This window comes from Triticum aestivum, chromosome 4D (genome assembly GCF_018294505.1).
Source record: "Triticum aestivum cultivar Chinese Spring chromosome 4D, IWGSC CS RefSeq v2.1, whole genome shotgun sequence".
Lineage (NCBI taxonomy): Eukaryota > Viridiplantae > Streptophyta > Magnoliopsida > Poales > Poaceae > Triticum > Triticum aestivum.
The window spans coordinates 37,156,313-37,228,401 of NC_057805.1; the positions used below are offsets into that span (position 1 = coordinate 37,156,313).

The window sequence follows — 72,089 nt, forward strand, 5'->3', positions numbered from 1 at the left end:
TTTCCATGTGTCCTCCCTTGACGAAAAGAAAGGCTGGCAGGCCTAAACAGAGTAGATTCAAGGCATGGTTTGAGAAAGGTGGGAGTAGTAAGAAGGGAAAGGAAGATGGAAAGCCAAAAAGGGCCCAAAAGGTAACAAAAACAGATGCAAGTTGTGCCAGGAACTTGGGCACAGAGTGGGGTCTGTCAAATGCCGTTACACTCCTGATAAGCCAAAGTATGTTCTTGTGTATTTTTTTGTGTTTTGATTTGGTGCTTTTTTCCAATTACTATATCTATAACATTTTCCCAATGCCCAGGAGGAAGCGAGCAAGTCAGCCCCTTGTTGTTGAACAGTGTTGGCCAACAAAAAAAGCAAGAGTCAATGGCGGTAGAAAGAAGAGAAGTGTGCCTGAGCCTGAGCAGACTGAAGAAAATCTTGCTGCAGTCAACATTCAGACTGAAGAAACTGCTCTCGAGGTTGAAACTGAACCTGAGCGTGTTGAGGTTCAGACTGAAGAAACCCATGTTGAGGTACACACCGAAGAAACTGAACCTGAGCGTGTTGAGGTTCAGACTGAAGTAACCCATGTTGGGGTACACACCAAAGAAACTGAAACTGCTGTCAACATTGAGACTGAAGACACTGATCATGAGGGTGTTGGCGTGGTGTTGGAAAGACCAGTGAAGAAAACCAAGATGATCAGTGAACTTGTGTGTGTAGTAGAACCAAAAACAAGAAGTGCTAAGGCGAAGAAGGGCACGCGACGTGGTAGGAAGAGGTAGAACAGAGAACAGTTTGAAAATTTGGGGCATGTAATAATATTTGTAACTTGGTGCGTACTGGTAGTCACTATGTATCCCCGTATTTCTATTCGAACTTGTTTGTTGGTACCTTGTCTAAACCAGCCAAATAAAATTAAAATTAAAATTCAAATTTGGACTCAAATTTGAATTAGGGATGGGATATTGATGTTTTAATGCTATCTAAAGTACCTCAACTGAAATATGTTTGCTTGCTGATCATTCCGAGCCCTTTTGGTAAGTTGAACTCATAGTCATGAAAAGTGTGTCTCAAATGACCTCCAAAGGTAGGATAAACGGCCTCATATTTAAGCAAGTTTTTTTGGCACCTTATCTAAACCAGCCAAATAATTTTTCTACACATCTATTCTACCTATATAGTGTAAATCTAAAGTCTCACTATTTATTGAATTAATTTTCTATTATTTTCTTTTTTTTGAAAAAACAAGGTTTAATAGAAAATTATATATAAAACAAGTTTAAAACATGAAAATGAGAAAAGTAAGTTAAGATCTTTCTTAGTCAATCCAAAATGAAGTTTTGGTGAAGTTTTCACACTTTTCATTTTCAAAACCCCACCTACTCTCGGGTTCCCACTACTCTCTCCCTTGAACTCCATACTACATTGTTCGAGGAATGACAATTTTGTGAAGGATTTTTCGTAAAAATGTATGCATATTTATATTTTTTTCTCGTTACTATACGACATAATAAGACTATGTGCGCAAGTTTTATATTTTTTTGATTTTTTTTTTGAATTAGTTATGCTCAACCCTAATCAGTCAAAACCCCGCACACTACCGGGTCGTCGATCGTTGTGCGTGGACGGTTGAGATCAGGCGCTAGGGTTAGCTACAGTGTGCATCGATCCGCATGAGACGCGCTGATTGGTTGAATCAGTGGGGTTTGGATCAGCCTCTCTCGTTGGGGCATCAGGACCGTTCATTTGAATCCAACGGCAAGAGTTGACGCGGTGCATGGACCAAGCCTACGCAGTGCCCTTTCCATCATTGCATGCGTGCCCTGCCTACCCGCAGCATGCATGCCCACCCGCAGAACTGCGCCCGTGCGTTGCATGCATGCCCTCGACGTAGGCCTGCTCCGCCACCCCTATCGATGCAGTAACTTGTCGCATGCCTACCATTACAATTGATGCATCGTCGCATGAAAGCATGCGCCCGGCCACAACGCAGCAGCCCGATGAAGACAACCAAAAAGCCAACATTGCATTGCGTGCTATACATGGCGTGCTCCTCTTTGAGGACGCAATACTGGCATGGGGTATCGATGCCCAGTTCAAACGGCGTGCTGCCCGTTACAAGATGGGCAAATGAAGGCGTCCATTATTGTCACGTCTCCCATCGACCAAACGTTGCCCTCTAGCCAGGCCCTAGCAAAGATGTGCAAATTAATGGGCTACGGCATGAATGCACGGGCGGCACACGCAGAGAACTTCATGCAGGCGTGTCCCCTTGACCCATGACGGCACAGACGCGTCCGTGAGCCCGTCCCCCTTGACCCGCGACAAGGATCGCAGCCCGTTTCCCACGCTCGTGTACACACTTTCATGGGGTGCCACCAAACGCCGCCCGCCCATTAATTCTACTGGGTGAAACCACATCGCACTTGGGCTATTTAAGCCGGGCACTATCGTCTTCCTCTCCCTCCTCATCCACACCCCATCCTCTGCCTCCTCTGCCCTCCTTCTTCCTTCTTCTCCATCAAACCCGATCGAGCCCTCGAGCCACCCCGCCACCATGCAGTACAACGGCCCCACCTACCGCTTCCCCCCAACCGTGCCGGAAAGGCTCTACCCGGCCGGAGTGTATGTAGAGAGAACCCTTAGGGTTTGGGCGATCTCGAGGTGGAGGGGCGCAAGGGAGTTAACGGAGTTCTTCCTTGCGGCCGGCTTCCACCACCTCCCCCGCGGCTCTCCTCGGATGTACCATCTTGAGGAGGTCAACCACAACGGCGTTGTGGTTGGGCTCCTCGCCACGTTCACTAACCCTTTCGATGCTTTCCATCTCCTCGGGCGAGCGTATTGGGTTGGTTGTGAGTTCATAGCTTTCACAACCTACAATATCTTCACTGACTTCAACGGCATCTTCCCCAACAACGGCGTTATGCACACGCTCCCGTACCCCATCAACAACGGGGAGGAGTGAAGGGAGGCACCCGGGGGCCCGGAGGAGCGAGGTGGCCTGGAGGAGGAGGAGGAGAAGAACCCGAAGAAGAACCCGCGTTGCGTTTGGTGCCCCCCGATCTATCTAGCTTGCTATAGATCTATCGTATTAGTTTTTTTAAGTTGTAATCGTTATGCTACTATTATTAAGTTTTATTAGTACTTTAAGTTGTAAGGCTATCATGGAGTTGTAAGGCTATCGTGGAACTATGGGTTGCAATCGTTATGCTTCTATATAATCGTTATGCTACTATATATATTGTGTGTTTCGTGCTATTATTTGTGGATTGCTATGGGTTGTTCTTGCTTATTATTCGTGTATTGCTATGGGTTGCTACACCCCAATCACCACACACACCATCTTCAAAATATTGGCCAAACCATGGACATGCAACTAGGAGCCCCATGCAAATCCACTATATATGGACATGGGTGCAACTAGGAAATGCAAACTAATTTACTTCGGGCACTTCATGCAAGCATGCAACTCATTTAGTTCATGGAACCGTAGACATGCATAAAAACAATTAACATTTAGTTTTAGTGCATCAAAAAATGATCCATCACAAAATTTAGTGCAAGAAAAAGGCCAAAATAAAAACAAGTAACATTTTATTGGGCCCCATTTTATTTGCCGAAGTTAGAGGTGGGCTGGTGCCCCTACGCGGGTGGGCTGGTCTTGGCCATGGTTATTTTCTCAGGGCCCATTTTCTCACGGCCCAACATCTATTCGGCAGCCCAGTTTTGTTTTTTACTAGAAACTGAATTTGGGTGTGTACTCTGTTAACTGAAGAACAAAAACAGAGGAAACAGAGCATGAACACTGAATAGGGCCCCTGAGAATATCATTACAATAATTCAAGCAAGTTTTGCTTCACACTAATTCAAATTCATCTAACAAATGATCCCTGGCTAACTCAAACTACTGGGCACCCCTGAAACTAGTTGACACACTAACTGAAACTATAACAAATTCTAGCGATTGATGAACATCAAGTAAAATAAACCCATAGCAATGACACAACCATAAAATGCTCCAGCCATCATATTTGCTTGCTGCTTCAAATCGATCAGATGCTTTAGTTGCTTGCCAATTTTCTTCAATTCACACTTCAGTTCTGCACTGTGCATCATCGGATCGGCTCTGTCCGCCAAATTGGGGGCTTGTTCCATGGCAAGCCGCCCCCCAAAATTGAGCTCTTGGGTTCCGGTTGATCCCTCCAATTTCAACCTTTCAACATAGTCATCGAGCCACTCAAAATGCCCACATTTCTTCAGAACCTGGAAAACAGGGGGCCGGCGGCGCATGAATCCTAGATCCACCGCCCTAATTCGAGGAAAAAAATAAAGAAATCGGGAGAAATTAGACCATAGGATTGGTCAAGAACACAGATCTAACCTGCCCCGGCTGTGGCTTGCTCAAGCATTTCACAAACTCGCGCCCACGATTGCCATTTTCTTCCCTCACACAAGTCAAACGCTTCAGAGGCTCCATGCGCGGGCAATCGGGGCATCTTGTCAACGGCAGTGGACCGTACTGCGTCCATGATTGGCGGGAGGCCGAAGTCGAGCTAGACATCACTCGCCGGCGGCGCGCTTCGTTGCCGGAGCAGAGGAAGAAGAAGGTGGGAAAGGAAAGGGGCAGGGCAAGCAATGGAGGGCGGGGGTGGGCTGGCTCGGGCTCGTGGCTGGCTTGGGTCGGGGCACGCTGATGAGCACGGGCATGCTTGCGTGGATAAGTTGTGGGTCCCACCCGCATGCGAGTAACTGCTAGGGCCCGCATGTCATAACTCGAATCGCTAACCCCTCCTGTTTTTCATTTCATGGTTAAACAGAGCCATGTCGCATTGGAGCTATTGTTTGCTTCTAAAACATCGCATCACAGCCATTCATTCCAACAACGTCGCACTCCTTCCAATTCGCATGAAAAACGTCGCACAGGAGCTATTGGCCCCCTCCTGCTTGTGCTGCTCTCGCGCTCGGCGTCGGCGTCGGCGTCGACGGTGGTCACCCACCTGCCAGGATTCGATGGCCCTCTACCCTTCAATCTTGAAACCGGGTAAGCCGTCGTTGGTTCAATCTTGAAATGGGCACGAGCCTCTCATGGCCGGAATTGCTTGCCGTGCATTGCAGATACATGGGCGTGGAGGAGGAGACTGGGACGGAGCTCTTCTACTACTTCGTCGAGTCGGAGAGGAGCCCCGGCACGGACCCCGTCATCCTATGGTTCACCAGCGGGCCCGGCTGCTCGGGCTTCAGCGGCATGGTCTTCGAAGTCGATTAGTCCCTAGCAATCTCAAAGTTTCTTCTTTTTTTCTAAGAGGAGAATGACCCAGACCTCTGCAACCGGACAATGCATGTAGTCATTTTATTAATTATTCACAAAACCTTACAAAGTAATACATCGGTAATTCTGAATCCACCGTCTTGACAATATTTGTCGCTACTTCTATTCAAATTGATGAATGGGTGTCGATAGTCCGAGCGGAATACTAAACAGACCTCGCACCAAATCCTAGCATCTAAAACCGGGGCTCCACCAAGCCGCTTGCCGGGTCTGGGGCACGCACCGTTCCAGCACACTCTCAGCGTCCGTCGCCACCGTCTTCCACCGATCCGTCTTCAGAGCATGTACTAATGCATCGACCATGCCAGGCCTGCCATCGAGGCCACCATGACGCTACCTCCCTACGCACGTCCATCAAGACGCATCCGACACTGAGACTCTGCTGCACCATGCCGCCTGGACCCGTCGTCATCGACGCGATAGATGCCACGTCGCACCACCTCCCGATCCAGATCTCAAAGTGGAGCGACGGTTTTACCAGTTCATCATGGATATGTTTTCCCCCTCTCGCTCATCGGGGCGCGGCTGGCCGGCACAAGGATGCCATGCTGGGTTTGGGGCGCGGCGGCGGAGAGTTGCACGTCGGTGCTGGGTGGCGTGGGCGTGCGGCGGCTGGCGTGCTCAAGAGGCGGCGACGTGCGTCTGGATCTAGCACGGTGGCGACCTCAGGTGTGAGAACCAATGGAGGAAACTCAGAGGAAGTTGAGAAAGAGGGACGAAGAGATAATGGGAGAAAAACAAAGAAATAGAGAGACGGGTTCTCAAAGCCAGAGCAAAAGTCCTCCCCAGCTCGAATGAGCTTGGAATGAACACTAAAATTAGGAAAAAGATCAAAATAATCTGATTTTTTTCGCAAACTTTGACAAACGTTTTTAGTGCTTGAAAATTTTCATCATGCAATTACATTCGTGGGAGTCATGGCAAAAAACAAAATCAGCACTCCAAAATGCTCAGAAATTGCATTTTCAAAACATCCACTTTGTTTTTTTGCCTCGACTTCCACGAATGTCATTTCATGTTAAATTTTTGCAAGCATACAAAGCATTTGTCAAAGTTTGCTAAAAAAATCATTTTTTACCTTTTTACTATTTTTTTATTTTACTATTTATCAGAGAGCACCTACGACTTAGTCAGAGGTGGGGATGTGACCTCTGGCAACCCGGGCGCCCCCCTCGTCGGCGCAGAGCAGACGGTGCTTGGGTCAGGCCATGGTCGACAACTGTAGTGGTGGCGTGCAGGGTTCTAACATCCGGTGGTGTGTTGGATCTAGGGGTAGATTTGTCGTGGCCTTGAGGGCTGGACCGGATCCGGCCCGTCGAGGCCCACCGCTTCGGCGCCATGTCTTCTATGGTTACACCGGCGATGATGCTAGCTGGCCTCAAGGATCCGTGCCCCCGGCCATGGTGGGGCTCTCTACACGTGGGCCAACATCGGTGATGCATAGTCCTGACCGATGGTGGTTCCACTCTGACATTGTCCGTGTCTTGGTGCCTGGTTCTTGGACGCCATGTTGCTTCAGTGGTTGTGGTGGGTCCATCTTGGATGCCAGGGTGATGACCCTGAATGTTAAGGTTGCGCGCTTGGGTCTGCGGCGAGCGGCGCATCACCGGTGGTGGGGCCTTCTCTTGGCTATAGGGGTGGTGAGGGGAGGGTGGTGGGTGATCCTGCCTCCTGGTGGCTTTAGCAATGGTGGCTCCTTGTCTGGACCTGGAGGTCTCATGCTGGCAACACAGCCCTTTCCTCGGGTTGGGTCGGGTCGATGGTACCTCGGATGGCTATGTTGAGGATCCGAGCAAAAGCTCTCTGCTTTAGGTACTGACGATGGTGATGCCTCGGGTGTCAATTACCTCTTGGTGGCGTTGTTGTGAGTTTTTTCTCCATATCAGGGTTTCAGGTGAAAACCCTAGCCCGTCGTTTGGGCTCGGAGGCGGCGGTGCTCTGCGCCGTTACCCACTTGGGGGCGGTGTCGAGGAACTTTGGCACCTTTCTGGTTGCAGTGCGTCGGCGCCTTCGGGCTTGCTTTGATCTTGGTGTCAGGTTTCTTCGTCTCTGGTATGAAATGGGTTCGTTGGTCTCCTATCATTTACACGTGTCCCCGTAGTCACCGTACTCTCGTCCTTGCTATCCACTACCAGGATCGGAGCTCCACGGCCCGGAGCGAGAGGACGGATGCTTGCCCTCTTCGGCGATAACTTGGTGTATTCGTTGCGTTGTGGTTCAGTGTTTCCCAAGGCGGTGTGGTTCAGTTCCTGTTCGGTAGTCTGTTGGGGAACACAGTAATTTCAAAAAAAATCCTACCCACACGCAAGATCCATCTAGGTGATGCATAGCAACGAGAGGGGAGAGTGTTGTCCACGTACCCTCGTAGACCGTAAGCCGAAGCGTTATGACAACGCGGTTGATGTAGTCATACGTCTTCACAATCCGACCGATCCTAGCACCGAAGGTACGGCACCTCTGCAATCTGCACACGTTCTGTTCGGTGACGTCCCGCGAACTCTAGATCCAGCTGAGGTCGAGGGAGAGTTTCGTCAGCACGACGGTGTGGTGACGGTGATGATGAAGCTATCGGCGCAGGGCTTCGCCTAAGCACTGCAATGATATGACCGAGGTGGAAATCTGTGGAGGGGGGCACCACACACGGCTAAACAATCAACTTGTGTGTCTATGGGGTGCCCCCCTCCCCCGTATATAAAGGAGTGGAGGAGGGGAGGGCCGGCCCTCTCATGGCGCGCCCAAGGGGGGCGTCCTACTCCCGGTGGGAGTAGGATTCCCCCTTTCCTAGTAGGAGTAGGAGAAGAAGGAAGAAGAAGAGAGGGAGAAGAAAGGGGGGCCAGCTGAAAGAACATGCGGTGCCCCCATGTTTGGTTTTGGTAATTGATGACAATCTCTATGGACTAATGGTTGCCTTGAGTTATATTTGAAGGATTTTCCATAGGCATTTCTTGAAGTCCATGTGTTGGTTTCAAGGAGTTTATGTGGTGACCAAGGTGTTATTAAGGAATTATCCAAAGTTTGGTCATGTGAGAGTTGAGCTTATTGCAAGCATGTCTTGAAGAAGAAGATTGTGTGATCATTCATGTTTACCTTCAAGACATCATCCAAATGAAGAGAGTTGGAAAGAGTCAAGGTTGATCAAGACTAAGTCAAGAGAATCAAGTTGATCAACACACAAAGCGCACAAGATGTACCGAGGGATCAAGCGATCCCATGGTATGGTAAGCATTGTCAATCACGCTTTGTGTACTAACCCATGGTCTTCGTGAGAGTTCTTTGTGGGGTTAGGTTGCGGTGTGCAAGTTCAAGTGAAGCGGGCAAGTTCAAGTAAAGCATCACGAAGAGATCAAATGCTTGAAGCTTGCCATCCACTGTGGTGACAATGGACTTGTGAAGATGTGCGGAAGGGTGGCTCACCCATAGTGGAGTATGGGGGAGCAATCAACTAGTCTTCATCGAGCCAACACAATCAAGAAAGGTGGTCCATCTTGAGGGAGTCAAGATCGTCATCATCTAGCTCAAGTGGACCATGTGCAAGGCAAAGGTTTGCTCTTGATAGGTTTTCTATTTTACCGGTCTCATGATGGTAGTTGGGAGACCGGGTTATAGGATCGATCGCCGTACTATCAAGGGGGGCTCTCGATGAGTAGCTTGATCGTATCGTTCATAGAGAGCTCAAACCATTGCATCCTTGCATCATCTTTATTGGTTCTTGTTTGGTTCTTCTCTTTGTGATTTTTGGAGCTTATGGTCATCTTGATGACAAGCTCGTCATCGAAAACGGAGTTCACATGCTTCTTCTATGATGTTTTCGATGTTGGAGGTTCTGCCGGTTCTTCTCTGTTGGAGGTTTCACTCCTCTTTTTGTTAGGCATACCTCCCCTGCCTCTTCTTACTATAACAAGCTTGAGTTTGATGCTACTCGTCTTCCTCTATCCAACAAGCTTGAGTTTGCTCAATTCGGAGCTCATTTGCAGAAGTTATGGCAGTTCTGGTCTTCCTTGGAGTGTACTTGTTTTCGTGGACTTGGCATAAGGTTGGCGCCAGCGGTAGTACCGCTGGACCGGAGCGGCAGTACCGCATATCGCCACAAGCGGTAGTATCGCCGTCCCACAGCGGTAGTACCGCCTATGGCCATAAGCGGTAGTACGGCTCCGGTTCCGCGCTGGTACCGCCTCGACTCGAGACGTGGTTTTCTCGTGTCGGGTTCAGCGGCAGTAGTAGCAGCAGTAGGAGCGGCAGTACCGCTCGTGTGCGGTAGTACCGCGGCTACCACCGCCCCTAGTACCGCTGGGCCAAGCGGCAGTACCGCTGCGGCCAACGGTAGTACCGCTGGCTCCAGCGGTAGTGCCGCTCATACGGCTCTGCCTCGCCCTCTGTTTTGTTCCGCTCTCTATGTTCTACCGCCCGGGCGGTAGTACCGCTCCCCTGAGCGGTAGTACCGCTCGTGCGCGGACTGAGCACATAACGGTTGGATTCGGGAGCTCCTACAAAAGGGGGTCTTCTTCCCCATTCAACCTTATCCTTTGAGCTCGTGTTCTTCCCCCATTGTTGACCTTCTTCGAGCTTGCTAACTGTCAATCCATCCATGGATTCTTGCTAGTTTTTGAGGGAAAAGAGAGAGGAGATCTAGATCCACATTTCCACCAATCACTTTCTCCTCTATGTGAGGGGAACCCCTTGGATCTAGATCTTGGAGTTCTTGGTGTTCTCCTTCTTGTTCTTCCTCTCATTTTCCTCCCTAGCATTAGTTGCTTCGGTGGGATTTGAGAGAGAAGGACTTGGGCACTCCGTGTGCCCTTGCCATTGCATTTGGTGCATCGGCTTGAGTTCTCCACGGTGATACGTGGAAGTTACAAGTTGAGAAGCTTATTACTCTTGGGTGCTTGGTACCCTTGAGCTGGTTCCTCTTGGGTGCTTGGGCGCCCTAGACGGTTGGTGGTGTTTGGAGCTCAATCATTGTGGTGTAAAGCTCCGGGCAAGCGTCGGGGTCTCCAATTAGGTTGTGGAGATCGCCCCGAGCAATTTGACGGGTACCGGTGACCGCCCCCAAGGGTTGCCAAAGTGTACGGGTTCGGTGACCGCCCCCAAGGGTTGCCATTTGTACGGGTTCGGTGACCGCCCTCAAGGGTCCCTTAGTGGAATCACGACATCTTGCATTGTGCAAGGGCGTGAGGAGATTACGGTGGCCCTAGTGGCTTCTTCGGGAGCATTGTGCCTCCACACCGCTCCAAACGGAGATTAGCATCCGCAAGGGTGTGAACTTCGGGATACATCGTCGTCTCCGCGTGCCTCGGTTATCTCTTACCCGAGCCCTTTACTTATGCACATTACTTTGTGATAGCCATATTGTTTCTTGTCATATTTCTTGCTATCACTTAGTTGTTTATCATGCTTAGCATAAGTTGCTAGTGCACATAGGTGAGCCTAGTTGTTGTAGGTTTTGTGCTTGTCAAATTAACCGCTAGGTTTATTCCACATTTGTTCAAGCCTAAACCGTAATTATTTTAAAGCGCCTATTCACCCCCCCCCCCCTCTAGGCGACATCCACGATCTTTCACCAGCCCCCACCCCAATTCGGATTGGGCTTGGGGGGCGCGCCCCCTCCTTGGCCGCCTCCTCATCTCTACCACTAAGGCTCATTAAGGCCCAATGACTCCCCGGGGGGTTCTGGTAACCTCCCGGTACTCCGGTAAATGCCCGAACTCAACCGGAACCATTCCGATGTCCAAACATAGCCTTCCAATATATTGATCTTTATGTCTCGACCATTTCGAGACTCATCGTCATGTCCGTGATCACATCCGGGACTCCAAACAACCTTCGGTACATCAAAACACATAAACTCATAATACCAATCGTCATCGAACGTTAAGCGTGCGGACCCTACGGGTTCGAGAACTATGTAGACATGACCGAGACTCATCTCCGATCAATAACCAATACCGGAACCTGGATGCTCATATTGGTTCCTACATATTCTACGAAGATCTTTATCGGTCAAACCACATAACAACATATGTTGTTCCCTTTGTCATCGGTATGTTACTTGCCCGAGATTCGATCGTCGGTATCTCAATACCTAGTTCAGTCTCGTTACCGGCAAGTCTCTTTACTCGTTCCATAATGCATCATCCCGTGACTAAATCATTAGTCATATTGCTTGCAAGGCTTATAGTGATGTGCATTACCGAGAGGGCCCAGAGATACCTCTCCGACAATCGGAGTGACAAATCCTAATCTCGATCTATGCCAACTCAACAAACACCATCGGAGACACCTGTAGAGCATCTTTATAATCACCCAGTTATGTTGTGACGTTTGATAGCACACTAAGTGTTCCTCCGGTATTCGGGAGTTGCATAATCTCATAGTCATAGGAACATGTATAAGTCATGGAGAAAGCAATAGTAACAAACTAAACGATCATCGTGCTAAGCTAATGGATGGGTCAAGTCAATCACATCATTCTCTAATGATGTGATCCCGTTCATCAAATGACAACACATGTCTATGGCTAGGAAACTTAACCATCTTTGATTAACGAGCTAGTCAAAGTAGAGGCATACTAGTGACACTTTGTTTGCCTATGTATTCACACATGTACTAAATTTCCAGTTAATACAATTCTAGCATGAATAATAAACATTTATCATGATATAAGGAAATATAAATAACAACTTTATTATTGCCTCTAGGGCATATTTCCTTCAGTCCCCACTTGCACTAGAGTCAATAATCTAGATTACATTGTAATGATTCTAACACCCATGGAGTCTTGGTGCTGATCATGTTCTGCTCGTGAGAGAGGCTTAGTCAACGGGTCTGCAACATTCAGATCCGTATGTATCTTGCAAATCTCTATGTCCCCTTCCGACACTTGATGACGGATGGAATTGAAGCGTCTCTTGATATGCTTTGTTCTCTTGTGAAATCTGGATTCCTTCGCCAAGGCAATTGCTCCAGAATTGTCACAAAAGATTTTCATTGGACCCGATGCACTAGGTATGACACCTAGATCGGATATGAACTCCTTCATCGAGACTCCTTCATTTGCTGCTTCCGAAGCAGCTATGTATTCCGCTTCACACGTAGATCCCGCCACGACGCTCTGCTTAGAACTGCAACAACTGAAAGCTCCACCGTTAGATATAAACACGTATCCGGTTTGCGACTTAGTGTCATCCGGATCAGTGTCAAAGCTTGCATCGACGTAACCATTTACGACGAGCTCTTTGTCACCTCCATAAACGAGAAACATATCCTTATTCCTTTTCAGGTATTTCAGGATGTTCTTGACCGCTGTCCAGTGATCCACTCCTGGATTACTTTGGTACCTCTCTACTATACTTATAGCAAGGCACACATCAGGTTTGGTACACAGCATTGCATACATGATAGAACCTATGGCTGAAGCATAGGGAATGACTTTCATTTTCTCTCTATCTTCTGGGTCGGGCATTGAGTCTCACTCAACTTCACACCTTGTAACACAGGCAAGAACCCTTTCTTTGACTGGTCCATTTTGAACTTCTTCAAAATCTTATCAAGGTATGTGCTTTGTGAAAGTCCAATTAAGCGTCTTGATCTATCTCTATAGATCTTGATGCCCAATATATAAGCAGCTTCACCGAGGTCTTTCACTGAAAAACTTTTATTCAAGTATCCTTTTATGCTGTCTAGAAATTCTATATCATTTCCAATCAACAATATGGCATCCACATATAATATTAGAAATGCTATAGAGCTCCCACACACTTTCTTGTAAATACAAGCTTCTCCAAAAGTCTGTATAAAACCATATGCTTTGATCACACTATCAAAACGTTTATTCCAACTCCGAGAGGCTTGCACCAGTCCATAAATGGATCACTGGAGCTTGCACACTTTGTTAGCCTCCTTTGGATCGACAAAACCTTCTGGTTGCATCATATACAACTCTTCTTCCAGAAATCCATTCAGGAATGCAGTTTTGACATCCATTTGCCAAATTTCATAATCATAAAATGCGGCAATTGCTAACATGATTCGGACAGACTTAAGCATCGCTACGGGTGAGAAAGTTTCACCGTACTCAACTCCTTGAACTTGTCGAAAACCTTTCACAACAAGTCGAGCTTTGAAGACAGTAACATTGCCGTCAGTGTCAGTCTTCTTCTTGAAGATCCATTTATTCTCGATGGCTTGCCGATCATCGAGCAAGTCAACCAAAGTCCACACTTTGTTCTCATACATGGATCCCATCTCAGATTTCATGGCCTCAAGCCATTTTGGCGGAATCTGGGCTCATGATCGCTTCCTCATAGTTCGTAGGTTCGTTATGGTCTAGTAACATGACGTCCAGAACAGGATTACCGTACCACTCTGGTGCGGATCTTACTCTGGTTGACCTACGAGGTTCAGTAGTAACTTGATCTGAAGTTTCATGATCACAATCATTAGCTTCCTCACTAATTGGTGTAGGAATCACTGGAACTAATTTCTGTGATGAACTACTTTCCAATTCGGGAGAAGGTACAATTACCTCATCAAGTTCTACTTTCCTCCCACTCACTTCTTTCGAGAGAAACTCCTTCTCTAGAAAGGATCCATTCTTAGCAACGAATATCTTGCCTTCGGATCAGTGATAGAAGGTGTACCCAACAGTCTCTTTTGGGTATCCTATGAAGACACATTTCTCCGATTTGGGTTCGAGCTTATCTGGTTGAAACTTTTTCACATAAGCATCGCAGCCTCAAACTTTCAGAAACGACAACTTGGGTTTCTTGCCAAACCACAGTTCATAAGGTGTCATCTCAACAGATTAGATGGTGCCCTATTTAACATGAATGCAGCCGTCTCTAAAGCATAACCCCAAAATGATAGCGGTAAATCAGTGAGAGACATCATAGATCGCACCATATCTAGTAAAGTACGATTACGACGTTCGGACACACCATTACGCTGTGGTGTTCCAGGTGGCGTGAGTTGCGAAACTATTCCGCATTGTTTCAAATGAAGACCAAACTCGTAACTCAAATATTCTCCTCCATGATCAGATCGTAGAAACTTTATTTTCTTGTTACGGTGATTTTCCACTTCACTCTGAAATTCTTTGAACTTTTCAAATGTTTCAAACTTATGTTTCATTAAGTAGATATACCCATATCTGCTCAAATCATCTGTGAAGGTAAGAAAATAACGATACCTGCCGCGAGCATCAACACTCACCGGACCGCATACATCAGTATGTATTATTTCCAACAAGTCTGTTGCTCGCTCGATTGTTCCAGAGAACGGAGTCTTAGTCATCTTGCCCATGAGGCATGGTTCGCAAGCATCAAGTGATTCATAATCAAGTGATTCCAAAAGCCCATCAGCATGGAGTTTCTTCATGCGCTTTACACCAATATGACCTAAACGGCAGTGCCACAAATAAGTTGCACTATCATTATTAAACTTATATCTTTTGGCTTCAATACTATGAACATGTGTATCACTACAATCAAGATGTAGTAAAAATAGACCACTCATCAAGGGTGCATGACCATAAAAGATATTACTCATATAAATAGAACAACCATTATTCTCTGATTTAAATGAATAACCGTCTCGCATCAAACAAGATCCAGATATAATGTTCATGCTCAACTCTGGCACCAAATAACAATTATTTAGGTCTAAAACTAATCCCGAAGGTAGATGTAGAGGTAGCGTTCCAACGGCGATCACATCGACTTTGGAACCATTTCCCACGCGCATCGTCACCTCGTCGTCCTTAGCCAATCTTCGCTTAATACGTAGCCCTCGTTTCGAGTTGCCAATATTAGCAACAGAACCAGTATCAAATACCCAGGCGCTACTGTGAGCATTAGTTAACTACACATCAATAACATGTATATCAAATATACCTTTCACTTTGCCATCCTTCTTCTCCGCCAAATACTTGGGGCAGTTCCGCTTCCAGTGACCAGTCCCTTTGCAATAGAAGCACTCAGTCTCAGGCTTTGGTCCAGACTTGGGCTTCTTCACTTGAGCAGCAACTTGCTTGTTGTTATTCTTGAAGTTCCCCTTCTTCCCTTTACCCTTTTTTTAAACTGGTGGTCTTGTTGGCCATCAACACTTGATGCTCCTTCTTCATTTCTACCTCCGCAGCCTTTAGCATTGCGAAGAGCTCGGGAATTGTCTTATCCATCCCTTGCATATTATAGTTCATCACGAAGTTCTTGTAGCTTGGTGGCAGTGATTGAAGAACTTTGTCAATAACACTATCATCAGGAAGATTAACTCCCAGTTGAGTCAAGTGGTTGTGGTACCCAGAAATTCTGAGTATATGTTCACTGACAGAACTATTCTCCTCCATTTTGCAGCTATAGAACTTATTAGAGACTTCATATCTCTCAATCCGGGCATTTGCTTGAAATATTAACTTCAACTTCTGGAACATCTCATATGCTCCATGACGTTCAAAACGTCATTGAAGTCCCGGTTCTAAGCCGTAAAGCATGGCACACTGGACTATCGAGTAGTCATCAGCTTTGCTCTGCCAGACATTCATAACATCTAGCATTGCTCCTGCAGCGGGTTTGGCACCTAGCGGTGCTTCCAGGACGTAATTCTTCTATGCAGCAATGAGGATAATCCTCAAGTTACGGACCCAGTCCGTGTAATTGCTACCATCATCTTTCAACTTAGCTTTCTCTAGGAACGCATTAAAATTCAACGGAACAACAGCACGGGCCATTTATCTACAAGAACATAGACATGCAAAATACTATCAGGTACTAAGTTCATGATAAATTAAAGTTCAATTAATCATATTACTTCAGAACTCCTACTTAGATAGACATCCCTCTAATCATCTAAGTGATCATGTGATCCATATCAACTAAACCATGTCCGATCATCACGTGAGATGGAGTAGTTTTCAATGGTGAACATCACTATGTTGATCACTATATGATTCACGCTCGACCTTTCGGTCTCAGTGTTCCGAGGCCATATCTTCATATGCTAGGCTCGTCAAGTTTAACCCGAGTTTTATGCATGTGCAAAACTGGCTTGCACCCATTGTATGTGAACGTAGAGCTTATCACACCTGATCATCACGTGGTGTCTCGGCACGATGAACTGTAGCAACGGTGCATACTCAGGGAGAACACTTATACCTTGAAATTTAGTGAGAGATCATCTTATAATGCTACCGCCGTACTAAGAAAAATAAGATGCATAAAGGATAAACATCACATGCAATCAATATAAGTGATATGATATGGTCATCATCATCTTGTGCCTTTGATCTCCATCTCCAAAGCACCATCATGATCACCATCGTCATCGGCTTGACACCTTGATCTTCATCGAAGCATCGTTGTCGTCTCGCCAACTATTGCTTCTATGACTATTGCTACCGCTTAGTGATAAAGTAAAGCAATTACATGGCGATTGCATTTCATACAATAAAGCGACAACCATATGGCTCTTGCCAGTTGCCGATAACTGTTACAAAACATGATCATCTCATACAATAAAATTTAGCATCATGTCTTGACCATATCACATCACAACATGCCCTGCAAAAACAAGTTAGACGTTCTCTACTTTGTTGTTGCAAGTTTTACGTGGCTGCTACGGGCTTAGCAAGAACCGTTCTTACCTACGCATCAAAACCACAACGATTTTTTGTCAACTGTGCTGTTTTAACCTTCAACAAGGACCGAGCGTAGCCACACTCGATTCAACTAAAGTTAGAGAAACAGACACCCACTAGCCACCTGTGTGCGAAGCACGTTAGGAGAACCAGTCTCGCGTAAGCGTACGCGTAATGTCAGTCTGAGCCGCTTCATCCAACAATACTGCGGAATCAAAGTATGACATGCTGGTAAGCAGTATGACTATTATCGCCCACAACTCTTTGTGTTTTACTCGTGCATATAACATCTACGCATAGACCTGGCTCGGATGGCACTGTTGGGGAACGCAGTAATTTCAAAAAAAATCCTGCGCACATGCAAGATCCATCTAGGTGATGCATAGCAACGAGAGGGGAGAGTGTTGTCCACGTACCCTCGTAGACCGTAAGCCGAAGCGTTATGACAACGCGGTTGATATAGTCGTACGTCTTCATGATCCGACCGATCCTACCACCGAAGGTACGGCACCTCCGCGATCTGCACACGTTCTGTTCGGTGACATCCCGCGAACTCTAGATCCAGCTGAGGTCGAGGGAGAGTTTCGTCAGCATGACGGTGTGGTGACGGTGATGATGAAGCTACCGGCGCAGGGCTTCGCCTAAGCACTGCAACGATATGACCGAGGTGGAAATCTGTGGAGGGGGGCACCGCACACGGCTAAACAATTAACTTGTGTGTCCATGGGGTGCCCCCTCCCCCGTATATAAAGGAGTGGAGGAGGGGAGGGCCGACCCTCTCATGGCGCGCCCAAGGGGGGAGTCCTACTCCCGGTGGGATTAGGATTCCCCCTTTCCTAGTAGGAGTAGGAGAAGAAGGAAGAAGGAGAGAGGGAGAAGGAAAGGGGGCCGCCCCCCCCCCCACCCAATTCGGATTGGGCTTGGGGGGCGCGCCCCCTCCTTGGTACTCCGGTAAATGCCCGAACTCAACCGGAACCATTCCGATGCCCAAACATAGCCTTCCAATATATCGATCTTTATGTCTCAACCATTTCGAGACTCCTCGTCATGTCTGTGATCACATCCGGGACTCCGAACAACCTTCGGTACATCAAAACACATAAACTCATAATACCAATCGTCATCGAACGTTAAGCGTGCGGACCCTACGGGTTCGAGAACTATGTAGACATGACCGAGACTCATCTCCGATCAATAACCAATAGCGGAACCTGGATGCTCATATTGGTTCCTACATATTCTATGAAGATCTTTATCGGTCAAACCACATAACAACATATGTTGTTCCCTTTGTCATCGGTATGTTACTTGCCCGAGATTCGATCGTCGGTATCTCAATACCTAGTTCAGTCTCGTTACCGGCAAGTCTCTTTACTCGTTCCGTAATGCATCATCCCGTGACTAACTCATTAGTCATATTGCTTGCAAGGCTTATAGTGATGTGCATTACCGAGAGGGCCCAGAGATACCTCTCCGACAATCGGAGTGACAAATCCTAATCTCGATCTATGCCAACTCAACAGTCACCATCGGAGACACCTGTAGAGCATCTTTATAATCACCCAGTTATGTTGTGACGTTTGATAGCACACTAAGTGTTCCTCCGGTATTCGGGAGTTGCATAATCTCATAGTCATAGGAACATGTATAATTCATGGAGAAAGCAATATCAACAAACTAAACGATCATCGTGCTAAGCTAACGGATGGGTCAAGTCAATCACATCATTCTCTAATGATGTCATCCCGTTCATCAAATGACAACACATGCTTATGGCTAGGAAACTTATCATCTTTGATTAACGAGCTAGTCAAAGTAGAGGCATACTAGTGACACTCTGTTTGTCTATGTATTCACACATGTACTATATTTACGGTTAATACAATTCTAGCATGAATAATAAACATTTATCATGATATAAGGAAATGTAAATAACAACTTTATTATTGCCTCTAGGGCATATTTCCTTCATAGTCTAGGTTGCCTCATGTTAGGTGTGCCGACTCCTATTTTCTTGCTCAGTTTCGGGTTGGTGGCGTCCTCGCCATCCTCTCGGTTGTCTTTTTTAATCTTTTGACTTGCTTGTACGGGGTTCTCACCCCTCACCCCCCCCCCCCCCTCCCACCCTCCCCCCCCCCCCCCCCCCCACCTTGTATCGGTTCAGCGTTTGGGCTTCATATATAAAGTGGGGCGAATGCCTGCTTGGAGAGTTCGCCATGGATATTACAGTTTGCTAGTATCATTTTGATAAAAAAATTGGTGGCATGTATTCTAACAAATTTGCCATCCGCGACCTTTGAGTTTTGAGAAGAAAATCGTAGATGCAGGTTTTCGCTCCTAAACTCCGTAGATCTCTGTGGCTATGTGCAATTTTACTGATGACTAGATTTCCGATATGGCGATATCCATCCCTTGATCCATGATGTTTTTTCACAGGTCCTATGAATTTTGTGTTAGCACCTTATAATGGTAGTTTGCCGCAGCTGGTATATAATCCCTACTCATGGTCGAAGGTGAGATATTTAGTCATAACGCTACAACACTGGAGATGTTTCCTTTCTCTGATTTGTTAGCCTGTCAATACGCAGATTGCAAGCATCATCTTCTTGGATTCTCCTGTCGGTTCTGGCTTCTCGTATGCTCGTGATCCCAAAGTTTATGATGTCGGGGACATGTCGTCTTCTTTGCAAGCTGTCACATTTCTGAAGAAGGTGAAAAGAAACACTTGTTGTTTTCCCAATAATTGTGTGTGGCAGTTGCTTATGTCTTCTTTGCTTACGTCCTATATGTAGTGGTTCAGCGATCACCCACGCTATGTTTCAAATCCTTTTTACCTTGGAGGAAGTTCATATGCTGGAAAGATGATTCCAGTCATCGCACAATACATCTCAGAAGGTAACTTTGGGTAACACTGCACGTGTCCTATATAAAATATAAACAAATCATATCTTAACAAAGGAAAGCCATAAAACCAAATTTGTCATTTGCTGATTTTTAGAGAGGAAGGATAAAAAACCATCGAAAAAACTAACGCCCACACGTGTGGCATCTTGCACATCGTCCACACGCCTCCATCACCACTCATTTTGCCACGTATGAAAAGATGACATCAACAGGAATTTTTTGGTTTTCGGCTTAAAAATGTTATATCTCTTAATTAAAAATCTATTTTCACCATTAAATCCGTCTCGACGAGATCTTCAAAACTAGACCCCATGTTGATATGTTTCGACGAAATTTTTTTTGCCCAAAAGTTGCCATGATGTTTATGCTGTAGTTGCCATAGTGCTTAAACTAAAGTTATCATGTGGCAATTTTAGTTTGTAGAGCATGCCAATTTTAGTTTTTTTATAATGGCAATTCCAGTACTTTGACCATGAAAAATATTTTTTGTACGAACCATGGCAATTTTAAGTGCATGTATCATGGCAATTTTAGTTTATGGTTCATGACAAGTCTAGTTTCTTAATTCCCTGTTTTATAATATGTCAAAATTTACTTTTAAATGTAGAAGAAAATAGTTGAAACATATCATGGCAATTTTAGTGTAAACATCATGTCAATCCATGTGCAATAGACATGACAACTTTTAACCCAAAAAAATTCATCGAAATATATTGATATGAGATCTAGTTTCGAAGATCTCGTCGCGAGGGATTTAATGGTGAAAACGGATCTTCAATTGGAATTTTTATTTAAGATATAAAACATTTTAAAAACAGAAAATCCAAAAAGATTTCCACATGCATGCATGCAGTGACGTGGCGCAGTCTGTGTGTTAGACTAGCCACAGTGGGAGTAACTTCAGCAGTAACATCAAGTCCAACTAAGCAAATTTGCTTATGTGGCAATGAGTTAATGAGGAGAGAGGTAGTTTGAGTAACTTAGCTAGTTACCGTAACATCACATGTCCCAATGCACTATGAGTTTATAACCTAATAAATAAAGCTTTGCATGACACCACACTTATGTTACTACCCACTCTCAAGGTAGTAACATAGTCTAGGGATATGTGTATGTTACTAGTGTATGTTACTATGCACTGTGGCTAGTCTTATAGGGCGTGTGGGCGGGTTTGGCTCCCACCACACGTGTGGCGTTAGCGCTGTCCAAAACCATTGCGGACCCCTTAAGATAAGTAGTGGACGGACAAATTTAGATGGCCACGTGCAAACTGCAATAAGCCTTCTACTGTACCCCATATTTTCCATTTTTGAAAAAAAGGATACGGATCTATTATAAAAGTTCACCAAAAGTACAAAGCATCCCCAACATAATAAAAAATTACACTGAGGTCTTTGAACCACAGAACGACCACTAACGCCACCAAAAGCTGAAGCGCCTGTGTCGCAACTCCCCTATCAGAGCCAAGCCTGACCTTGTCGATGACAGCCGGGAAGTCTTCGTGCATGTGGCCCTAAGGACCTACACCGTGTAGCTGTAGTCGCCGCCGCTGAACCATTGAATCAATCCGTAGCGCTGGACACCATATGTTGCCGTCGTGAACGCTATGCGAGAAACCTTATCATCGTCATGACAGGAATCTATGCCGGAGCTTCGTCGAATCCTTTCTGATGAGTGAACTCAAGGAGGATCGAAGCCCGGAAGACCATCTCAAAGATGAGATGTCACCATCAGCCTGAACACCGTCCCTGCGAGAAAAAACCTAACCTAACGTACTAGCCGGAACAAAGGCACCGGGATTCCCCTCACCCACCATCGACCGTTGGAGCACTAGGCAAAGGGAAGGAGAATCCATGGGCTGGCGGTGGAGCCGGAAGGGATTAGATCTGTAGCCGCCGCAAAGTGATAGAATATCTTAAGTTATCCGCGTTGATTAGCTGAGCCCCACCTTGCTATAGGTTAGGAGGAGCAACACCAACATATAAACACGTAGGTTCCATATCTGGATATCCTTTTTGTCCAAAGTGAGGGTGAAAATAGAAAGAGGGTTGCTACATAGGCTGACGGCGTATAGAGTTAGGTCTAAAGACAGTGTGGAACCTAGCTAGAGCAGTACATTCACTCTATTTGGAGTGATTTCGATGAGTGTACTGCTTTTCACTATGACATGACACCGGGGCAACGTTTGGCTGTTGGTCACCACTGCTATCTTCATAAGGAAGAAGTGAATTTATGTCGGTCAAACATTGTCTCAATGTCATGTCTCGGTCCAAAGTGGCAAGGGACCAGATTTTCCTTGCTTTAGATTTTGGGGACCAAATCTAGACCTGACAATAGTTGATGGATCAAAAATATATTTCTAGAAGTTAAATGTTGCTCTTTCCTTTTTTTTCTCAGATAAATTTTTATGGTCCCCACCTTTTAACTTGGACACATGCCCATTTATGTCTTTCCTGATAAAGGGTAATATATTAGGCGGTCTTTGCAACAAAGGCCAAGTAATCCATTCATAACGTTCTTTTTGATTTTTTTTCTCCTCCAGGAAATGGACAAAGAAGGCAACCTGAGATTAATCTCAAAGCAAGTAATCCTAGCCTTGAAATTATCATTTTGTTTTAGATAGACTGTATTTATAGGTAATAACAAAATGGGTTTGCAAGTCATGTGAAATCATATATTTTCTCCTTTTTCTCTTCATTCACTTTTTTACAGGACTATCTACTTGGTAACCCTATTACGGGCTCCAGGTTTGATGATTTCAACTCCAAAATACCATATGCCCATGGTGTTGGAATTATATCTGATCAACTATATGAGGTAATTCCACAATAATACGTTTGGGCAAAGTGCAGTGACAAAATCATGGATCTTGTTTTCCTTTTCTTTCTCAAAGGCTGCAATGGCAAACTGTGAAGGAGACTATGTAAACCCAGTGACTAAAATGTGCGTGGGGGTTGTAAATACCATTCAAAATGTAAGATTCTTTTACTGGACTATATTGCATTTCTGAAATTACTTATATCAGCTACGGAGTACATTTGATTAACACATTGTTCTCTTGTATTGCAGCTCATATCTGAAGTTGAGGAAGGATATATCTTGGATGATAGATGTGTACGTGCTGCTCCAAAACCTGTGAAGGATGATTCTTTAAGTAGCACGTTTCTATCAGAAGAACAGATTCAGCCAACCGAATCATCTGCTCATCCTACTATCAATTGTTTTGTAAGTTGGTCTTACCCTTGGATTGTTAAATCTATAGAAGATTTTATCAATATGAATTGTTGAATTGTATGACTTGTTCTATCGTTCCTCTAATTTGAATTTGTCTGCATTGCTTTCTGAATGCAGTCATATCGGTACTACCTATCTAACATTTGGGCGAATTACAACAGGACTAGAGATGCTCTTAAGATCAAGAAGGTGACCACTTGATATCTTCTCTGTTTTTCTAAATAGCTGGCAGTCTGTATGGTTTTTGCTTACAATTTTTAGTGACTTGGTTTCATCAATGAAATCGAGATTCAACTTCATTTCATCAAAAAAGAAAAGAAAATCTTCCTGAAAGCATGCCTACACAATAAAGTTATGCACACTTCTGTTGCTCTGAACTTAAATTGACGCCATCATTGCTTAAGAATTATTTGAAATGTTGTTGTGATGATTAATGATTGCACAACTATGGCATATAGGGAACCATTGGCAAGTGGGTAAGATGCAACAGTGAATTCCCCTATACACGCGACGTCCCAAGTAGCATAGGGTACCAGTTCAACCTCACCACCAGGGGCTACCGTGCGCTTGTATTCAGGTGAAAATACCATAGGAGAATTCCCGAGTTGTAACATACATTTATCTTTTCTCTTGCGAGAGGATTTGCACATGCTAGTTGTATATTTTTCCATGTCTTAAAATCATGACCCGTGCGTGCAGCGGAGACCATGATCTTTTGGTACCATTTTTGGGAATACAGGCATGGATAAGATCCTTCAACTTCTCCATTGTTGATAACCGGAGAGCATGGCATGTGGATGGCCAGTCTGCAGGGTTAAGTCTCTCTCTTATTGATTTTGCCTCCCACTTTAGACCAAGCTTAAACATTGTTAACCCTTCAATGGATTACAATCCGACTGAACATCCTCACTCAGAAAACCCGGAGTTACATCAATCAAAGCATATAAAGGACACACTGCTACAGCATGATGGAATTACATGTGCACACATAGACCATGGAAAAAGAGAAGTTCTATTGCATATAAGTTTAGCAAATGAGCTTTCCGTTGGGGAAGTGTATAACCTTGTCAGCAAAAGAATTTTGTATGCTTCACGTTTCAGCTATATGTTGCTTTTGTATTGTCTGATTAAGGAATACATTTTCTTGCGCAGATTTACAATTGCATATGCAAACCATATGACATTTGCAACAGTAAAGGTTATATCATTTTCCCTTCTATCTATTATTTCGATGCATAATACAAAACCCATCACATATATTACTAACAATAGACTGATGTGACAGTATAAATCATGGTTTGCTTCTTACGTACGCAGGGTGGTGGTCGTACAGCTGTAAGCTACCGGCCTAAACAAGGATTGGCCATGGCTCAGCGGTGGCTTGGCAATAAGCCGTTGTGATGTGTTCTTTCGTTGCACCCTTTTCTCGTGTTATCGTCATGTTAAAAATATATTATATGTCCTTTTTCATCCGTTGGGACTTTGAATAACAGTTTGGCTAAATCTCAGTGGACTGAGACTTAACTAAGTCTCACTTGACAAGATTAGCCATCCAATTTGATGGGCATGTGCCTTACCGGTAATATGTTTGATCGTGTGTAGGCCCGTTTCTGTTTGTTTTATCGCTAAGTCTCACTAGACAAGATTAGCCATCCGAATGAGAACAATATCGCAAGGCGAACTCCAGTGGGAAAATGTCATTTTTCTCTAGTTGCATGTCCATCCTTGACATGCAACTGCCCCCAACACGACCAATTGTGTGTGCCGCTAGGGGGATGGTTCGATGATGGCGTTTCTTTTTTTCTTTTCTTTCTCCCATCGCACTAGAACAATATCGCAAGATGATCCCCAAAGGGGGAAATGTCCTTGTTTCAGTTGCATGCCCACCTGCAATTGCCCCCAACGATGGCCAATTTCATGTCCGGCCTCGACATGCAACTGCCCCGCTGGCGGCCAGTGTTGGAAATATGCCCTAGAGGCAATAATAAAGTTGTTATTATCACATTTCCTTATTATAGATAAATGTTTATTCTTCATGCTATAGTTGCATTAATCGGAAACTCAAATACATGTGTGGATACATAAACTAACATCGTGTCCCTAGTGAGCATCTACTAGACTAGCTCGCTGATTAAAGATGGATAGGGTTTCTTAACCATACACATGAGTTGTCATTTAATAACGGGATCACATCAGCAAGAGAATGATGTGATGGACAGACCCAATCATAAGCTTAGCATCTAATCGTGCCGCTTAGTTTAATTGCTACAACTTTCGTAATGTCAAGTATCTGTTCCTTGGACCATGAGCTCGTGCCACTCCCTAATACCCGAAGAATGCTTTGTGGGTATCAAATGTACTTCGTAACTGGGTGATCATAAAGGTACTCTTCAAGTATTTTGGAAGGTACTAGTTGGGTTGCATGGATCGAGACTAAGATTTGTCACTCCATGTGAAGCAGAGATATCTGTGGGCCTTCTCGGTAACACGATATCCTAAGTAGCTTGGAAGCATGTGACTAAAGTATTTAGTCGCAGGGATGTTTTATTATGGAACGAGTAAAGAGAACTTGCCGGTAACGAGATTGAACTAGGTATGGCGATACCGATAATCGAAACTCGGGCAAGTAAAATATCGCGAGACATAGGGAACTGTACACGGGATTATCTGAATCCGTGACATCGTGGTTCAGACCGATAAAAAACTTCGTTGAATATGCAGGAGTCATTATTGGCATCCAGGTCCCGCTATTGATTATTGATCAGAGAGGTGTCTCGGTCATGTCAGCATGTTCTCGAACCCGTAGGGTCACACACTTAATGTTCGGTAACGCTAGGGTAGTATTGGAATATTCGTAATGGTGAGTCCGAAGGTAGTTCGGAGTCTCGAATGGGATCCGGGACACCACGAGGAGCTTCGGAATAGTCCGGTGGTAAAATTTCATATAATGGAAGTGGTTTTCGGGGTTCCGGGAAAAGTTCAGTCTTTTCGGTAGTTGTATCGGGGAGTTCCGAAGGGTTTCGGAGGTCCACTAGTGGGTCCCACCTGTCCCGGAGGCCTACATGGTCAGAGGGGTGGCGCCCTGGCCTACATAGGCCAGGCGCACCAGTCCCTCAAGAAATTGCCATGTAACCTGCCAAAACAAAGAGAAAATTGCACGAATAGATGATCGACTGTTATTACGGGGGATTGGATGATTTGCCCCACTTTACAAGGGGTTGGATGATTTGCCATGTGATTGTCTCAATGACAGTGGCCCCGGGCCCCACCCGGTAGCCTCTCGGGGGGGGCAAATGATCAAATGGAGAAGTAAAGTGGGGCAAAAGATCCAATTTCTCCTGTTATTACACATTTAAAGTTGGACTCCAGTATAAATTTGATGCCAGAATTTTTACGATGACAAATCAAACTTTTTCACGGCAAATTGTGTTACCTGATCTCCCACCAAAAAAATTGTGTTCTCTAATGATGGCAAATTTAGTTGGCGAGCATAGCAAATCCATCGTAGTTTATTTTTTTGCCAGAAAATTATCATGCTTGCAAACTAAGAGCATCTCCAGCCGCGCCCCCAACAGGCCCCCCAGGCGACTTTTTCGGCGCCGGCGCCAAAAAAAGCCCAGCCGCGCCCCCAGGATGACGAAAAGCGCCGGTTCGGCCCTTTTTCCGCCCGGCGGCCGCAGGCCGAACCCGGCGCGCTGGGGGCGCTTGGGGGCTCTGGCGCAAGGGAAAAGTGCGGCTGGCCCACGCCGTCAGGTGAAAAGTCAAGATTTTCTTCCCCGACTCGCCTCCCACACCCCGCGCTCTCGGCCGCCACTAGGTATATCCCGGCGCCGCCCCGCCGCTCTTCACCGGTAGATAGCCATTCCCCGCCGGAAAAATAGCAGAGGTTCGCCGCGGCAGCCCCTCCGACACCAGCTGGGCGTTTTCGGCCGCCGTTTCCGGCCGCGGAGGGGCAGTTTAGCGGCGGGTGCACGCCCACTGCGCGCAAGGTGTTCGGCGATTTGCCTGCCTTGGCGATGGACTCGGATGACGAGGAAGTGCTCGCCGCGCTGCTGGAGGAGGAAGCCGAGGCCGACGTCCAGGAAGAAGAGCATCTCATGGTGCTCGCCGCCCTCGCCCAGCTGCTGGCGAGCAATGAAAAGCCGCGGCGAGGTGGCTCGGCGCCGGGGCGGGTGAAAGCAAAGAACCGGCATCGTCTCGAAGGCTACTGCATGCTCTACTCCGACTACTTCGCCGATGCTCCACTTCACGGCGATAGAACATTTCGGCGCCGTTATCGGATGAGCAGAAAGCTTTTCCTCAGGATTGTGAATTCCATCCGGGAGTTCGACAACTACTTCAAATGCAAGATGGATTGCACCGGCAAACTTCGATTCACCTCCATCCAGAAATGCACGACAGCGATGAGGATGCTTGCATATGGAGCTCCCGGTGACTCACGGGACGACTATGGGCGCATGGCCGAGTCCACCAGCATAGAGTGTTTCTACAAGTTCTGTCGGGCAGTGGTGGCAGTGTTTGGACCGCAATACTTGAGAACACCCAATGCGGAAGACACTGCTCGGATCCTAGCACAGAATGCAGCAAGAGGATTTCCTGGGACATTTGTGAAGACCATCAAAAACCCTGTGCCTGGAGGCAAGAACTGTTGGAAATATGCCCTAGAGGCAATAATAAATGGTTATTATTATATTTCTTTGTTCATGATAATTGTCTATTGTTCATGCTATAATTGTATTGTCCGGAAATCGTAATACATGTGTGAATACATAGACCACAACGTGTCCCTAGTAAGCCTCTAGTTAACTAGCTCGTTGATCAACAGATAGTCATGGTTTCCTGACTATGGACATTGGATGTCATTGATAACGGGATCACATCATTAGGAGAATGATGTGATGGACAAGACCCAATCCTAAGCATAGCATAAAAGATCGTGTAGTTTCGTTTGCTAGAGCTTTTCCAATGTCAAGTATCTTTTCCTTAGACCATGAGATCGTGCAACTCCCGGATACCGTAGGAGTGCTTTGGGTGTGCCAAACGTCACAACGTAATTGGGTGACTATAAAGGTGCACTACGGGTATCTCCGAAAATGTCTGTTGGGTTGGCACGGATCGAGACTGGGATTTGTCACTCCGTGTGACGGAGAGGTATCTCTGGGCCCACTCGGTAATGCATCATCATAATGAGCTCTATGTGACTAAGGCGTTAGTCATGGGATCATGCATTGCGGTACGAGTAAAGAGACTTGCCGGTAACGAGATTGAACAAGGTATTGGGATATCGATGATCGAATCTCGGGCAAGTAACATACCGATTGACAAAGGGAATTGTATACGGGATTGATTGAATCCTCGACACCGTGGTTCATTCGATGAGATCATCGTGGAACATGTGGGAGCCAACATGGGTATCCAGATCCCGCTGTTGGTTATTGACCGGAGAGGCGTCTCGGTCATGTCTGCATGTGTCCCGAACCCGTAGGGTCTACACACTTAAGGTTCGGTGACGCTAGGGTTGTAGAGATATGTGTATGCAGAAACCCGAAAGTTGTTCGGAGTCCCGGATGAGATCCCGGACGTCACGAGAGGTTCCGGAATGGTTCGGAGGTGAAGAATTATATATAGGAAGTCAAGTTTCGGCCACCGGGAAAGTTTCGGGGGTTACCGGTATTGTACCGGGACCACCGGAAGGGTCCCGGGGGTCCACCGGGTGGGGCCACCTATCCCGGAAGGGCCCCGTGGGCTGAATTGGGAAGGGAACCAGCCCCTAGTGGGCTGGGCGCCCCCCCATGGGCCTCCCCCCATGCGCCTAGGGTTGGGAACCCTAGGGTGGGGGGCTTCCCACTTGCCTTGGGGGGCAAGGCACCCCCTTGGCCGCCGCCCCCCCACCCTAGATGGGTTTGGCCGGCGCCCCCCCCCCTCCCAGAGGGCAGCAACAACACAGCCTTGGGCGCCTCCCTCTCCCCCTGCAACACCTCTCTCTCTCGTATATGCTCGGCGAAGCCCTGCCGGCATCCCGCTACATCCACCACCACGCCGTCGTGCTGCTGGATCTCCATCAACCTCTCCTTCCCCCTTGCTGGATCAAGAAGGAGGAGACGTCGCTGCACCATACGTGTGTTGAACGCGGAGGTGCCGTCCGTTCGGCACTCGGTCATCGGTGATTTGGATCACGGCGAGTACGACTCCGTCATCCACGTTCATTGGAACGCTTCCGCTCGCGATCTACAAGGGTATGTAGATGCACTCCCTTCCCCTCGTTGCTAGTACACTCCATAGATGCATCTTGGTGAGCGTAGGAAAATTTTAAATTATGCTACGATTCCCAACAAGAACGCCTGGTTTGCGAAGATTCAGGAGGCTTGCAGGAAGGATGTCGAGCGGGCATTTGGTGTGCTCCAATCTCGATTTGCTGTTGTCCGGTACCCCGCTCAGACCTGGTCGAAAGATCAAATGTGGGAGATCATGACCTGCTGTGTCATCTTGCACAACATGATCATTGAGAGCGAGCAGGAAGAGCCAGTGTTTGACACTGAACCATACCACAGGCAGGGTCCTCTTGCCCAAGTTGATCACCAGCTACCGGCAACCTGGACTGCCTACCTCAGTATGCGTCGGGAGATCCGAGACCCACAGGTGCATCATCAACTGCAGCAAGATCTGATAGAGCACCTATGGAGGCTCAAGGGCGACACCGGGCGCGACGTGTGATGAAATATGAGTTTTTATTTGTTGAACTATATAATTTGTATTGAACTATTTGTTGTTGAACTATTTTGTTGAAGTATTTGAATTTTCTGTGATGAAATATGTGATAAAAAAATATTTATGATAATTGAACGTCAAGCCACGGCGAACCACGCCGAATATGGGCCTATTCTCGCCCATATGGGCCTTTTTCGCCGAAATGGGACTTCAAAAGTGGGCCAAAATCGGCAACTAGGGGCGAGTTGGGGGCGACGACTGGGCGCAAAACCGCCCCCAGCGCCGAACGAATCGCCGGCTCGCCCCGAGGGGGCGATTTTTATGCGTCCTGGGGGGGGCAACGGCTGGAGATGCTCTAAATTTGGCATCGTCGTGCCAATCTATATCTATATCTATACATACTAATAAGGGTAGAATCATGTATTCCATATTTTTACAGAAACCCCCTATCTTTACAATTACTAATATGCAATCCATCTTTAAGTTGCATTAAAAAGTTTTTTTTTGCATTTTTTAGAAAATCTCCTGCCTTTTCTGGTAATTAACCCGCAATCCATTTTTAAGTCAAAGAGAAAATGATTCGTTTATTTTCATTTTTACATAAACCCCCGGATATTTGGGTTAATCAACCACGGTGTATCTAGAACAAATGGTTTTCCAAAATATCCACATCTTTTAAGCCCTGATTATAATTTTAACATGTTATGAAATTTGATTAGAAAATATGTAGAATCTAAATAAGTTTACCTGTTAATTGTTTTTAAAATATTATATAGGGTACAGCCTTAATCAATAGCACACGATCTATTTTTCTTTTGTACCAGTGCCGATCCGGATCGCAAATGAACATCTCAGCAAGACCAGATTGGAGACGGGAATAATAATAGATAACACACATGCACGCCTCAGCAAAATCTCGCAAGAAAAAACAAAATATTTCTCATCTTATGCCAAGAGAGACGCCTTAAGATTGACCACATTCAAACACGTTGTGATTATGTGAGAGCATTGAGGCCACCATTGGTGAAGATTTGAAGGGGATAAGCGGTAACATAGATGGGATGTCATGTTGAAATAAAAGACATAGACCTATTGAGGTCTTAAGTCATGTTTATTGGGTTAAGGACGTATGGTATTTTTTTTCCCTTCCGTTGCAACACACATGACTCTTTAGCTAGTTAATTCAAAGTACAATTTATAGAATCTTCATTACTGGTGCATGAAAATGGGCATTACAAACGCTTGAAACCTCGACCGACTAAATTGTCAGAGGCTTGCTGTGCGATATGTCCTAAATTAAAGATGTGAAGCGACATTGGGGATACGTCTCCAATAAAAAATACTCGAGAGTACAAGCCTATGGAATTATGAGCTCGTGTCTTCGAAGTGTCCATTGCAAGTTTGAACATTCTGTCTCTATATAACTATTTCTTACAACACTCATCCAAAACTGCTCTCTACTCATGTTTTGATACATTAAAATTACATAGTTCCTGTCAATATCTGTTTGACCCAATCGACAGAAGGAGGTATACAAACTTTCTACAATGTTTGTCAGCTTTCAAGCCCAAATAAATTAGCCAAAATTAGTTTCACCGCAGCCAAAAGTCAAGCTTCATGCTATCTCGAGCACAGCTTTCTTAGTCCTAAAATCAATTATCTCGGGCTTCTTTTGGAAGCATTTCTCGTCTCCATAACCGTAAAGGAAAACTCCAAGCTGCAAATAACAAAATGATCAGCTCTGGCTGACTAAAGTTTAAAAAAAAATCTACCGTTTGAGAACATACCTCGAGGTCTTCTTGAGAAAAATTTCAACACCTCATCAATCAAAATTACCTAACGGCCAAGGAGAAGTTTAGATACATGTGTAAACGGACATAACTAGCTACAGTGTAAACAAATTTTATGTAGGGGCAGAATTCCCACGTGTCCTTGCCATGTTTTAATATAGAAAGACTAGGTTCACCAGAAATTTGGACAACATGGCAACTCAAGGTAGAAAAAAACACTCACAGGGAAGGATAGGTAAAGAACAACTTTCCACTCAGCCAAAGTTAATGGAGACACCTGCATAAGTAAACCACGATTATCAATAATTCTTTGGCGTTACTGTAAGCTTACTATAAAAGAACAGGTGACAATGTGACTAACTGCATGACGTGGGTCACAACTCACAACTGCACAAAAATGAAGATGAGTGACTTACTGAGAAAAGAGCTGACAGGGGTTCCGTATACAAGACTGCTACGTGAAGAAGCATCGTCAGAATGATTGACCCAACAAGCCATAGGTTACTCCATGGGTGAATGACACTGATGCAAGGGAAGTTCCAAAAATCATTTCAGGTTATGCAAATTAATTTACATACGCAGACCAAATATTACAAGCAGGACAAGTTCCACTGGGTCAGAGAAAGAAATTTCAAGATCATGCAGGAGAGATGCATGTGTATCTATCAAGATATCAAGATTTAAACTAACTGTTTCCTGCTCATTAGAAGTAGCACATGGGAGTATGGGTATTGGGTGCTGCTATATGCGGGGAAAAAACGAGGCTCAGAATGAGATGAGAGACAAGGGATCTTACAGTAGAGATTGATTTTCACTTAGGTTATTCAAGGCATTAAACATCTCGACAACAACAAGAACAGTCATTGAAACAGTTGATGGATGGCGATCCTCAAAGATGCTGCAAGGATATGAAGTTTGCCTGGTTGAACATGAATCAAAATTGATCTGCAGTAGGAAAAGAAAGATATTCAGAATTTACTGAATCAGTAATGTTTGAACAAGAGCCACAATAAGAAACTTCAAGCAAAATAAAGAAGGGGGAAATAGACCATAAGGAATATTGTTAAGCAGGCATGGAGAGGGAGAGGAACCATACAAAAATTTATTGCTGATTTCACGTTCAGAACTCTCAAACATACAGAATTGAACTATTCAAGTATGCAAGTGAAATATGATTCTGTGGTGAGGAAAGGGTAAAAGTCTAAGCAATAACCAAGCATGGCAGTAAGATCCAGAGGAATGTACCACCTTGAATTCAGATCAAAGTTTGATTTCTTTTAAAATTTCGATGGACTGGCAAACCAGGAGAAACAAGTCAAACTCAAATTAGATGCTCGAATTTACAATAAAACCTGACCAGGAGAAAGGCCATTCCTAACCAGCTCCCGCATATGACTATGAACCAGAACTTTTTATATGTATATGTAAGCATTTTTTTTAATCCCTGGGTACATCCAAACGGCCATATGAATTGACAGCTTGAAACTCCATTACCGGCCCATCCATCTACCATGAGACCCAACAAAGGAATCTCTATGTATAAGCTGAACTCAGAACAAACGAGTTGTTTCATAACTTAAAATGCACATTACATGCCATGTTACTCACAGTGCTATTTGGGAAAAATCATATAGAAAGGGTTTTGACATCTTATATGTATATATTTTTACAATATGCAAATTTTACACTAGGGCTTGCTACAACCGTTTTCCTTTTTGGAAAACAAATACTACCTCTGTAAAGTAATATAAGACCTTTTAGATCACTAAAGTACTGATCTAAAAGGTCTTATATTACTTTACAGAGGGAGTATAAGATTTCTTGGCAGGACTCACTCAAGCATGTCGACCAAGATCTCCTGGAAAATCCAACCCAATGAGATAGGCAAGCAGTTGACAACAGCAGAGGTATTTGATAATCAGTGAAAAAGAAGTATGCAGTACTGCACTACAGTCTACAGGAATATCTTTTCAAGTATAAGCTTATGGGTGGGTTGTAAACACCAAAAATTAACAGTGTAAAAAGTAGAAAGAGTTTGAATTCCCAACTTACCAATTCAGAGTATGGTAATCTAGGACCATCTTCAGAATAAACAAACCACCAAACGAACCCCGCTATAGTGGCAAGACCAACGTAAGCTGCATTAACAAAACTATAAGAAACAACAATAATTCCAGAAGCAAAGCTAATAAATGTCAATACAGGCACTTTAGTGCATACCACCAATGACTAAATAGCGGAAAAAGAGCCATCCACTGACCACAGCTTCGTTCACCTGCAATTCAAATATGCAGCAGGAAAGAGCATTTTGATAAATGTGGCAAACTAGAAAATTAAAATCATAGCTATTACTTGAACCGACTCACTCAGCAATTCACACTTTTTGCTAAGTACCAAGCAATTACCACACAGTAATTAAAATGAAATAAGTCAACAGTTCTCATGGACGCAACAAGGAATCCAGTGTACACATAAACATATAGCATAGTGCACAAGCAAAGTAATAGGAAGGGATTTGGGCCACTGCAGCATCCAATTATCACTTAGGAATGTTCATGTGCCAAACGAGTTCTAAGAGTGAGGACATTGTACTGTGGACTTGCTTTATCTCACAGTTGGTAGAAGACTTTAGAATTCCTGATAACACCAGAACAGCTACATTGTCAAGTTACATGAATTTACTCACTATGCAAATACAATCAACTGCTAAACCAATTTTAACTGAAGTCAGTATAAACATTAAAATAATAATGGGGACAACCTAAAACGTACCTTAGTTTATAAAAAAATGACAAGCTACCAAGTAATCACTGTTAGGTACTCCCTCCGTTCCCCAATTCTTGTCGTGGTTTTAGTTCAAATTTGAACTAAAATTGAACTAAAACCATGACAAGAATTATGGAATGGAGGGAGTATAAGATACATGTATCACTGTTAGGTATAGATACATGAATATAGTACCATTAGCCCATGTATAAGTAATATATATTCCATCCAATGATGACAAGATGGAAAGCTCCCTCTCATCAGGTGCAACACCCTTTTTATATTACCTTACGAGGCTTAACTGCCATGATATTGCCATCAGGCTTGTTAAAACCAATTGCGGTTGCAGGCAACCCGTCAGTAACAAGGTTTACCCAGAGTAGCTGGACCTACAAAGTGATGGAGTAGAGAGGTAAGCAGATTTTCCATCCAATTACAAAATTAAGAAGCTCCAGAAATATGTATGTTAAAAACATTATACAGCAGTAAGCAGGGGGCAAAATATAATGACAAGATAAACATGCCACATATGACTGTACTTTCTTGCCACATTAATTCCAAAACAAAATATAAGATTGCGATACTTATTCAACTACAGATGATAGATTGTATAAGTCGACATATTTCATCTCAAGACACATAGAAGCTAAGAAAGAGTTTTCTACTCACAGGTACAAGTGTGTCAGGCATCCCAAGCACCGCTGCCACAAAAATACAAACTACCTCCCCAATATTTGATGAAATCATGTATCGAATAAACTGCTTGGTGTTATTATATATGGCCCTTCCCTCTGCAACAGCCTGTGAGCAAATGATAATAATAAGTTTGAGTAAACAACAAGCATAATAAGATCCAATTGTTATGTCTTATTTGTATGTTAATCAGTCAGATCATAATCTTACTGCAACAATTGTAGCGAAGTTGTCATCAGCCAATACCATATCTGAAGCACTCTGAAATAAAAAGGTAAACATAAGTTGTCAAATTCAAAAAGGTCCGCAAAAGCAACCAAAACATGAAGAAAAGGATTGCCTGAAAATATTTGAAAGAAACAAAATTCTCAAGATAATGAATACCAATGTCCCTGTTTACTTCTAATCTATATAGCAGTTATACCTTAACATCGGTTTAAAAAATCAATACCTTTGCAACAGCAGTTCCTGATCCCATAGCTATTCCTATATCTGCTTTTTTCAGGGCAGGTGCATCATTGACTCCATCACCAGTCATTGCAACCTTGCATGTGAAACAAACACGACTACTGCGTAAAATGAATTGCATGAAGTGGAAAGTGAAGCATAAATTCCCATTGATCGATTCCATAGCAACTAAATAAGTTTCATCACCATGAAGACTAAAGAGCACAATGGAAACTTTATCAACAAGTAAAAGCTTACCACTTCATTATGTGATTGCAAGGCTTCAACAAGCATCTTCTTATGAGAAGGTTCCACTCTGCAGTGAAAATAGTCAGGTATAAAAAGGCAATCAAGAGTACAAAACCGGAAGAATGGTGATTAATCCCTACATCTGTCCATGGTTTAATCATTTTACCACTTTTTTGTCTGAGTTATTGCGATGTCCAATGTAGTCACTTGCCACAGGTAAGTAAGCATATATTATGTTCCGTGCCACTCGGTTGTGATAGAATGGAGGTATAATTAGTGTTCAAAATTGAGATGGCGAATGCCATATTTTTCTGATGAACTATATCTCTAGTAACAAAGCACTCACGGGAACAAGTCTAAGGAACCACACTAATAATAGGAAAACAAAACTCCAACCTCAGCCATTGCATCAACGTACGACTGCTTATGGCAGCACTATTTGTGTATGTCACTACAGCCAGTCATCAGCAATGAGCTGGGTGATCCCAATAGCAAAATAAAAACATTTTTCATGCAGTAGAATACTGCTCTATTACTTTGCATTCTATTAAGTTCATGGAGCTCATTACAAGAGAAACTGGGATGACCCATTCAGCAAGGGGTAGCTATGTCCTAAACTTCAACAAGGTTGTAATGATATTCAAATCACCTGGAGAACAGAACCATCCTTCGCAATGCATTTGCCCTTTCCAAAGGAGGAAGCCCTTCAAATTCTGATGCTGTATATGAATACCCTGTAAAGTCATCTAAATGCTCAAACGCACCAATTTGCCGACATAGAGATTCTGCAGTGGACTAAAACAGCACATATTTATTTTCTCAACAGTATCAAAAGATCTTAAGAGCAAAAATAAACAAATATGTTCACCAACCTTGTTATCCCCAGTAACAACAATAACACGAATCCCTGCTGACATACAAGAATGGATAGCACTGTGAACTTCATCTCTTGGAGGGTCAAGCATCCCAACCTGAACCAGTAGCAAAAGAATTTGCATCATCAATTATTAGTGGCACTGCTATCTTAACTAACATAAATCATACCTGCCTACAAAGGCAAAGCATATTAAAATGAGTGAACAAAACGTAGATGACTACTAAAGAAGGAACAGCAGAACCAGCAGGAGTGACAAAGCGTACCAATCCAATAAATGTTAGATTTGCCTCATCAGCATAAGAAAGACTTTGTTGGCCTTCTGGCATTCGTTTTAATGCTAATGCTAGGCACCTTAGGGTATCTTTTCCTGCAAAACTGAAACATTCGGAGATCATTGAACATATTCATCTAAAGCACTTGATGTAGGAAAAAAAAGATTAGTAAGCATATTTAGAGAAAAAAAATCATATGCAACAATATGACATTGCCAAGTGCTAACTTAGTGGCAGGGTTTGGTCAAAATTACCGAGGTCCCTTCACGTCAGAAATAATCTCAGTTATATTGTTACATCTGCCTATATGAACTGAATGTTTCAATGTTGTGATCATATCCATCAAGAAACATACAACCTCATGACCCAAAAGCTACATGCAGATTTAAAGGCTAACCTTTTTTCTATTGTTAAATCTGACTATATGAATTGAATGCTTCAATAATTTAATCACATCCATTAAGAAAGATGCAACCTCATAACCCTAAAAACTACACGTGGAAAGGCTGACCTTTGAAATCTAGCTTCCAGCTCATTACGTATGTCCATAGTCAATGGTACAGAAGACCCATCATCATTGCACAATATATGTGTGCATCTTGCCATTACACTTTCAGGGGCACCTTTTGAAAACATAATCTCCTGTTGTTTTCGACTGCAAAGGACGCTCATCATTTTGCGATCTCGGGAAAAGTCTAGAACTGATATCTAAAGAATATATCAGAAAGAAAAAAACATAAGAACATCATAATATAAATCTGAAGAAATAAGATCGAAATTTAAGTTAAATAAGTCACACCCAGTTAGACTATACAGCATATAGGCGGGCAGTATAGTCAAAGTGTGAACAATATAATAGATAGTGCATATACTATTCCACCCAAGTGTCAACTGCAGTTTACCTAAATAATGACTTGAGATGAAAACCTTATCAGTTATGCAAATAGATAATTAAACAATTGAAATTTTCTAGTATGTGGGAGGAACAACTGCTGATACCACAAGAACTTTCGAAGTACTTGCATAGTTGCATAAAGTATCAGACCTGCTGTATATTTTTTAACAACTAACAGAAGGATGATGTTTCTAATGCCTACTTATATGCTAGCAGAACAAGTTCATAATCAAGGAAGTTCTTTATGCATGGGAGTAGCAGACATAGGGTAGGGGCAGGGGGTACTCTTAAAGGGAGCTGCAAATACAGGGCCACAGAATATGAGATCAATATATCAATGCCAACAAGTAGAGAAATATAACCTTTCTGAACTGATTTTCCCAATAATGATTGCAGTACGATGCACGCTCATGCTTAGTTAGCATGTTCAGAGCTGAAGGCATCGAATCAAAACCAGGAAGACCGACCTAATCAATCAACAAAATGAAAATTGAGATTGATAGTTCCCACGAAAGCTATCAAAAGTGCACTGATAAGCAGATACCGTGACTAACAACTGACCTTCTCCACCAGAACGCGCAAAGCAACTTCAGTGGACTCTCCAATTTTCTCATAACTTTTTTTATCAGGATTGTACTGTAAAGTGGACTCATTGCAAAGAGCTGAACACATGGCTATATGAAGGAGACATGGGGATTGAGGAGGAAACTCCAGCTGCAACAGATGAAAGCCGCCTGAAAAGTTAGTGCCTAAACCAAATGTCACATGTACAATGTTTTGCACACTAACTAAGGGACATCATGGTCGCTCGATAAATAACCCAAAGGGTTCCGCAGGTTGCTAATATACTGATATGGCTGGTCACACAATTAATCCATCTACAAGAGCCTAACATTTGTCTCGCTGGGTAGAGCTGTACCATCTCAGTCAAAAGTTGTGTACTAAACTTAGCCTCTAGAAGGCTATGTCTATTGTTGCTATGCTATGCACCATCGTACTCTGTCATTCTACTCTAATGCAAGGCATTCCCTGGTAAAGCTGAGCTTAGCAGAGTAATGGCTACAAGACTAGTGGATTGTAACAATCTTGATCATGTGTCATGGGTTTGGTAATTTGGTATCATTTACACAATGTGTTCTTGTACTGCAGTCAAAAAAGAATAATTTCAGCTGTTAAGACAAATGAAAATAGATGGTTAAGGCCGTTGCACTATAATGATCACCAAATTAGTGACAGCTGAGAAATACATCATTGTACCTGATTTTCACTGGCGTCATATATAAACCCATCAGGAGCAAATGTGGTTCCACTAATAGAGTACTCATCAGTTATTGGTCTCTGGTGCACAGACCGCACAACACATACCTGGGATATTAAGACACTTGTTAGTTATGCGGTGAACATAATATATTGACCAAGTGTAACAGACTTTAATCTTAAAGCACATATTGTATTTTAGTCAAATCCCACTGCACACTTATGCATGCAAAAGGAAAATAAAATGAAAGGGCCAACTAAAAGAGAAATGATGCTGTAAACTGGAGTACTCACCTTAGACACTGACATCATGTTTGTCGTAAGAGTGCCAGTTTTGTCACTGCAAATGACTGTTGTGCATCCTAATGTCTCCACAGAGGGCAAAGACCTTACAATGGCATTCAAGCGAGCCATTCTCTTGGTACCAAGAGCTAAGCACCTAGAAGTAAACCAATGAGATGTTATATTCACTTCAAGAAGGAACAAAGTAAACCACTACACTTCAATATAAAATGAACAAGAAACTTAGAACATCTAGACTGAGGATAAGACTGGTAATGGACAGTGTCATGTTTCTAGTTTCTTAACCAGAGTCATGGCTGAGACAAATGCACAAGATCAATTCTCTCCCACTCAAAAAAGGTTAGTCAAAAATGACTCCCAGCTCCGCCTAGACCACCAGACTCGCTCGCAACACTTAAGCCCACGATATCCAAGGAGTCCTTGGGATACACAAGATTGGGCAATATCTGTTGCTTTGGCAGGCCGTGCAGCACATCACCCTTACGAATGAGCCAGTCCGGCTGCTCTGGAGATGGACGGCCAACAGCTCCTACTCGGCCACCTTCCACGGATCCACGCGATGCCCCTCATGGAAGTTTACCTGGAAGAGTTGGGTGCCGCATCGCGTTAAGTTCTTCCACTGGTTGGCCGGCCAATACCGATGCTGGACTACAGCACGGCTCGCCCGACGCGGTCTGCAGCATCACCCCATATGCCTCCTCTGCGATCAGGCACCGGAGACAATCCAGCACCTGCTCCTGGCCTGCCCGTTCGCCCGGCAAACCTGGCACATCATCATGGACTGGACACGCATACCATCTAGCCACCGGATCATGAACCTACCCTTATGGACAGGTGGCTGCGAGCGAAGGAGCAGACACCTCCCATGCTGCGTAAAGCCCTGCAATCCATCACCATGCTCGTTCCCTAGATGATCTGAAAGATGCGTCTTCGACAACGTGAGACCATCGATTGATACGTTAGTGGATAGGATCAAAGATGAGGCCAAATGTTGGGTACAAGCGGAGGCACAGGGGCTCAAGGTTGTTCTGCCCGCATCCTGGGATGTCCACTGATCGGGCGCATGCCCTTGTAACACTCGCCTCCTAGGAGGATTGTTCTTTCCCATCTTTTCAATGCAATGAAACGCAAAGATCCTTTGCGTTTTCTCGAAAAAGAAGACTAATTTTGTCGCAAGCAGCACAAATTGTTCACACCATATACAAGGAAGCCAAGTTCAGTAACTAGCTAACAGGCCATGGGATTAACTCATTGTGTTACAATATCTAAATCCCAATGCACTCTTTCAAACTTCCAAACTTCACTTTCCAAATTCCAATTGATCACACTTCCCATTTTGATAAGAATCTGAATTGATTTCGTGCTTTATTAATAATTAAGAATTAACTAATTGAGAGAAACATTATAGTATTAACAAACACTGGTAAAGTTGGAGATATTAAGTACACCTTCAAATTACAGATTTAAATCAGATATTTTTGTTGATATATCAACTGAATCACATAAATATTTTATTTGGCACTACTGGAAAGCTACAAATTGTTTGTAAGGAAACTCACGTTGTTACTACAGCTGGGAGACCTTCTGGAATAGCTGCAACAGCAAGGGCAACTGCTACCTATCAAAAGAAAACAGTGCATATTTTCCAAAAATCAAAGTTAGGCACAATAATTAGTAACGGTAGAAAGCAGCAGTATAAGGTACAAGGAAGTACAAAATTAACTAATCCCTCCAATCTTAAGTATAGCTTTGGGTACACGAAGTAAGAAGCAATACAAAATGGCATTGGCACCCTTCATTATTCACAAACATTATCATTTTTTCATTCAATATGTTAGAAAGCTTCATTATCAATGAGAACATGCACATTTACTACAAAGGGTATAACTATAACACAAAGCAATGAGTAAATAAGCTTCCAGGTTGTAGAACGATCTATACTTAAAGAAAAGTTCTTAGGGCTAAAATGACTTGCTTGCAATGGGCAGTATTAAAGATAACAATGCCTAACCGAGGTGGATTGACAGCTCTTTATCAAATGCATGTACGTAGGTCCACTTAATGGACACAACTATATGAACAAGGAACCCATTTAAGATTTTAAGCCAGTCAACTTGAATGAAACGAAAATTGCTGTCATCAACCACATCTGAACAATCGAGTTTCCACATACAGACCATACTGTGCAACATCATAAATGGCCTGAGTATACGAGTTATAATAAATGGCTATAAACAATGTCATTCTACAGATACATGCACTAGAGCCTGACAACAATAACCCCAGCTAATTTGTGTGAATGTAGCTTTCATGAAAATACAGTCTACGAAAGAGAACCAACGATACCAAATTCTGCACTCTGGCTTAACACACAACAAGCAATTCTAATATTTTCCCCATTAGCACAAGTATTACAGAACCTACAATGAGCAAATACCAATAATTGTACATTCAGACAAAACAGGAATATTGATATTACCTTAAAATAATGAATGGCACCCCTAAGAAAGCCACCATGAGAAGGATCTCGGAAATGGCCAATATTTACAACCCAAACAAGAATACAGATCCCTGCTATAACCTGAAAATAAAATTAAAAAATTCTGATTAAGCCTGAAAAAGCATTTTAACTTCAAACTATATGATTCCTGAAAGAACAACGGTGATTCACTCTCAACCGAGCTTATATTCCACCCATTATTTTTGTCATTCTAATATTTTCCCCATTAGCACAAGTAATATTTTCAGAAAATACACTGAAATCAAACTTATGTTGACAGTTTGCACTGGTCAACTTCTAATCTGAGTTGGACTTGTTTTAGACTAGAATTATTATGACTTCCAAGTCTCTAATCTATCAGACATGTATCATGCCATGGACCTGCAACCCTAGCTAGGTAAACGTGACTTCAGTATAATTTAGATATGTGCATCTTACAGGTTAGAAAAACATATGAGCGCAAATAAAGGGAATCCAAATTAATTAATAAGAGATGGATCAAACAGTCAAGTACAAAAATGGAAAAGCTACATAAAATTTGGGAGCAAAACTACAATCATAAAGTTGCTGATATTTCAAGAGAAGTGTAAATGAATATACTAAACCATTAAGGCTCTTGAGCAAAGGAAAACAAGATTCAATTGTGGTTAGCTTTCCTTGTGAAATCTTCATCAGGCTCTCTTCCAGTAAATGGTTATAATTTTGATTGGTTCCATACATTTGCTTCAGTCATAATTTTTCAGGCAATAATGCCCTTAATTTTGGAAAGAAAAACTACTCATAACATGTTGGAAAAGACCATGGTCAGCTACCTTTGCCAGAAATGTGCCAAATTCGTCCAGTTTTTTCTTCAGTGGAGTCGCTTCCTGGATGTGTGGGAATATCGTCAGTACGTAAAATTGTCACTATACATAAAGCAATCATAGTGCTAAGACACAATACAATACTAGAGCAGCAAAAAGATAAAGTGAAAATATATACTTTGAATAAGAAACATCATTATCAAATTTTATCATAATATACACAAATGAGAAGCAAATCGAATGCTTACATCCTCTGTTCTCAACATTGCATCACGTATACTTCCCATCGCAGTATTAGAACCAACACCAATAACGACAGCTCTTGCTCTACCAGCTACAACAACAGTACCCTGGGAAGCAAAGACATCAGGTAGCATGCAAAGTTCAGAAGAAGCAACTGGAGAATGGATGTAATGAGCAAAAGTTTTAAAGAGAAAGTGTTCTTTGAGATGTAATTTGAAAAATACCCCGGACTTCGAATTTCAGCAGTTCAAGAAGATATATCTACTTTTTTAGGTTTAAAAGGGCACTGGATGCTAGGCAGGAGTTTTGTGCCGCCTAGTGCCAGTAGCCTGAAATTTGTTCCTCTAAATTCCAGAGCAGTCTGAACATGTACGGCGATCTGGACGACAAACCTAAGTGGCGCCTAGGCATGCTAAGACGCTCTGCATGACAGCAGCAGCTGCTGCAGGCTTCACTGCTCAAGCGGGTAGAAATTAGAGGGGTGAAAGAGTCAAAAACTCAAAACTGAAATGAAAAAGGAAAAATTAAGGCCCCACTAGGCCCATTTGCCCACTAAGTTGCTGCTTTAGTTACGTCATGGTTCACATCTGCCTACAGATCGTGCTGCCGCTGTCACCACGACTGCATGAGCAACAACATCTAATGCCATCAACCCCATCACTGATGACACGCCGCCACGGGTGGTGTCCCGCTACCACACTTTCTTACCTTGCTGCAGACGTTCATTTTCAATGTCCACACACCACCTCCTTGTCCCTCCTCATCGATGCGTCACCAGTGAAAACGCCTTCGGCAGAGAACCTAGGGCCAAGGCTACATATTGCTCTCCTAGTGCTTTCGCACACCTAGGTGGGCTTTTTAACCCTTTTATGTGTTACAAGTTCTCAAATGTAAGAGTTACATTAAGGTTTCAAAAGATAATCATACAATCCTACAAAGACTTAAACATATCAAACTGCGTATTATTTTTCATCGTTTCTCAATCTTACCTAACGGCCAAACGAATATGCTTGTCAATAATCAGAGAGGACAAAAGATCGCTAGCACAGATTTCAATTATTTTGAGCAAACAAGACATGTAGGTATGAGCAGTGTTTCCACAATGGAAAAAAATGGATGGGACATATCCTGAATAACAGCCTCACATGGCTCCTACATTTTCAGGACATTCCAATCTGATTCATCATCCCTCAACCAACGGATTCGCATTGAAGTTCAGATATTTTCACTTAAAAAAGCATGTTTACTTGATTAGTTCCCTAGACTGAACGCTATAAAAAATCAATAGATCTATGTGACTACCAAGATACTAAGCTGCACATATACACCTACCGAGAAAAGAATGTTTGTTTTGTCCTGGTAGACAGCATTCATTGCTGAAGTTGAATCAAGCTCTTTAGCCACTGAACAGCTTTCCCCTAGAATAATGCACAAAATAAACAAGTGATTCAGAAACATGTATGTTAGCTGTTGATAGGTTATACCATGCACCTAGTAATGTCTCTAGCGACAATGATATGGCCAGATCAATTGACCAAACAAAGGGCATAACATTTCTCCTGTTCTCTAAAACAAGATTGCCACGACAAACTAGTCAACTTCTAATATTAGGATGGACAGGAGGATAGCACAGGACAACACAAAAAATACCTGTCAGAATTGCCTGGTCAACACGCAATTGATGGCTTAGCATTTCAACCATTCTCATGTCAGCTGGAACTTTGCAACCAACTGCCCATAAGAAACAAGGTGTAACCAAGTTAGATCAGGAACATAATCAGCATTATGCTAAATGGAAATCACTTGAATGGCCTTGGACAGTACCTCCCACTTCTACAATATCTCCAGGGACAAGTTCTGTTGCTGGAAGTATAGAAAAGCAACCTAACAAATTGAACATTGACAAGTGACTCCATCATATGAATATAAATAAATAATTTAGAGAACATTAGTAATATTTAATAACGAGTCTTTCAAGTGAAGATATATCAATCCAATCGTAGATATCAAGATAAACACTTTGTTTTCACAAATCAACAAATACAAGGATCATTACCCAGGTGGAAGCTGATTAAAAGGAACTTCTGAAGCAAGAAAGTATGATGTAAGTAAATGTTGCTCTTAATCAAAGCATTTTTGCTTCAATTCATAGTCTTACAAACCAACTTTAATAAAGCTGCAAGTGCAGCCCAACTCCTACTTTAATGACACATGTACATGCACGCATAGGACATGCACAAAACAAACAACTGACAGGGACTAAGGTTTGCACAAGACTCTGCTTCTTGACATGATGCGTCCACGATATAAGTAGGCTCAGGCACAGTCAGATCTTTAGCAGCCTGTGACAATGTATGTAAACCCAAATCTAAAAGTGGCCTTGGCATCATCAGTCTCTTCCAAGAGAATGATGCCCTTCTTATGGAACACCTTCACAAGTTCTACGATAAGCATGGCATTCCCTGGGTCCAGCTCACACAAACCAACCTGCAGTACCAATGACATATGAGCTCATGCCTCACATGTCTGTCAAAGCAAGTTGATTTTGTTGAACTTGAATTTTTTCAAGTGGAATGGTTACAAGCACATATTTCCAATTTCAAAACTAAAGAGTAGATGCAACTCATAGTCATAATTAACAAAAGTTCAATCAGAAGACTGCAAATAAATAATTGTGTGAAAATATGCTTACACGCTCAAAATGCAATAATCAATTCAGAAAGTTTATTACCATTGCGAAGCACCGTTGCAACATCTGCTTGATATGCTCGCAACTCCTACAGATTTTTTCATAAGCAAGTCATTGTGGATGGACAACAAGAGTTGGCCATTGCAATGCCAATTGTAGTTACATAGTACAAGATGAAGTTAATAACTAGCATATGGAGTTAGATTAACCATGCGTAGTAAAGGAATAATTAGGACCAAAATCAGTACTGTATTGCTCCAAATATGTGAAACAAACTATAATGGAGTTGGAAACAAGAGAACATGACCAGGGTGAACATGGAGTATTCGCGATTATGCATCCAAGAATTACTCCCTCCGTTCCTAAATATAAGTTTTTCTAGAGATTTCAATACAAACTACATATGAATGTATATAGACGTATTTTAGAGTGTAGATTCACTCATTTTGCTCCGTATGTAGTCCATATTGGAATCTCTAAAAAGACTTATATTTAGGAACGGAGGGAGTAGCTAACAGCCATTTAAACATTCCAAGTTTCACCTTGAAGTAATGTGTATGATGTTTGTAGGGAAAGAGGGAAACAAGAAAACATAGGACAGCAGAAGATTTAAAGCCACACATAATATCTCACAGCACGTGCAAAAAGAAAATCATATCAAACAGCAGTAAACCAGATCTGCAGAATTGAGCACAACACTAGAGCCTTATTTAAAAGTAAGAACCTCGAGAGCTTTTTCAGCATTTGTTTCTGTGATCACACCAACTGCTGCATTTGCTGCTAATATCATAAATATGACCTATGCAATCAAAATAAAGGCCATCTTGTTAGTTACTGCCTTCATTAAGCACTTGAAAATCATCTTCCTCACATAGGACATATCCTCCAAACTGGATCAACTTACAGATGGTTCCAAAAATGCTGTTAATCCAGTTTCACCATTCAATCGAGCCAAAAGGAAGGATACCACAGCAGCTGCTATCAATATTTTGACGAGTAAATCATCAAACTGCTTCAAAACTAACTTCCAGAAGGGGGTACCTGGGTCAGAAGTTTCACGTTAATAGATGATGAATAAAGGGTAACAAAACTAACTTTCCTTTATCTATTTATCTTCCTCGAAATCCTTATTCGTTTGTTCTGGTTACGATTTTTCTTTCTTTTGGTAAAATCCTCCTAGAACAGAATCGAGTTAGTTGTTATGAACTTCAATAAACTTAACTTCTGTAGCTGGTGGCAAAGAGAACAACAAAGACCCAATACAATATAATTTGGTGATCATCCAACAAGGTATTTGTCTAACACGGTATTTGCAAAAGCTTGGTACAACAAGTCATCATCCAAGGTAAAGGATGTTAAGGGGTAGTATGACTAGTATGTATGTCTTGGGGTTATTTCTTGTATCTGCAGAGAAACAGCCCGACTGGGTGCATTAAACGAGCCCAAAGGGCATACCTATTCAATCCAACAGTAACAAATACCTATAAAACGCGTACTATTATACTACTACCCTTAACATTTTCTACTACCTTACAAAAATAAATCATTTTTACATGGGAATCATCAAACAGTAGAGCTTACACATTTCAATGATACTCTCCTTCTCATAAAACGTCCAACTTTTCAAAATTGTCGTTTCGCAATGCAAGTACATTGGCAAACTTGACATATAATCATTACAATACTTTTGCTTTCTACCCATATTTAAATCATATTGAGTAATTGTAGCATGCCAACTACAGTAGTAGAACTCGTAGTTTGCATGCATCCCTGTCAATCCATGGTTGACTTATATTCAGTTATTCAGAAAGGGTAGATGGAGTAAGACAGAGACAATGGAATACCAAGTACCAACATTTTCTGACGGCAAACACTGGAGAAAAGGTGTAACAGGTAATATGAAATGTGTTGCCGCACGTAAAATGAACGTTAGAAGTTAGAGCTGATAACTTACTTTCTTCTTGGGGCAGCACTGCAGATCATCCATGCACGAAAGCAAAGTGCAGCAATCAGTTAGAGGCCACAATAATGATAACAAGAATCAAAATGTATGAACACCACAATGCAAAATTAGATGATAACATAAATATGTCTGCCCTCAAAATTGTGCAGGGGTCTCGACTGAAGCTTTCAAATTTTACTGGAAAAATGGTAGGGATCTGAACTACATCCAAAGTATGAAAGCTGTATCAATTCAGTTAAATCAGCATCAAGGTGACTTTCAAATTTCATTCAGGGATTATGAAAGTTGATACGTGCGGGTTATGGCATTACATCCGTGACAAAATGTTTTTTGTCGGATAACCTCAGCAAGTTATAAGGTGTGAGGCCGTTATTAGTATTGCAAAAAGGTCACCGAGCACATCTCCTTATTTAGAAATGCTCTGGTTTTAGATGGTTCTAGCGGCTAGGACTTAACCACCAAAGCAGAGGGAGGGCATATCAATGCTGACAAAATATAGAACTATAGATAGCCGCCGTGTGCGAAATAAAAAGCCCTATTCTGATGAATTTGGATAGAATACATTTCAAGGTTGGTGCGAAGGAATTAAACAATTCCTCGTCTGAAAAACTTCCTCGCTCAGCAAAACCTCATATCCTTCTCTCCATTTGTTACTTAACACAAACGGTTCGGCGACAATAAGAGAACGAAAACGCATTGGACGGCAGGAAGTTGCTCACCGTTTTTGCCGTAGAGCGAGGCATGCTGCTCCACCTGCCCACACAAGCAAAAAACCAAATCAGCCCCCCCATTCCCCGTAACTCAGAACAAAAACCACAGCGCGGACGGCTCGGGAGCAGCACCTGCGAGTCGGAGAGGCCCTTGGTCCGGTCCACGCCGAACGCTTGGAGCACCTGCGAGGAAGGGCGGCGACCAGATCCGTGAGACGCGGCGGCGGCGGCGAGGGGGGGAAGGTCAAGCGATGGCGCGAGGCGGGGGCTTACCTCCGCGACGGACTTGGCGTAGGCGTCCTCCATGGCCGGCGGCGCCGGCGGGTGGGAGGAGGCGGGGGCGGAGGGGAGGGAGTGATCGCGGCGGTGCGGCCAGGGAGAAGCGGCCGGATTTTCTCAGCTCGGGTTTTGGCTTTGGGTGTTTTATTGGTAGCAACGGTGTGATTTGCAGGTCAGAGGACAGGTGGCCGTGGGATCTTTGGTCCGGCTCGACCGCTGGAGCACGTGGGCCATGAGGAAGTGAAGTGCGAGACAAGTGATGCACACTTTTTAGCCTAGCTTTGCTTCGCCTTCTCGCTAGCCCGTTTTCAGGAGACTAGATGACCCGTTGCGCGCAAAGGCCGAATGTAAGCCAGGTATTGTAAGAGTATGCATTAACATATTGTTGTTCGAAAAGCATAGCTCATGATACTATATGCAGCAAGCAAGCGATAGTCATACGCATAGGATTGTCATGGTTTGTTTTATGTAAGATCGAAAATGATGCACCAAGTCATGTAGGAAAGGATTCTTGTGATCTGTGTAGATTGGATAGACAATCCTGCAGAGGCCTTTGGACGTGTAGTTGAAGACGAAAGCATATATTTATTTTATCATGGTTGTTTCAAAAGCATACCGAACAGCAGTCTAAGCAGCAAATAATCGATAGCTAAATGCACAGGATGGTCATAGTGGATTACATAAGATCCAAAAGGATGATAAACACAGAAGTCTTGATGGGCTTTATACTAATATTAAGTTATATAACAAGGGGCTTTTGCAGTTGACTTACATTGAGTAGATGATCAGACGCAGTCCCTTGGAAGTGCATTTGAAGGCGAAAGCATATGCTTGCCCTTTGTTCATGTCTGCGTGACGGAAGAAGTTGCTCCAGCCTTTAGTGATGGTGGCCCTTTTTGCCAACACCCTTGATAAAGCGGGTTGTGACAGCGGTAGTTCCATCTCCAGTAGGGATTGGCAGTTCACCACGGTCAACATCCATGTGTGGGAAAAGGGAACCCGTAGAAAAGGGAACGCTAAAGTACTGAAAATAACAGTAAAGGTTAGTTACTATATCATTTTATACCATGCTATTGTATGAAATTGGACAGAGCAATTGCAAAGGATTACCATTCTTTTGCCGTCTGTTGCGAATGTTTCTGTCATGTGGCACACATAGTAGCGATCGGGCGTGGTGGTGCTGCGGATGATCTTTCACACTCTACGAACATATGGTTGTAGCACAATGTGGCGACTAAACTCATCTAAGTAGTGGATGCAAGGCTCACCTATGTTAAATTGAATAAAGCTATATCTTTTAGCAGTTGCCGTGAGAGTTGTTGGAATGAAAGGAGTAATGTAGCCCTTAACATGGAGAATGTACTTTCCTGCCTTTAGATGGATTTTTTGCCTTTCAATCCTGCCCAATGGGGCGCACTCGATCCCACATATATTCAAACCTGCATGAACTCTAGATGAACCGCTAGTTGCATTCCACTCCACTCCATTCCAACCCCCACCCTCTCTACTTCCCCTTCGCCCCCAAACTCCTTTCGGGCGATCTCCGGCATGGCGGTTAGCGGATCCGAGTCCTACGCATCTTGATCCGTTGACTGGAAACTCGTCCCACGCAGCCTCTAGGAGAAGAGATGGTTGTCCGCATTGTGCTCCGTCGATCTCGGGAGGAGTCTGCCCAACATCGCTCGTACTCCATCTAGCGGGAACCCATTGCGTCCACCCAAATGATGTTGGGAATCGTAGCATAATTTTAAAATTTTCCTACGCTCACCAAGATCCATCTATGGAGTATACTAGCAACGAGGGGAAAGGAGTGCATCTACATACCCTTGTAGATCGCGAGCGGAAGCGTTCCAATGAACGTGGATGACGGAGTCGTACTCGCCGTGATCCAAATCACCGATGACCGAGTGTCGAACGGACGGCACCTCCGCGTTCAACATACGTACGGTGCAGCGACGTCTCCTCCTTCTTGATCCAGCAAGGGGGAAGGAGAGGTTGATGGAGATCCAGTAGCACGACGGCGTGGTGGTGGATGTAGCGGGTCTCGGCAGGGCTTCGCCGAGCTTCTGCGAGAGGGAGAGGTGTGGCAGGGGAGGAGGGAGGCGCCCAAGGCTGTTATAGTACTGCCCTCCCTCCCTCCCCCTTTATATAGGCCCCCTGGGAGGGGGGTGCGCCGGCCAGGATCCCATCTGGATGGGGGGCGGCCAGGGGGGTAACTTACCCCCCAAGTCAAGTGGGGCGCCCCCCCCCCCACCCTAGGGTTTCCAACCCTAGGCGCAGGGGGAGGCCCATGGGGGGCGCCCCAGCCCACTATGGGCTGGTTCCCTTCCCACTTCAGCCCATGGGGCCCTCCGGGACAGGTGGCCCCACCCGGTGGACCCCCGGGACCCTTCCGGTGGTCCCGGTACAATACCGATAACCCCCGAAACTTTCCCGGTGGCCGAAACTGGACTTCCTATATATAATTCTTCACCTCCGGACCATTTCGGAACTCCTCGTGACGTCCGGGATCTCATCCGAGACTCCAAACAACTTTCGGGTTTCCGCATACTCATATCTCTACAACCCTAGCGTCACCGAACCTTAAGTGTGTAGACCCTACGGGTTCGGGAGACATGCAGACATGACCGAGACGCCTCTCCGGTCAATAACCAACAGCGGGATCTGGATACCCATGTTGGCTCCCACATGTTCCACGATGATCTCATCGGATGAACCACGATGTCGAGGATTCAATCAATCCCGTATACAATTCCCTTTGTCAATCGGTATGTTACTTGCCCGAGATTCGATCGTCGGTATCCCAATACCTTGTTCAATCTCGTTACCGGCAAGTCTCTTTACTCGTACCGCAATGCATGATCCCGTGACTAACGCCTTAGTCACATTGAGCTCATTATGATGATGCATTACCGAGTGGGCCCAGAGATACCTCTCCGTCACACGGAGTGACAAATCCCAGTCTCGATCCGTGCCAACCCAACAGACACTTTCGGAGATACCCGTAGTGCACCTTTATAGTCACCCAGTTACGTTGTGACGTTTGGCACACCCAAAGTACTCCTACGGTATCCGGGAGTTGCACGATCTCATGGTCTAAGGAAAAGATACTTGACATTGGAAAAGCTCTAGCAAACGAAACTACACGATCTTTTATGCTATGCTTAGGATTGGGTCTTGTCCATCACATCATTCTCCTAATGATGTGATCCCGTTATCAATGACATCCAATGTCCATAGTCAGGAAACCATGACTATCTATTGATCAACGAGCTAGTCAACTAGAGGCTTACTAGGGACACGTTGTGGTCTATGTATTCACACATGTATTACGATTTCCGGATAACACAATTATAGCATGAACAATAGACAATTATCATGAACAAAGAAATATAATAATAACCATTTATTATTGCCTCTAGGGCATATTTCCAACAGTCTCCCACTTGCACTAGAGTCAATAATCTAGTTACATTGTGATGAATCGAACACCCATTGCGTCCTGGTGTTGATCATGTTTTGCTCTAGGGAGAGGTTTAGTCAACGGATCTGCTACATTCAGGTCCGTATGTACTTTACAAATATCTATGTCTCCATTTTGAACACTTTCACGAATGGAGTTGAAGCGACGCTTGATATGCCTGGTCTTCCTGTGAAACCTGGGCTCCTTCGCAAGGGCAATAGCTCCAGTGTTGTCACAGAAGAGAGTCATCGGGCCCGACGCATTGGGAATCACCCCTAGGTCGGTAATGAACTCCTTCATCCAGACTGCTTCCTGTGCTGCCTCCGAGGCTGCCATGTACTCCGCTTCACATGTAGATCCCGCCACGACGCTTTGCTTGCAACTGCACCAGCTTACTGCTCCTCCATTCAAAATATACACGTATCCGGTTTGTGACTTCGAGTCATCCAGATCTGTGTCGAAGCTAGCGTCGACGTAACCCTTTACGACGAGCTCTTCGTCACCTCCATAAACGAGAAACATATCCTTAGTCCTCTTCAGGTACTTCAGGATATTCTTGACCGCTGTCCAGTGTTCCATGCCGGGATTACTTTGGTACCTTCCTACCAAACTTACGGCAAGGTTTACATCAGGTCTGGTACACAGCATGGCATACATAATAGACCCTATGGCCGAGGCATAGGGGATGACACTCATCTTTTCTCTATCTTCTGCCGTGGTCGGGCATTGAGCCGTGCTCAATTGCACACCTTGCAATACAGGCAAGAACCCCTTCTTGGACTGATCCATATTGAACTTCTTCAATATCTTGTCAAGGTATGTACTCTGTGAAAGACCAATGAGGCGTCTTGATCTATCTCTATAGATCTTGATGCCTAATATATAAGCAGCTTCTCCAAGGTCCTTCATTGAAAAACACTTATTCAAATAGGCCTTTATACTTTCCAAGAATTCTATATCATTTCCCATCAATAATATGTCATCCACATATAATAAGAGAAATGCTACAGAGCTCCCACTCACTTTCTTGTAAACACAGGCTTCTCCATAAGTCTGTGTAAACCCAAACGCTTTGATCATCTCATCAAAGCGAATGTTCCAACTCCGAGATGCTTGCACCAGCCCATAGATTGAGCGCTGGAGCTTGCATACTTTGTTAGCATTCTTAGGATCGACAAAACCTTCCGGCTGCATCATATACAACTCTTCCTTAAGGAAGCCGTTAAGGAATGCCGTTTTGACGTCCATCTGCCATATCTCATAATCATAGTATGCGGCAATTGCTAACATGATTCGGACGGACTTCAGCTTCGCTACGGGTGAGAAAGTCTCATCGTAGTCAACCCCTTGAACTTGTCGATAACCCTTAGCGACAAGTCGAGCCTTATAGATGGTCACATTACCATCCGCGTCCGTCTTCTTCTTAAAGATCCATTTGTTTTCTATGGCTCGCCGATCATCGGGCAAGTCAGTCAAAGTCCATACTTCGTTTTCATACATGGATCCTATCTCGGATTTCATGGCTTCTAGCCATTTGTCGGAATCCGGGCCCGCCATCGCTTCTTCATAGTTCGAAGGTTCACCGTTGTCTAACAACATGATTTCCAGGACAGGGTTGCCGTACCACTCTGGTGCGGAACGTGTCCTTGTGGACCTACGAAGTTCAGTAGTAACTTGATCCGAAGCTTCATGATCATCATCATTAACTTCCTCCCCAGTCGGTGTAGGCACCACAGGAACATCTTCCCGCGCTGCGCTACTTTCCGGTTCGGAAGGGGTGACTATCACCTCATCAAGTTCCACTTTCCTCCCACTTAATTCTTTCGAGAGAAACTCCTTCTCCAGAAAGGACCCGTTTTTTGGCAACGAAGATCTTGCCTTCGGATCTGAGGTAGAAGGTATACCCAATAGTTTCCTTAGGATATCCTATGAAGACGCATTTTTCCGACTTGGGTTCGAGCTTTTCAGGTTGAAGTTTCTTGACATAAGCATCGCATCCCCAAACTTTTAGAAACGACAGCTTAGGTTTCTTCCCAAACCATAATTCATACGGTGTCGTCTCAACGGATTTCGACGGAGCCCTATTTAAAGTGAATGCGGCAGTCTCTAAAGCATAGCCCCAAAATGAGAGCGGTAAATCGGTAAGAGACATCATAGATCGCACCATATCCAATAGAGTGCGATTACGACGTTCGGACACACCGTTTCGCTGAGGTGTTCCAGGCGGCGTGAGTTGTGAAACGATTCCACATTTCCTTAAGTGTGCACCAAACTCGTGACTTAAATATTCTCCACCACGATCTGATCGTAAGAATTTTATTTTCCTGTCACGTTGATTCTCAACCTCACTCTGAAATTCCTTGAACTTTTCAAAGGTTTCAGACTTGTGTTTCATTAGGTAGACATACCCATATCTACTTAAGTCATCAGTGAGAGTGAGAACATAACGATATCCTCCGCGAGCCTCAACACTCATTGGACCGCACACATCGGTATGTATGATTTCCAATAAGTTGGTTGCTCGCTCCATTGTTCCGGAGAACGGAGTCTTGGTCATCTTACCCATGAGGCATGGTTCGCACGTGTCAAATGATTCGTAATCAAGAGACTCCAAAAGTCCATCTGCATGGAGCTTCTTCATGCGCTTGACACCAATGTGACCAAGGCGGCAGTGCCACAAGTATGTGGGACTATCGTTATCAACTTTACATCTTTTGGTATTCACACTATGAATATGTGTAACATCACGTTCGAGATTCATCAAGAATAAACCATTAACCAGCGGGGCATGACCATAAAACATATCTCTCATATAAATAGAACAACCATTATTCTCGGATTTAAATGAGTAGCCATCTCGAATTAAACGAGATCCAGATACAATGTTCATGCTCAAAGCTGGCACTAAATAACAATTATTGAGGTTTAAAACTAATCCCGTAGGTAGATGCAGAGGTAGCGTGCCGACGGCGATCACATCGACCTTGGAACCATTCCCGACGCGCATCGTCACCTCGTCCTTCGCCAGTCTCCGTTTATTCCGTAGTTCCTGTTTTGAGTTACAAATATGAGCAACCGCACCGGTATCAAATACCCAGGAGCTACTACGAGTACTGGTAAGGTACACATCAATTACATGTATATCACATATACCTTTGGTGTTGCCGGCCTTCTTGTCCGCTAAGTATTTGGGGCAGTTCCGCTTCCAGTGACCACTTCCCTTGCAATAAAAGCACTCAGTCTCAGGCTTGGGTCCATTCCTTGACTTCTTCCCGGCAACTGGCTTACCGGGCGCGGCAACTCCCTTGCCGTCCTTCTTGAAGTTCTTCTTACCCTTGCCCTTCTTGAACTTAGTGGTTTTATTCACCATCAACACTTGATGTTCTTTTCTGATCTCCACCTCCGCTGATTTCAGCATTGAATATACCTCAGGAATGGTCTTTTCCATCCCCTGCATATTGAAGTTCATCACAAAGCTCTTGTAGCTTGGTGGAAGCGACTGGAGGATTCTGTCAATGACCGCGTCATCCGGGAGATTGACTCCCAGCTGAGACAAGCGGTTATGCAACCCAGACATTCTGAGTATGTGCTCACTAACAGAACTATTCTCCTCCATTTTACAGCTGAAGAACTTGTCGGAGACTTCATATCTCTCGACCCGGGCATGAGCTTGGAAAACCATTTTCAGCTCCTCGAACATCTCATATGCTCCATGTTTCTCAAAACGCTTTTGGAGACCCGGTTCTAAGCTGTAAAGCATGCCGCACTGAACGAGGGAGTAATCATCAGCACGCTGCTGCCAAGCGTTCATAACGTCTTGGTTCTCTGGGATTGGTGCTTCACCTAGCGGTGCTTCTAAGACATAATCTTTCTTGGCTGCTATGAGGATGATCCTCAGGTTCCGGACCCAGTCCGTATAGTTGCTGCCATCATCTTTCAGCTTGGTTTTCTCTAGGAACGCGTTGAAATTGAGGACAACGTGGGCCATTTGATCTACAAGACATAGTGTAAAGATTTTAGACTAAGTTCATGATAATTAAGTTCATCTAATCAAATTACTCAATGAACTCCCACTCAGATAGACATCCCTCTAGTCATCTAAGTGAAACATGATCCGAGTTAACTAGGCCGTGTCCGATCATCACGTGAGACGGACTAGTCAAGATCGGTGAACATCTCCATGTTGATCGTATCTTCTATACGACTCATGCTCGACCTTTCGGTCCTCCGTGTTCCGAGGCCATGTCTGTACATGCTAGGCTCGTCAAGTCAACCTAAGTGTATTGCGTGTGTTCCGAGGCCATGTCTGTACATGCTAGGCTCGTCAACACCCGTTGTATTCGAACGTTAGAATCTATCACACCCGATCATCACGTGGTGCTTCGAAACAACGAACCTTCGCAACGGTGCACAGTTAGGGGGAACACTTTTCTTGAAATTATCATAAGGGATCATCTTACTTACTACCGTCGTTCTAAGCAAATAAGATGCAAAACATGATAAACATCACATGCAATCAAATAGTGACATGATATGGCCAATATCATTATGCTCCTTTGATCTCCATCTTCGGGGCACCATGATCATCTTCGTCACCGGCATGACACCATGATCTCCATCATCATGATCTCCATCATTGTGTCTTCATGAAGTCGTCACGCCAACGATTACTTCTACTTCTATGGCTAACGCGTTTAGCAACAAAGTAAAGTAATTTACATGGCGTTATTCAATGACACGCAGGTCATACAAAATAATAAAGACAACTCCTATGGCTCCTGCCGGTTGTCATACTCATCGACATGCAAGTCGTGATTCCTATTACAAGAATATGATCAATCTCATACATCACATATATCATTCATCACATCTTCTGGCCATATCACATCACATAGCACTTGCTGCAAAAACAAGTTAGACGTCCTCTAATTGTTGTTGCAAGTTTTTACGTGGCTTGTATAGGTTTCTAGCAAGAACGTTTCTTACCTACGTAAAACCACAACGTGATTTGCCAATTTCTATTTACCCTTCATAAGGACCCTTTTCATCGAATCCGTTCCGACTAAAGTAGGAGAGACAGACACCCGCTAGCCACCTTATGCAACTAGTGCATGTCAGTCGGTGGAACCTGTCTCACGTAAGCGTACGTGTAAGGTCGGTCCGGGCCGCTTCATCCTACAATACCGCCGAAACAAGATACGACTAGTAGCGGCAAGAAGAATTGGCAACATCAACGCCCACAACTGCTTTGTGTTCTACTCGTGCATAGTAACTACGCATAGGCCTGGCTCATGATGCCACTGTTGGGAATCGTAGCATAATTTTAAAATTTTCCTACGCTCACCAAGATCCATCTATGGAGTATACTAGCAACGAGGGGAAAGGAGTGCATCTACATACCCTTGTAGATCGCGAGCGGAAGCGTTCCAATGAACGTGGATGACGGAGTCGTACTCGCCGTGATCCAAATCACCGATGACCGAGTGCCGAACGGACGGCACCTCCGCGTTCAACACACGTACGGTGCAGCGACGTCTCCTCCTTCTTGATCCAGCAAGGGGGAAGGAGAGGTTGATGGAGATCCAGCAGCACGACGGCGTGGTGGTGGATGTAGCGGGTCTCGGCAGGGCTTCGCCGAGCTTCTGCGAGAGGGAGAGGTGTGGCAGGGGAGGAGGGAGGCGCCCAAGGCTGTTATAGTACTGCCCTCCCTCCCCCCCTTTATATAGCCCCCCTAGGAGGGGGGGGTGCGCCGGCCAGGATCCCATCTGGATGGGGGGGCGGCGGCCAGGGGGGTAACTTACCCCCCAAGTCAAGTGGGGCGCCCCCCCACCCTAGGGTTTCCAACCCTAGGCGCAGGGGGAGGCCCATGGGGGGCGCCCCAGCCCACTATGGGCTGGTTCCCTTCCCACTTCAGCCCATGGGGCCCTCCGGGACAGGTGGCCCCACCCGGTGGACCCCCGGGACCCTTCCGGTGGTCCCGGTACAATACCGATAACCCCCGAAACTTTCCCGGTGGCCGAAACTGGACTTCCTATATATAGTTCTTCACCTCCGGACCATTCCGGAACTCCTCGTGACGTCCGGGATCTCATCCGGGACTCCGAACAACTTTCGGGTTTCCGCATACTCATATCTCTACAACCCTAGCGTCACCGAACCTTAAGTGTGTAGACCCTACGGGTTCGGGAGACATGCAGACATGACCGAGACGCCTCTCCGGTCAATAACCAACAGCGGGATCTGGATACCCATGTTGGCTCCCACATGTTCCACGATGATCTCATCGGATGAACCACGATGTCGAGGATTCAATCAATCCCGTATACAATTCCCTTTGTCAATCGGTATGTTACTTGCCCGAGATTCGATCGTCGGTATCCCAATACCTTGTTCAATCTCGTTACCGGCAAGTCTCTTTACTCGTACCGCAATGCATGATCCCGTGACTAACGCCTTAGTCACATTGAGCTCATTATGATGATGCATTACCGAGTGGGCCCAGAGATACCTCTCCGTCACACGGAGTGACAAATCCCAGTCTCGATCCGTGCCAACCAACAGACACTTTCGGAGATACCCGTAATGCACCTTTATAGTCACCCAGTTACGTTGTGACGTTTGGCACACCCAAAGTACTCCTACGGTATCCGGGAGTTGCACGATCTCATGGTCTAAGGAAAAGATACTTGACATTGGAAAAGCTCTAGCAAACGAAACTACACGATCTTTTATGCTATGCTTAGGATTGGGTCTTGTCCATCACATCATTCTCCCAATGATGTGATCCCGTTATCAATGACATCCAATGTCCATAGTCAGGAAACCATGACTATCTATTGATCAACGAGCTAGTCAACTAGAGGCTTACTAGGGACACGTTGTGGTCTATGCATTCACACATGTATTACGATTTCCGGATAACACAATTATAGCATGAACAATAGACAATTATCATGAACAAAGAAATATAATAATAACCATTTATTATTGCCTCTAGGGCATATTTCCAACAAATGACGCACGGATCCGGTGCGACGCGCGTCGCCACTGCCTCGCTGGAGGCAGTGTGATCCGTCTGGTGTCCGAACGCTGTGGCGGATGCTCAACCGCTTCATTAGTGCACCGAGGCGGAGGTGCACATCCGCTTCATGTCAGACGCAAATATGGCGTTGTGTTCCCACCATGCGAGGCAGTGGGTGTGGGAGCCGACGATAGCCCTCGCGACAGACATGGGCGTGACGGAGTCGCACTCTTCGACGTTGCAACAGGTGATCGGTGACCCCTGACGCCACAACCGCGTCGTGATGGACGTGTCGGCCTTCGACCACGGCGGATCCATCATCAAGCTCATTTCCACCGGCGACATGCAGGCTCCAGGCTCTGACAAGAGTAGGTCATGGGATACATCAGCACCTGGAGTCCCATGAGCTGATGTGTGTCCCATGTCCTACTCTACCTCGTCGGTGACCGCACTTCCACTCCAAGGGGCACAACCAGCCGTTGGACATGGACACTGCCGGAACAATAATGACGGTCACCGGCGAAATTTTAGAATAGTTTCATGTTACATGTAATTGTATAAATTTGATGATTTGCAAATGGGATATCCGATTGTGGAAACAATTTTTATGTGTTGATCAATCACTGTCTGCAGACACATCCGGACACGTCCGCAGACCTTTAGATAAGGATTTTGATACTTGTGGTTGCAGATGCTCTTATATTAAGATAAGTGGGAATAAATTTGATGAAACAATACAGATTATACCAGTTACATAAAGTACAAATTAGCACCAAAGATAACAATACAACCGTGACATTCTGAGAAAGAACCACACACTCTGGAGTCTGGACACCTATACACACGGGTTGACACCTATACACACGGGTTGCACATATAACGCCAGAGATAACCACGTGGTGGATTGTCAGCCTTCATTCCATCGATCAGTTCATCCTCTTCCTCTCCCCACTGTACTGGAGAAAACACCTGGTGAAGGCGATTCACGCTGGGCTCCATCTTCGCGGTGGATCACGCTGCAACTTCACGGGGGAGCGGATCACGCTGCAGCTCGAAGGCACTGCGGCTCCAACTGCATCTCGGCGGCCCAGCAGCTCGAAGGCGCAGCACCGCAGCTGCTCCATCTGCATCTGGGCAGCCTGGCAGCTCCCGCTACAACTCGGAGCTGCGGAATCTGCAGATGGCGCCGCTGTCACTCGTATCGGCGAGCCAAATCCTCACGGTTGTTGTTGTCGCTCCCTGCCGAAGGTGGCGTCTCTTCTGGCAGCCTGGCACTCCCTGAAGCTGGTGACTTTCCATGGCTAGGGAGGCTCCAGCAAGCCCACGGCAGTCGCCATTGCCGCTCAGGTAAAAACTAACCTCCTTCGGTGTTTTATGAATATGTAGAATTTTTGTGATTCAATTCCACTATAGCACGAGGGGCATCATGATCTGCTATTTTGCTGAGATTAGTGGCACGACAAAGTATATATTCATTTTCTGAAAAATAGAACAAGATGCAGGGACTAATCACTCGTAGAAGTAAACTCCAAAAGGAGAAGCTTATAACTTCACTAAATAACTATACCAGGAGCAACATTACTGTCTGCATCCTCATGGTCTCGTCATTTACAACAGGCCCAGTTGGAAAATGGCCTGTCAGGCCATTGACGTTCCTGACGTGGTGCATCGGCCCACATCGGTGAACCATCGCCGGAGTTGAACTTGTTGATGGACAGTGACGGAATGCATCCACTGAACAAAGTAAGCACTTTCCTGTTTGTTTATCTAATCTCTCATTCTTACCTTAGACATACAAATGGAAAAAAGAGGTACGGGAGACTAAACAAAGAGAAACCAAGATACCGAGTGAATACAGAGTGATATGAAAATAGAAAACGAAATGTGAATAGAGACCAAAGACTCAGAAAATAGAGAGTAAGAACGAACACCGAGGACCTAGCACTACTATGTTAATAGGCAAGTCGTGTTGATACTTAGATGAGTGATTCAATATTGAGTACTAATAAGTGGCTCGGACTGCTCCAATCATTGAGCTGGTATATTGTATATAATACATAGTTGAGTGATGGCTTTTAGATGTTTCAGATGCTAAAGAGTATTTTCTAATTAACATATACATTATGCTATGCATCCTAACATATGCCATGTTCATCATTTAGTGTATCTAAGAAAATTCATTGTTGGTGTATCTAAAAAACACTACATACCAAGAGATGAAAGGGCCAAACTGCGCCAATTAAGATTGCAATATTTGTTATCTTCTTTTACAAAACAAATGAGTTACGTGCTGACCAAATTAAACCAAAGTTTGTCATCCTTGTTCTATGCAAACGCAAGGGAGGTGTGGCTATTCTCTAAAATGCAACAAACTCACATACCTTCTCATATGTACAGTCTTTGATTCACTCGAACGTTTTTCATAATATTTAGAAGCACGAGATAATAGTAGTAAAGGACTAAAAGAGAAAATAATACCAGAGGTAATGAGCATTGAGCAACACCAAAAAACCTTGTGAAAAAAGGCTTATTGTATTTTTGGCATCTTCCAGATGCTACAGATAGATACCACAACCCGACAAAAATCAATAAATCTACCGCAATAGTTAATCTATTGTACTGTATCAATTTCTTGTGCTAACCAAAATTCATTGTTGGTGTATCTAAGAAATACTATATACCAAGTGATGAAAGGGCCAAACTGTGCCAATTAAGATTGCAATATTTCTTATCTTTTTTTTTAAGAAACAAATGAGTTCTTTGAATGCAAAGAACAGATAAGTGCTAACCAAGAATTAAACCAAAGTATGTTCTCATGTAGATTTCTTACCAGCATCTCTAGCATAAAGGAAATCAATGTCAATAACAGCCTCTAAAATCTCAGTACATAAAAATTAAGATGCTTCTTAAGTGTTTTTCTGTTTCCATAGTAAATCATCGAGCTTATTATAGCAGCATGAACAGTCAATACACTTCGTTAGTACGCAGACTGAAATACATACCACATATTCTTGCCATTTCTTACACTTGATCACATATTGTACTCCTGATTGCACAGTCCTCTCTTTCTCGAAGAAAATACATCACTATGAATCAGTGGGTTCCACATAGTCCGTGCGACGTCATGGAATTCAAAGCTGGTGCATAAATTTGTCCTGTAAATCCACCATCCATATGGTAAAGTAGACATGCTTGTGTACTAGCCTTTACATGAACATTCTCCAGGTTGAACATTGACACATCTTCAGAAAAACTCGCTGAAAGAAAATATAAAATATATAGAAAGCTCTAAATATGCCAATGTTGAGTGGAAATATATGTTGACCCAACCATGATCTCTACTGGCAAATGCTACTTTATCTAAAATATACATACTTCAGTACTTAGAAAGTGCAAACAATATGTACATTGAGGAATCTACCTTGGCCTTCAGTTTTTTTTCGAGAAAACGCAAATGGCTTTTGCGTTTCATTGCATTGGAAAGAGAGGGAATTTACATCCTCCTAGGAGGCAGGTTTACACAGCCAGCTTTGACAAACTTTTACACATTGCTAATGTAACTTGTCAAGGGTAAAAAACAGGCCACCATTTTTCATTGCTGGGAAACATCTAATGCTAAATATAACCAAACTTAGCTAATTATTTATGTACACTAAACCCAAATAAAACTAATGAACATTCTCTCTCTTGGCTCATTATAAGTGAAAGTGTAACGCGGTTTTGTGAGGCTAGGACTGAATATCAACAAAAGAAAGAGCAAGAAAGAACAAATAACATCTACCTCTTGGCTGAACTTGTTCTAGCTAATTAGTAGGCTTAACGAACTCAATATGTCTCCAAGCAAAATGACCAATGAGCATATGATGTAGTTCTACTATTTAGTTTCAGGCATAAGCAGTTTCTGCTACCTATGAACTTCATATAAGCATTTTATCTTAGAATTTTGCACGGTCTCAAAGAATATGCAGCAGTAATTAATATTCACAGCCATTCTTACCTCAAAAATGGTATCTACTGGATCCAAACAAGCTTAGATGATCCTCATAGCGTAGCTTCAGTTGCTTTCAGTAGCATGAAAACTCCGAAAGCATAATCTATTCTCAATCCTGTATAAGACTCTCGTTTAAAGCCTCCTGGTGCATCCGATTTTGATTCCTTGCAGTCAAAATAGAAATGTCACTATGCACCAAAGTTATTCTTCCACTAAGCAACCTGAGCGAATAAACACTCCTGACCAAGACCAAGGCCTCGACCACAGAGACACGGTCATCTTTTGAACATGTCTTCAACTTAAGTGCCTTTGTGGGAGAAAATATGTAGAATCTCTTGTCATCGGACTTACTATCCCGAAATGAGGACACCTAGAGACATAAGAACAAATTAGGACCACTATGTTAATGACGGGGAAACCTTTTGATGAAATTTCATCTAAACCACCAAATTTTATCTGAATAACATAGGATTTTAAACAAACTGTTAGTGCACAACAAGATGATGGCGGCATGGAAGGAAATTCATAATTAGAGGTCTACCTTTGAGTGGTACCATAGATGTACTGAAAAGAGTTGTGGCATAGATTTTGTTGTTCGCATATACCCTGCAACGATACTCGGCCTCTGGAATTCCTAGACTTGTTAGCATCAGATGCAGTTTTATTTATCCTACAAGGAATTCTGCCTTTTGTTGGGATATTCTGCAACTTTCAGTAATATAAGACAACAGTTTCAGCTGGGGTTCAAATAACTAATGATTGTAGATACAGTAAGCAGGGTAAAGGGACTATACTCACGAAAATATGGATGTCTCTTATACATACGAACACACCTGGTTTATACACAATTGGCTACTATGCCTATATAGGATCACAGGTACACAATCTATCTACTTTGGATGAGACAAACTTACTCTTTATTTACCAACTAAACAAAATAGCTAGAGTACCAAGGTATATCGTGTAAACTATCTACTCCAGTATTTTTCATATGGAATGTGCTATTTGTTAACCAAGCTGATTATACTATCTTTACCTAGGAAAGGAGAGCAATTGTAAAATGGGTTAGTTATAGAAGGAGAGTTAACCTGAGTAATCGTTTGGAGTTGGCTGTTAGTTGATGATGCAGGACCTGGCGAGCCTTGTTCATATAGTCCTCCGGTAGCCATGGTCTTCTTCTGTAACAGCAACATATAATGGTGGTCAAAGTCACCTCTAATTACCAGTGTTAATCTTCTATTGAACTCCATATGGGCACCAAACGTTGAAGATGACAAACTTATAACAACATATACTCTGAAATCACAGAAGCAGAGCTGGCTAGAGAAGTAAATCATTCTCAGATGCTACAACAACTATGATTATAAGACAAACTATCAACCACTGCACTATATCTCAAGAATTTATAGTGTAATTACCAAACAAAGTGGTAACCAAGGCAATATCAATCTGAAAAACTCAACAACTGCCGACCGATGATGTTTTAGTCCTTTTGGTTTACTAACTCAGAGGAACCGTAACAAAATCGCTTTTTGGTCAATAGCATCAAGTGATTCTTTGAACTCAGAATTAAGAAAGAATGCCAGAACGCAAAAATCAGAACACCATGCAACATCACAAAAGAACTCTTAACATTGTCGCCGTTTCTTTTGAACTAAAAGTTAATAGAATTCATCACACTGTAAGCAACTAATTTTGAAAAATACATGTTGTACAAACATAAGCAATTCAATAGGAAGGTGAGGTCCTTGACAGTAATGCTAGCCTAAAGATCATGCTCTCCTGAGTCGAGATTCATTTAAAAAAAGAAAAGAGATGGAAGCAGAGCACATTGCACAAGATTCCATAGTTGCACAAAGAGAGAGGGAGGGGAAGAAGGATTGGTTGAAGCCCACCTTGACATGTTGAAATCAGCCAAACTCGCCGGCCAGTTGCAGCTGCCTCGGGTGCCCCGCTGGGATACACGACGGGCACCTGTGCCGCAAGCGGCCCTACCCCTCGAGCGCCTCATCGTGCACCCGGCAGCGGAGGTCGTGCCCGCCACCACGGATGTAGAGCCGGTCCAGTGCAGCAAAGATGTTGCAGCAAAGATGTTGGCCTGCTTTGCTCTGAACTCTTCTTACACCCAGAAATAAGTTTAATTAGCATACAAGTGCGAGCTGAAAGAAGGCTTCAAGAAATAGTTTAAACCAGAAAATGAATAATATTAAGCTAAGCTTTGAGGGTAGGACGTGAATTCCGAATTAGATGACCGTGAGGTTGCCAAACTCGCTACTGCTTGAACATCAACTATAATTATTAAGATCAAAATTAGCATCTTTTGCAACTAATGTAGAGTGTGAATTTCTCTGCACACAAAAAGGCTTTGTAGATTCAGTATAGTCGACACAATCATAATGTATTAACTGCTTTCCTCAAGATCCCATGACTAAAAGCTATGGAAACCAAATTGTAAAAATATGAGCATTAGTACTTCTTAGGTAGCAGAAGAAATCGGTGGCACTTCAACAAGAGCCAAACGGAGGGGAGGACACGGGCACAAAAATTCAGAGGATGGAGGCGAGGACGCAGGAACAAACCTCTAGGGTGGCCGGACGGCGGCGTGAGGGCTGGACAGATCCGGACGTCTCTGCGGCCCACGCTCCTCCTGCTGTGACAGCGATGGCGCCATGGACCCGCTGCGGCTCGAGCTTCTCCCTTCAATCAGCAGAAAGTTAGCACATATTAGAAAGGTAATGCCCCAAACAGATATCACATAATAAAGTGCCAAGAAAATATGCAATTGATTACAACTTTCATCAGGCAGAAATATTAGAAAGATCCATCTCACACAAGGATCATCACACAAAAATATTAGAAATATTAGTTATTGTTAGAGAGAAAGGGGCAGAGGCCATGTGCCGCGGCAAGGTGACACAAGGAGGGGCAGGAGACATAATTAGCACAGTCAGGTATGCACTCATCAAGGAACCGAAGAATCAACCAGTAAAAACTGGGAGAAAAAGATGGCGAGGACGCAAATGTGCAGCCGAGATCGGAGAGGAGTGAGAAACGAAGGGGAGGAGAGGAGAAGCGAAGGGAAGACGGGGAGATTACCTGTCGATGTGTGCGGCTCCATAGGGTCGCTCGCCTCCGCCCCTCACGTGCACTGCCATGGCCCTCTCCAGATCAAGCGAAGAAACTCGGGCGACCGCCATCCCAATCCACGAGGCCCCCAAGCCTCTCCCGCTTGTATGCGTCTGCCGGTCCCTTCCCCTCGGGGTCGCTGCCGGTCTGGTCGACGCGCCGTTGCTGCCCTTCCAGCTGCCGCCACACCCGCCACGCCCGCCAGACCCCGTCGGCCGCGAACACCCAGCCCCTGCTTCCGCCGGCTCTCAGGCTCTACGCGCGCCCCCACTGATATTCTCTCACGGCCGTCCCGCTCGCCGTGGATGGGAGCGAGGAGAACGGCGAATGGGAACTGGATGGGGAGGCAGGGATCGAGGACGAAAGGGATTGGTGGTGACGAGGGTAAAGGGAGAGAGACAGGCGGGTAAATGAAGGACCTCACCAGGCGCATGTACCCAAGAGACCGACGAATGGGCCCAAGGCTCTTTGATGAGGAAGAGTCGCGGCTAGGTGGAAGCGAGCATGGTGCGAGTAGACGGCTTGAATCCACCCACCCGCCTGCGCGAACCCACCCACGCACCTGACAACCCATGATCGATTTGCCCATGCTTTCACCCGGACAGAAGCACACACACAACATGTCGCTTCGAGGCTGGCCTGCGTGCAAGACTGGCCCATGCGTCAGTTGCTTTAGCCCGAACATGTAAACTAAAACATCCAACAAATGGTTGAATCATGAATACGCAAAGCATATTGCTTACAAGACCCACCATGCAAACGGTCATCATAATTACTTTGAAGCTTGTTTTCTGACCATACCAACATAACTGAATATCAAGATGATCAGGGCAAACAAATTATTAACAGAACCATGTATGCTTGTGCAGCTAATCAGGCATCTCACTAAAACAGATCAGCGGAGATAATTTGCTCCCAGAATCATATGTTCTGATGCAACGAATGAAACATCTATATCAAACAGCCACTGAAAAAACATTTATAAAGTGCAGCGGATAAGGATTTTTGTTGACGCTCTCAAATTCTCTCTGCCTGATCACAACAACTGCTTTAACCTAGACCAATGATAGTCCTGTATGTCATATAAGGTAAGAAGAGTGAAGTGGATAAGGATTTTTTTGTTAAACAGAACATAGTTTACACATATTTTGTCAATTGCTTTATCCAGAACATCAACAAGACACTCAAGATGTTATGCATACTGGCAGCCATCTAATCCAACAAAAAAAAATCAACAGCAAGCCCCCTTAAGAAGCCAGCTGGTATATGTTTATTTTGTAAATAGTAAAACATAAGAATTAACATTCCTTTAAGCATGAAAATGAAAAAAAAGAGGATTGAAACAGTTAAAGGAAGAAATAACCACCTTTTTTTGTCAAGCCATTCCTTTTCAGTGAACCTTTGTTAGGCAAGCCTTGTGGCATCTGTAACCCTGAAATTTAGTAAACCCGTGATATATGTGACCCCTATAATTTAGTAAACCAGTGATATCTGTGGCCCTAGAAGATACTGTAACATATTGTAATGGAATATAAGATAACATTGCCAAGAAAGCGTTTAAATACTAAAATCAACATACTTACTTTGAAATGCATAGCTATTGTTCACAGCCATATTCTTATACCCACAAAGTAGCATGAACTTTAGTATCATTAGCACTGCCAAATCTGCAAACAGGAGAACTAATCTCGTAAGAAACTTTTCTTTACACTGCCTGTGATATCTTGTTGTATGCCATTCCAACTGTGAACCTGTCCTGTTACTGATGCAAAGTAGCTGCCATTTATGTGATTTACATTCCCATATGCAGTTAACTCATGCCTGCGGATATTACATTTTGTCCGGACCAATTGCTTAACCCTTCTACAAAATGAGGATTTTTGATAATAGTCTCAATTCCGCTTGGTGATTCTCCTTCAAATGAAAGATTAACATGCCAAAAGCATCGCAAGAAAAGAACATGATTGCATACTGCACATCTAAGAAAATGAATATATGCATAACTGAGAACAATTTCGAATGCATATTCATGCTGAAATTTGCAAAAAGTAATAGACGAAGACTTAGTAAAATCGATGGTCTGCACCAAAAACATTATAATGTAAAGACTATCAGAAATCCTCAATGGCTCACACATAAAATGCAGTAAGTTTTCTCTTAATTTTGTTCCTAAAATTACATGATGGCGAACACTACAGGCCAGCAAGAGAATTGATGAACTGCTTGGTATACAACATCTAGTCAAGTGTCTAGAATATTCTATCGACGAATAGACCAAACAAAAGGTTTACCTGATTGTAGAATTTCATTGACAAATTCCAAAACTGTAATTTGAGACAAGATCACTGGCCAAGTCAAAGCGCTTAACCAGAATTTCATTAACAAATTCCAAAAACACAAAAAGTCAGCATAGTGTCGTTGCAACAAAATCCTGCCAGATAGAAATAAAGGTGGAACCACCATAAGAACAAATTAGCTCATGAACACATCATAAAAACATGACAGGGCAAATACTGCCCAAACAAAGTACAGAGAAAAGAGAAGAAGCAAAGAGAGAGGAGCACCTCGACCAAATTCTGGAGGAAGACGTCTTCCACTCCTAGAGCTTCTGGAGCCGACGCCCTCATCCATGAGATGAGACGAAGAGGAGAGACGAGCTGCTGCTGCTGCTGCCGCCATATCTCTCTACCCAACACCCCTGCCTGGAGCACCGCCTTCCTCTCCTCCCCCAAGCACTCTCCTGCCGATGACGGGTCGAGGCCGACGGGCACCGACGGAGCACGGGGCGAGGCTGCTGCTTCCCTCCTGCCGAGGCCGGATCGAGGCCGACGGGCGTCGGCAGAGCACGGGCCAGCCGAGGCCGAGGCGACGGCGGTGGCAGGAGAGGAGGCGGCGGCAGGAGAGGAGGCGGCTGCGGGGGCGCGGGCTAGGTCTGGCTGCCTCTTCTCTTTTCTCTCGCTGCCGCTTCCCCTTTTCTTTTCTATCGTGCCCGCTTGCCCAGGCCGCCCGCTCGCTCGCTAGCCGCGCACTCATGAGACCGACAGATGGGTCTGCTGCGGCTGAAGCGGAGGCGTCGCCGCTGGGTGCAAACGAGGACGGTAAAAAAACGCCCTGCCAACCCACGACACTGGTAACCCACGATCGATCGCCAATGCTTTCACCCCGACAAAGGCACGCACACGCCCTGTCGCTGCTAGGCTGGCCCGTGCGCAAGGATGGCCCATGCGTCAGTCGCTCTAGCCCGATTACGCAACTTACACAAAAACGAGCGCCCAGATGTTTACCACGGCGATGAAAAGTACGATGCCAATGGACAGCAGTGCAAATCGAGCATACAGGATGAATTTCAGACGAAGATGACGCTAGAATGGCGGGTACTCTAGCAGCGTTTATATGTTCAATGGGCAGTAGCCAGTAAAATTGTTGCCCCAAAACGTGTCGAAAAGAAGGGGAAAATGTGGGCAGAAGACGAGAAATGCCACGAGCACGTTACAACCGCTAAAGTTCCTCTTCCGTATCCCACCTTTCCGTTGACCATTGTGATTCCTTAGCATGATTAAGTTTTGACTAAGGTGGGAATATGGTACCTTTGGTGGATTCGACGACAAGTTACACATGATGGTAAACGGCTGGACTCAACAAAGTGGCCTATTTCTGTCCTTGCAATCACAAATAACTACTACGAAGCCTTTTCAAAGAAGCACACCGATCTGGTGAATACTTGGTGCAGACCTGAACCGAAGTTTGTGAAACTGAACGTCGATGCAGCGTTTCATGCTGATGTAGGGCCTGGAGCAGTAGCCGCGGTTCTAAGAGATAGCAAGGGGAATTTTTTGGCTGCTCAATGCAAATACTTTCCTCATGCCTATGATGCTGTTACTTCGGAGGCAATGGCAATGAGGGAAGGGCTTATATTTGCAAACTCACTGGGATTTCCAAGGGTGGAAGTTGAATCGGACTCGCTCGTGGTGATACAATATTGCACAGGTGAAAGCAGATGGTGGGATGCAGCTGCTGCGGTGTTCGCGGATTGCGTGGATGCGGCGTCACTTATCGGGAAGGTCAAGTTTAAACATTGCCTTAGATCTTGTAATCAGGCAGCGCATGAGCTAGCCAGCTTTTGTTTCTGTAATAAGATCTCGAACTCCTGGAATGATGAGGCCCCGGCCTGTATTATTTCCAGTTTGGTGGATGATGTAACTTCTCTTGATTATTAATAAAGCTAGCCATGAAGGCCTTCCCTCAAAAAAAAAAGTTTTGACGATCTAATGGAAGGGCCAAATTAAAGCACTTTCAAAAGAGAAGTAAATCATATGATGTAAGAGTTAGATGTATCTTGTTTTAATTACAAGAAACATCATATTGGGTTGATGAACCCCTTTCTTCGATGTAATCTCATAAATAATGCAAGAGAGCTATGATGGCGTTTCTTCCATGTCAATCAATTAGTTGAAAGAAAACTTAAGCAATACCGCTCACAACTAACTAAAATAAAAATTAAACTCGATGAAGGTGCAAATTCTTGTATAGAAAAAATAATTTTTTTTAGAAACATAGACCCTCTTAAATGACATCTTGCGAAAAAAAACCTCTTAAATAGCATGTCCGCTCGCGCGTAGGACCTGGGACGCCGCCACCCATGGCTCTGTGACGCCATGGTCACCGCCTCCGTCATGTGGAATGACAGAGAAGCTCGAGCACGACTGAATGGAGCGGTTCCAGACGCCGGTTATGTGGAGCATCTCTGCCCAAGCGCTGGCCCAGGACCGCTGCCACCACCTACCGCTCAGAGATGTTGCGGTCGCCGCCGACGCCACCCACTGCTTCATGATGCCACTATGGCTGTCACCACCGTGAGGAATTTCCAGAAGTTATTCCTCATTTTATTATTACTCACCAGATTATTTTTAGTTCAACAACTGTCTTGCTCAAATTTCATATTCTATGGCAAACTATTTAATTTCAAGAAATACAAAGAGGTATAATCGACAATAATTCTATTACCGTCATACATCAAATTTCATGTTCACCGGTTGCCGCCTCCGTGCAGGCTCCTACGACACGTCAACAAAAGAAGTACTGAGTGTGGACGAGCCGAATCGAGCGGGTGCTATAGGACAAACGACTTTAAATCATCGAGGGAGAGCGTGATGTCGCAGCTCCTCCACCTCCTCCTTCCCGCCTAGTCCTCGAGCTTCCGCAGAGCGGGCTGACGTCGCTGTCGGGGGTCAGGGTCGCTTACCATGGGCGGAAGAAGGGTGACATCCATAGGCAGGTCGCCGCCTCCGTCACGAGGAACGCCCGAGAAGCTCAAGCATGGCTGAATGGAGCGGATCTAGACGTTGGTTGTGATGAGCATCTCCACCCACGCGCTGGCCCAAGGTCGTCGCCGCTACCTACCGCTCCGAGATGTTCCGGTCGCCGTCATCGCCACCCGTTGCTTCGCGATGCCGTTGTGGCCGCCATCGCCGTGAGGAATGTCCGAGAAGCCACTCTTCATTTTATTATTGCTTGCCAAATTATTTACAGCTCAACAACCGTCATACTCAAATTTCATATTCTATGGCAATCATTTAATTTCAAGAAACACAAAGAGTTCTAATCAGCAACAATTATATTACTGTCATACATCAAATTTCATATTTTCTGGTCGCCGCCTCCGTGTAGACTCTCGCGACACATCAAGAATGGAAGGACCGAGTGTGGAGGAGCCGAATCGAGCGAGTGTTGTAGGGCGAATGACTTTAAATCGTCGAGGGAGAGCATGACGCCATAGCTCCTCCACCTCCTCCTTCTCGCCTGGTCCTCGAGTTGCCGCAGAGTGGGCACACGTCGCTGTCGAGGGTTGGGGTCGGTCACCATGGCGGAAGAAGGGTGACATCCATAGGTAGGTGCACATGGTGGTGTGGGCAGCTTGATATAGAAACCCTAGTCAAGGAAGAGCAGGAGTCGACCGGCGGAGCCGCAAC

General features: G+C 44.3%; 2 protein-coding genes across 2 annotated transcripts; one reads left to right on the top strand and one right to left on the bottom strand.

Annotated features, from left to right (window-relative positions):
• The first annotated feature begins 11,219 nt into the window (after positions 1-11,219).
• Positions 11,220-24,476, top strand: LOC123099527 (serine carboxypeptidase-like 18). The gene is made up of 12 exons (XM_044521670.1): positions 11,220-11,307; positions 19,374-19,450; positions 19,526-19,648; positions 19,730-19,832; positions 22,239-22,339; positions 22,384-22,425; positions 22,554-22,658; positions 22,911-23,066; positions 23,193-23,264; positions 23,534-23,652; positions 24,228-24,273; positions 24,393-24,476. Exons 1-12 carry the CDS (start codon positions 11,220-11,222, stop codon positions 24,474-24,476), a joined length of 1,116 nt encoding a protein of 371 aa, XP_044377605.1.
• Positions 24,477-31,145: 6,669 nt separating this feature from the next.
• Positions 31,146-48,672, bottom strand: LOC123095998 (calcium-transporting ATPase 3, endoplasmic reticulum-type). Its single transcript, XM_044517577.1, has 34 exons — positions 48,514-48,672; positions 48,373-48,423; positions 48,250-48,283; positions 47,522-47,539; positions 46,472-46,608; positions 46,292-46,366; positions 45,610-45,655; positions 44,703-44,762; positions 44,529-44,609; positions 44,211-44,296; positions 42,884-42,985; positions 42,645-42,698; positions 41,812-41,913; positions 40,892-40,950; positions 39,324-39,468; positions 39,030-39,137; positions 38,334-38,486; positions 38,135-38,239; positions 37,389-37,585; positions 36,869-36,980; positions 36,601-36,699; positions 36,378-36,523; positions 35,738-35,795; positions 35,484-35,576; positions 35,243-35,293; positions 35,009-35,140; positions 34,627-34,728; positions 33,794-33,848; positions 33,626-33,711; positions 32,370-32,518; positions 31,990-32,095; positions 31,797-31,850; positions 31,571-31,619; positions 31,146-31,500 (listed from the first exon to the last, which is right to left on the bottom strand). Exons 1-34 carry the CDS (start codon positions 48,544-48,546, stop codon positions 31,436-31,438), a joined length of 3,003 nt encoding a protein of 1,000 aa, XP_044373512.1. The 5' UTR covers positions 48,547-48,672; the 3' UTR covers positions 31,146-31,435.
• Between the last annotated feature and the right edge of the window lie 23,417 nt (positions 48,673-72,089).

What these genes read in the sequence shown, in the direction of transcription:
- LOC123099527 (XM_044521670.1), top strand. Translation starts at nt 11,220, where the DNA reads ATGACCGAGACTCATCTCCGATCAATAACCAATACCGGAACCTGGATG. An exon ending in ATCCCTACTCATGGTCGAAG is followed by an intron (nt 19,451 to 19,525) that starts GTGAGATATTTA and finishes GTCAATACGCAG; the next exon opens with ATTGCAAGCATCATCTTCTT. An exon ending in CGCACAATACATCTCAGAAG is followed by an intron (nt 19,833 to 22,238) that starts GTAACTTTGGGT and finishes TTTTTTTCTCAG; the next exon opens with ATAAATTTTTATGGTCCCCA.
- LOC123095998 (XM_044517577.1), bottom strand. Translation starts at nt 48,546, where the DNA reads ATGGAGGACGCCTACGCCAAGTCCGTCGCGGAG. An exon ending in AGGGCCTCTCCGACTCGCAG is followed by an intron (nt 48,284 to 48,372) that starts GTGCTGCTCCCG and finishes TTGTGTGGGCAG; the next exon opens with GTGGAGCAGCATGCCTCGCT. An exon ending in GTGCCATTCATTATTTTAAG is followed by an intron (nt 40,951 to 41,811) that starts GTAATATCAATA and finishes TTCTTTTGATAG; the next exon opens with GTAGCAGTTGCCCTTGCTGT.